The 69,879-nt window shown below is 41.4% G+C and overlaps 2 protein-coding genes across 2 annotated transcripts; one reads left to right on the top strand and one right to left on the bottom strand.

Moving 5' to 3' along the window:
• The first annotated feature begins 25,933 nt into the window (after positions 1 to 25,933).
• On the top strand, positions 25,934 to 36,842 carry ISL1 (ISL LIM homeobox 1). The gene is made up of 6 exons (XM_043489125.1): positions 25,934 to 26,944; positions 27,776 to 27,965; positions 30,672 to 30,931; positions 32,737 to 33,023; positions 34,248 to 34,415; positions 36,459 to 36,842. Exons 1-6 carry the CDS (start codon positions 26,917 to 26,919, stop codon positions 36,573 to 36,575), a joined length of 1,050 nt encoding a protein of 349 aa, XP_043345060.1. The 5' UTR covers positions 25,934 to 26,916; the 3' UTR covers positions 36,576 to 36,842.
• A 5,344-nt stretch (positions 36,843 to 42,186) lies between these two features.
• LOC122454282 (cuticle collagen dpy-2-like) lies at positions 42,187 to 42,734 on the bottom strand. Its single transcript, XM_043488663.1, has 2 exons — positions 42,634 to 42,734; positions 42,187 to 42,507 (listed from the first exon to the last, which is right to left on the bottom strand). The coding sequence occupies exons 1-2, from the start codon at positions 42,651 to 42,653 to the stop codon at positions 42,201 to 42,203; spliced, it is 327 nt and encodes a 108-aa protein (XP_043344598.1). The 5' UTR covers positions 42,654 to 42,734; the 3' UTR covers positions 42,187 to 42,200.
• Between the last annotated feature and the right edge of the window lie 27,145 nt (positions 42,735 to 69,879).

Here is a 69,879-nt window from a genome sequence, read left to right as displayed (position 1 = left end):
TTCACATCAGGTGGCCAAAGTATTGGAGTTTCAGCTTCAACATCAGTCCTTCCAATGAATACCCAGGACTGATCTCCTTCAGGATGGACTGGTTGGATCTCCTTGCAGTCCAAGGGACTCTCAAGAGTCTTCTCCAACACCACAGTTCAAAAGCATCAATTCTTCTGTGCTCAGCTTTCTTTATAGTCCAACTCTCACATCCATAATGACCACTGGAAAAACCATAGCCTTGACTAGATGGACCTTTGTTGGCAAAGTAATCTCTCTGCTTTTTAATATGCTGCCTAGGTTGGTCATAACTTTCCTTCCAAGGAGTAAGTGTCTTTTAATTTTATGGCTGCAATCACCATCTGCAGTGATTTTGGAGCCCATAAAAATAAAGTCAGCCACTGTTTCCCCATCTATTTGCCATGAAGTGATGGGACTGGATGCCGTGATCTTAGTTTTCTGAATGTTGAGTTTTAAGCCAACTTTTTCACTCTTCTCTTTCACTTTCATCAAGAGGCTTTTTAGTTCTTCTTCACTTTCTGCCATAAGGGTGGTGTCATCTGCATATCTGAGGTTATTGATATTTCTCCTGGCAATCTTGATTCCAGCTTGTGCTTCCTGCAGCCCAGCATTTCTCATGATGTACTCTGCATATAAATTAAATAAGCAGGGTGACAATATACAGCCTTGATGTACTCCTTTTCCTATTTGGAACCAGTCTGTTGTTCCAGGTCTGGTTCTAACTGTTGCTTCCTGACCTGCATACAGGTTTCTCAAGAGGCAGGTCAGGTGGTCTGGTATTCCCATTTCTTTCAAGCATCGCCAAAAATTATATCATATATATAAATTAATTTTCAATCAAAATATCCCAGGTTTTAGTTTCAGGAGGATCATTACTCAAGGAGAGTAAACTCTCTATTATTCATCATGATCAAGAAAAGGAATGTGTCGATTAATTACAGTCTTTTTAATAGAGATTCCACATGCATTATGTTTGAATTACTAATTTTCAAATAATTTGACACACGATATACATTTAAGATCCAATTGACCAAAAATAATCTAACTTTTTTTAACAATGTAAAAGTCATTTTAGGATTTTGTTACATCACAGGTTTATCAATATCGACATTGTCATTTAGACTTGCAAGAACAACTACTAATGGAGACTTCTGCTGTTGAATCCCAGAATAATTATTACACTGTTACAGTTTGAACTACATGTTGTAGTTGCAAAGACCACCAGAGACCATCATGCTATCCCTTAACTGTATCCCAGAGTTGAAAAGGAATAGATGAAGTGTACATTTAGCTTTCAAGTTATAAACTAGTTGGTCACGATCTGTGACTTAAGAATAAATGGGGAGAAAAAGTGAACAGCAGTAGTAAGCAAATGCAAAAATATGATAGACCAGTGTTAAGAAACATGTGTACCTCTCCTGTCGGCTCTATGGAAATCACTGGCAACGTGAAGCTCCTGCATTAGAATCTTTGCTCGAGAAAGAAGACAGGGTTGCTCTGATACATTTCCTCTGAACAACTACAATTCATTTTATGAATACATCTGACATGTACTCAGTATCATTTCAGGGCTTACTCTACCTTGTTGTCAAGGAAACAGACAGCAGGCTCACTTAGGAAGTAGTGAAAAGAAATCTGTAAAATAAGAGAAGTATATCGTGTGTTGCAGGAGTGAGAGCTCCCTTCTCTGAAGGGGACCTTGGTAGGTTTCCAATGTCAATGAATAGAACCCAAACTCACTGCAAAACATGAAATCTGAGCATGACAGAAAAGATGCTATGAAATGCTTGCAGAGGGCAGAAAATTAATAAAGGTGAACTGGCTTTATATTTACTGAGAGATTTTTTTACATAATACACTCATTACGTCCAACATAAGGTATGCTGCCTACATCTGAAAATTAATAAACTGGTTGAATTTAATAAGTTAGTCATTATTTTTAAATTAGTTACTATAAACAAGTATATAAACAGTTGACCAGATGTAACTAATTTATTTCAAGTTAAAAATTCACTTGCTTGGGGGAATATGTTTTTGTTAAAGCCAATACATTGAAATGATTAAGACCTCAGCTTCTAAGTCAAATATCCTTGTAATGAAATTGCAGCTAACTACCAAAGGAATAAAAAAAGATGGTACCTTCAGAGGGGTTTAAATAATAATTACTGAAAGGATTATTTGCAGAGGCGTGGGAAAGTTGAAAGGAACAACAAGGTATAAAGTTACCCTGAAGAACTCAGAGACATGCAAAAAATGGAAATCCATTGCTATCCTCAAGAACTCAAGAAAAGAATTACCAGAATTTGATGATCACCCAACAGGAGCTATAATTGTATGGGAAACAGACTGCTGTATCCAGGCAGGAAAGGAGCAGGGTGGCTATAGTGTAGGGAAAAATACCACCACTCTCCTCTTATTTCACCCTTAAAAACCCTGCTGAGATCTCCCTTAAGTTGAAGCCTACCAGAAGTCAAAAAGGAAAAAAAAAGAGAGAGAGAAAGAGAGCCTGATGCGATTTGAATAGTTCAACCTTACAGAGCAGGGTAGAGGAAAGCAGAAAATTGATTTAAGAAAGCAAAATATAAAATGATAGTGAACATATCAACATGTTAATTATATTACCTGAGACATATTACTTATGTTTCTGTTTCATCATCTTGGGAAGTTGAAAACTTGGAAGAGATTCAAAACATAAAGACCTAAATATACAACAGTGTTAACACTAAATGGAGCATTAGTTTAACCCCTTTTTTTTGCATTCTTCCAAAACTTACTTTTCAAATTATGAAAAGCAATTCTTAGTTATCCAATGTATAACATAGTCTCTAGGTTTAATCTCTTACTAGCAGAAATATCAGCTTCATTACATTCATAGCTAGTTGGGGGCCTGTGATCTGAACACAGAAAATGGCTCCCCAAAGATGTCGTTGTTGTTCAGTCGCTCAGTCGTGCCTGACTCTTTGCAACCCCATGGACTGCAGCACGTCAGGCATCCCTGTCCTTCTCTGTCTCCTGGAGTCTGCTCAAACTCCTGTCCACTGAGTCGGTGATACTATCTAACCAAAGATGCCCAAGTCTGAATTCTTAAAACCTGTGAATATGTTACCTTATACTGCAAAGGAACTTCACACCTGGGATTCAGTTAAGGATCTTAAAATGAAGAGACTGTGTTGGATTATCTAAATGCTCCCAAAGTAACCACAAAGTTCTTGAGGAGAGGGAAGCAATAGGGTCAGAGTGCCAGAAGGAAATAAAAAGATAGAAGTAGAGGCTTGAGTGTTTTGAGGAAGGGGTGATGAATCAAGGAATGTGTGTAGTCTCCTGAAGCTGGAAAGGGCAAGGAAACGGATTCTCCTCTGGAGCCTGCAGAAGGAATACAGTCCTGCAGACACTTTGCATTTAGAACTTTAGCTGAAGAAGTATAAGATAATACATCTGTGTGATTTTAAGGCACTGTTTATGGTCATTTGCTACAGCAGAAATAAGAAACTAATACAGAGTTTCTGTTGTTTCTTTCTGATGCCCCAGATCCATTTTCCACCCCTTCTTGTTTGGGTCTGTGCCACAGGAGGCTAACCTTTGGCTTCTACCTGAGATCAGTGAATGGGAGAAGGCATTGGCCTGGTGGGGTTGAGCTGGAAGGCTGGAAGAGAGAGGCTAGAGTCCTTACCCCTCCCCTGCCGACTCACTGCAGCTTTGGCCCTTGAAGAGTCTCCCTACAGCCCACAGCTTAAGGATCCTAGACGGAGGGCTGGTCACTCCTCACTGCTGCTAGACCCAAATGCTTCCCAACCCCTGTTGCTTCCCTTAGTCCTGCCCAGACTTTCCTAAATCACTAATAACTATCCAGTTAAGCTCTCTGAGTGTGCCATTTCTTTGCTGCCAATAAACTGTCTGGTTCAATACAGAATATCTTTTTCATACTATTCATTTAGACACAGTTAACAGAGTCTTACATTTTCCTTGAGGTGTTCGGAAAAAATACCAAGCATAAGGAAGTTTAAGACAGTATAATCATCTACCATAACTAAAATTTTAGTTTGCTCATCTTTGGAATTATCACATGTCTGTCCCCCCTTTAGAAAAACTGAATCCTCCTTCACTAAAAATCCCACAGTTATGATGAAAATTCATATTTATACACAAAAAATAACATTTACAAAAAAACATTACAAAACATATCTTCAGAGAGTGAATACTTTTAATATTGTTAACAATATTTTTATTGTTTATTTATTGTTTATAGAAACAATGTTTCTATTGTTAACAATAGAACAAAGGCACAAAGAAGAGTAGAGAGAGATGCTTTTCATGAAGTAATACAATTCACTGCAATATTGAAGGTCAGTCAGATATTACAGATCATTACAGGAATAAATAAATGGTAAATAGAATCTAAGAATTTAATTTTTAAAATGTATGTGCCCATCAGGAGCCCATTTATTTTGTTCATAGTCTATCAAAAGTATTATCATGGCTGCTTTTGGAAACTATATCAATGAAATGTCAAATATCTGGATTGATCAAAACTATTTTGTAAAACTTCTGAAGATTTGTTATAATGTGGAAAATATACAAAATTATTGATATCTAAAATGCCACTTTAGATATCACTTTATATCTAGATTATCATGTATACACACACATTTGGGCTCCCCAGGTGGCACAGTGGTAAAGAATCTGTCGTCAATGCAGGAGACACAGGCTTAATCCCTGGGAAGGTCCCCTGGAATAGGAAATGGCAACCCACTCCAGTATTCTTGCCTGGGAAACTCCATGAACAAGGAGACCGGCGGGCTACAGTCTGTGGGGCCACAAAGAGTCGGACACGGCTAAGCACAGCACAGCACATGTATATACTTCATTATATACACAAATTACATACATGATATACATACAAATATGCTAAATACACATAATTATGCCTAAGTGAGTGCTGGTCAAAGTTCCCAGAAGAAGAAAATTTTGTCTGTACATGCTTGAATCACAAACATTCACATTTTATTAAATTAGACAAATCAAAGTTTAAAGAACCTTCTCCCAGTCCCTTCAAATTGGTCAAATAACCATATTTCATAGAAATCATGAAATTCTCTTTCCATTTGGCAAATATCAAGCTCTAAAAGATTAATTTGTGTTGTACAGACAATGAAAGATTCTGGGAAATAAAGCCCAAAGTTCCCCACCAGGTAGGCTTGAACTTTCTCATATCAATAAAAGTTGTTCTCAGTTACCATTTTGCTACAAAGTCTACCTCAACTGAACACACTCTTTCCACCTTGTCCATGGATGAATGTTACAAAGAAGAAAGGATTGTGGATGATTCAAGACAGGTTACTACTCCTGGAAATGCCACAGAGTCTCACATATAGAGACAACAGTGTCAGTTCTAAAAGTCTCACTGAAACAAAGATACAAGAACAGGCTTCACTCTCTAGATAATGCATACTACAAAAAAGCCTCAAATCGAAGGGTTGTGAAAATACAAAGCTAATTAAATATGCACACTAAGATTATAATTTTAGCACTTGCATTTAACTACAAAATAGGCTTCTGTCTCTACAGGCATATGAAAAGCTGAAAAGATTCATCCTTACATCATCTGAACTAATTACTTGTTTGAACTATTCTAAGCTGCCTTCATTAGATTCATTGGTTTTTGTTAGTAAAATGTAATGTGCTTAAAGTATAAAAATATAGATGAATGCTTGCATTTCTAAGTTCAACTTAACATTTTTACATAATATTGTAATAATTTGTACTTTACAAGAGAACTAAAGATGGGGCTGTAACATATATGATAATTAGTCTGTCTTTGGTATGAGATATCAGTGCCTCTTTAACTTGATGTGTTCTCTATTATATGTTGAATCTACATTATAGTGGTATGATATATTACACGTTACATCAAGGATTTTAGATATAAAATCTATGTACAACATTAATAAATATGTGCTTATATTAGTATTCTTGTATGGTGTATAAACATATAATATTTTTCTGGCATCTCTAAGAAAATAACAGGGCTATTTATACATATAATAGCTAGAAAAAATATAATCATTAGCAATCTATTAACTAGCAATTATGTCCTTAGTGTATTTCCCATTCTTAAGTCTTTTGCCACTTGAACAAAACTCAACCTTCAAAAAACTGAGATCAAAAAAAAAAAAAAAAAACTAAGATCACGGTACTGGGTCCCATCACTGCATGGCAAATAGAAGGGCAACAGTGACAGGTTTTATTTTCCTGGGCTCCAAATGCTTGCACCTTGGAAGAAAAGCCATAACAAACCTAGACAGCATATTAAAAAGCAGAGACATCACTTTGCCAACAAAGTCCCTATAGTCAAAGTTATGGTATTTCCAGTAGTCACATATGGATATGAGAGTTGGGTCATAAAGAAGGTTGGGCACCTTCTTATATCAATGGATACAAGTTTGAGCAAACTCCAGGAGACAGTGAAGGGCAGGGAAGCCTGGTGTGCTGCAGTCCACGGGGTCACAAAGAGTTGGACATGACTTAGTGACTGAACAACAGCAATTATTATTAAGAACAGAAAAGATTCATATTTATAATATCATTCCTAATAGTATTACTATATACCACCAATAATAATTATAGTAACAATAATGATATTTATACTGCCTTAACTACAGCACCTATAGAGCCAAACTGCTTTCTATTAAATTAGAATTATTTTCAGATCCATTATCTCATTTTGTTCACATCAGTCTCTGATACTCAAATATAATTTTTAATGACAGAGGTATGCATTGCAGTGAGTAGGAAAGAAAAATTAGATTTATTTATGACATTATTTCTTGCAACTAAGGCTTACATTTTACCTTCCCTGTGAATACACTTTTATGCGTGCATGGCTTAATGAAATCCTAAGCAAATACCTTCAGAATGCTTTTACTGGGTTGGTGCTTGAAAACCAATAAAACATCATCTGGTATGGGGCTGCCTCAACTCATCAGGGTCATCAGTTGGGAGCATGCAGGTACATGACCAGCCAGACAGGAACAAATCTTGAATGGACAAGCTAGGGCTGAGATAACAGGATCTACTGCATGACAATCCAGATCACAATGCTGGGCACTGGAGCTCAATCAGGAACAGTGTGGGCATCCAAACGACCCCCACAGAGTTCAGAGCTTGCCAGGACGGCTCCTGAGGCATGTGGACCACAGTATCACAGGAAATGGAGGGTCAGGGAGCCTGATTCCTCCAGCTGTGTTTTTCTATCTCAAGATTGCTTTGGGTACTTGAGGTCTTTTGTGTTTCCATATTTACAATAGTCAAGACATGGAAGCAGCCTAAATGTCCATCAGCAGAGGAATGGACAAAAAAGATGCGATGCAATGGAATATTACTGAACCATAAAAAAGAATAAAATAATGCCATTTGCAGCAACATGTATGGACCTAGAGCTTATCATATTAAGTGAAATAAGTCAGAAAAAAAGACAAATGCCATATGATTTTGCTTATACGTGGAATCTAAAAAAATATGATACAAATGATATTTACAAAACAGAAACAGACTTACAGACTTCAAAAATAAACTTATTTGGTGGTAGTTTAGTTGCTAAGTCATGCCTGACTCTTGTGACCCCATGGACTGTAGCACACCAAGCTCCTCTGTCCATGGGATTTCACAAGCAAGAATACTAGAGTGGGTTGATATTTCCTTCTCCAGGGGCTCTTCCCAACCCAGGGATCAAACCCAGGTCTCCCGCATTGCAGATGGATTCTTTACCAACTGCACCACCAGGGAAACCCAAACTTATGGTTACCAAAGGGGAACAGGGGGGTAAATTAAGAATTGGTGCTTAATATATATGCAATAGTATATATAAAATACGTTGTCACCGAGGGCCTACTGAATAGCACAGGGAACTCTACGTAATATTCTATAATGACCTATATGGGAAGGGAATATGAAGAAGAATGGATATGCGTATATGTATGACTGAATCACCTTGCTGTATACTTGAAACTAACATAATATTGCAAAGCAACTATGTATTTCAGTATGGGCTTCCCTGGTGGTTCAGTGGCAAAGAATCTGCCTGCCAATGCAGGAGACATGGGTTCAATCCCTAGGTCAGGAAGATGCCCCAGAAAAGGCAGCCCACTCCAGTATCCTTGCCTGGGAAATCACACGCACTGAGGAGCTTGGCAAGCTACAGTCCATGGAGTGAGAGGAGAATCTGGCAGGCTACAGTCCATGGGGCTGCAAAAGAGTCAGACACGACTTAGCAATTAAACAATACTACTTCAATATAAAATTAACTTAAACTTAAAAAGTGGTAGTATGCTGTAATGTTCTTTATCTTTCTGGCTTACTTCACTCTATATAATGGGCTCCAGTTTCATCCATCTCATTAGAACTGATCACCAGCCCAGGTTGGATGCATGAGACAAGTGCTCGGACCGGGTGCACTGGGAAGACCCAGAGGGATCGGGTAGAGAGGGAGGTGGGAGGGGGTATCAGGATGGGGAATACATGTAACTCCATGGCTGATTCATGTCAATGTATGACAAACCCCACTAGAATATTGTAAAGTAATTAGCCTCCAACTAATAAAAATAAATGAAGAAAAAAAAAAAAAAGTGGGACGTGTGCTAAAACTCAACTTGCTTCATCATTCTGCCTTCTCAAGAGACCACAAAGCTTATTCTCTTTTCCTCTGATTCACCAGGTAACCTGGATCTGAAGCAGCATATGAAGCAGATAGAATACCTGGTGGGAACAAGGACCAGGAAAATGAATAATGAATTGGGTGTCTTTTGGCCGCCAAGCTGATCGATGATAATTGCCTACTCACCTCAAGCAGAAACTTGATGTAAACATATGTTCTATGGCACCTTTCCAGAAGTTTTGGAGAGGAAAGAATGTATAGCATTGTGCTTATATTACACCTTTTCCCACAACTTTAAATAGAAAGATTTGTGGAAGAGTTCATCCTTTGAATACTGAAATTCAATCTAAACACTTAAGAGATAACTTTCATTTTCTAATTATCACCCCATGAAATTACAAGTCATCTTAACTAGACAAGCAACCCACAGTCCTTTTCAGATAACTCTGTAATTACTTTGTAGACAAGACTTATAATACTTGAAAGACTAAAAATGTAAAAAAAAAAAAATGCACATAACTCCAGTTGGAAATTCAGAATGAACCTGCGAAAGGTTCTCTAACAGAAAAATGAGAAAACAGGCTGCTTGGCTCACTTACTCCAACTTTAGAGATAAAATCATTAGAGCTCACATCGATTTTGGACCAAGGATATTTCGATTAGTAGGGACGAATACTGCGAATGCTAGGGGAGAATTGAACTGTTCTTCATTTGGTTTCAGTTGGAAGTATTTATTTGCCCAACCAAAAAGTTTCCCAAAATATAGCTTATTGAGATTATTTAAAAAGATAAATATTTAGAAGGACACAACATACTCGGCATATTTTTAGAAAATGTTGTTGATATTAGCAGCAGCAGTTGGTTGTTTATTTTATACAACTTTGAAACAAAGACCAATCCTACAAGTTCTAACTAGTATACTGATTCAGGATGTGATCGTTAATGATACTTTCTTTAACAAAGTATATACAAGTTATATATTATAAATATGTCTATAGATATATTTAGAGTAATGTTTTCTCTTAAAAAGTATATGTATATACTTTTATATATATATATATATAAAAGACATATATAAAACACGTACTTCATATATGTTTGTATATATACAAACATTCAGGGGTTTGTATCACAGCAACATAGGATATTCTAAAACAATACTGAAATGTCCCAAAGTCTAGAATTATCAGCTACATTATGCATATGATGGATGGCTTATGAGTTCTATCTCCAAATCAATGCAGTCTGTTACCTCATTTTGTATCTTTCTTTTTCTCTCAGTAGATAGATTCTCTGGAAAGCAGCTCCTGACGTCTCGGAACTTAGTCTGACTCAGCTGGGCCTCAGTGTTGCTAGGAGCTGGCCTGACACTCACAGCTAAAGCTCGTTGTTTTCCCATCTGACCCAGCAACACAGTCTCACAGATATCAACATGAGGACAGGTTTCTCTATGACCGTAAAGACCAAGGCCATCTTCTAATCTGGTCTACTCACAAGACAAAAGCCAAGTCACTGTACAAAGCACAAAAATATCAAACAACGGCTGGTTCATTTAAGTGATCTCTGCTTCTCTAGCAATGACAGCTTTATTGTCATTCTAGTCTTCCCTCCTGCTAGAAAAGATTTGTTAAGCTACCTGATCACAAAATTTTCCCCACTTTCTGATAACATCCAATCCAGACTAAGCAAACTCCCATTTCTTAGAACCCTCCCCTCAAAACACCCAACAAAGCACAAATCCTCAATTCTTTCTAATACCATTTATCAAGATCCTCCCCAGTTCTCCATGATGTGTGGTCTCTGCTGCGGCAGTGAACAGTAAACCCAACTTTAGTGGACTTCGTTAGGAAGGCATTAATGTACGTAAAAATTCTACAATATTGTGTACCAAATGATTAATTTTTAGTGAATTAGATGTGCTACGTTATATTTTAGAAAGCTAAATGTTTTAACATATATAATACATGCATATGAGTATGTCTATAATCGCATAGGAAAATAACTGTCTCTGATCTAAGGGAATGAATAGGTATTGGGGTGTTTGAAGGAGGGCTTTTGCTTTTGACTCTTTTTTAAAAATTTATAAATATATGCTTCTTATTAATTTTGAAACTAGGGTTTTTTTTTAAACTCATTTATTTCTTTATATATTTTCCATTACATTTCCAGATATTGTAATAGTTAAGAATTGTATATGATTGCAGATATCAGAGATGTGTCTGTCTACAGCAAAAGAAGTACGGGGTTTATTGTCTGAAAGTAAAGGAAACCAACAAATGTCCGTCTAGTCAAACCTGTGGTTTTTCCAGTAGTCATGTATATGGATGTGAGAGTTGGACCATGAAGAAAGCTGAGCGCCAAAGAATTAATGCTTTTGAACTGCAGTGTTGGAGGAGACTCTTGAGTGTCTCTTGGACTACAAGGAGATCCAACCAGTCAATCCTAAAGGAAATCAGTCCTGAATATTCATTGGAAGGACTGATGCTGAAGCTGAAACTCCAATACTTTGGCCACCTGATGCAAAGAGCTGACTCATTTGAAAAGACCCTTATGCTGGGAAAGATTGAAGGCAGGAGGAGAAGGGGATGACGGAGGATGAGATGGTTGGATGGCATCACTGACTGTATGGACATGAGTTTGAGTAAACTCTGGGAGCTGGCAATGGACAGGGAGGCCTGGTGTGCTGCAGTCTGTGGGGTTGCAAAGAGTTGGATATGACTGAGTGACTGAACTGAACTGAACTGAAAGGAAGCCCATGCCAGAATTCCAAGACAGCCTCCAAGGTTCTCAGCCTCGGTTATATATGCCTTTTGATTGTGGACAGGACCTCTAAATATGATGGCGTGTCACTCTAGTGATTAGGAGACAGTAAGTAAGTAGCAAAAGTGAAAGGATTCTGAAGATGTAATTAAGGTCCCAAATCAGTTGATTTTTGAATAAATGGGAGATTATTCGGAATCATCTGACTTCATCAGCTGAAGCCGTTAAATGGACTGCATCTTTCCTGAAGAGAGAAGGTCCTCTGCTGGCCTTGAAGAAGCCAACAGACACGTTGTGAACTATGGAGAAGGCGACATGGCAAACTCCTGAACTAGATGTTGCGAGTAGTTCCTGGCTAAAAGCTGGTATGAAAATGGGAACCTCAGTCCTACAGTTGGTAGGAAATGAATTCTGCCAATAACGTGAGTGAGTTTGGAAGCAGATTCTTCCCCCTAGTCAAGCTTCCTGAAGAGAATGCAGCCTGGCTGACACCTTGACTGTAACCTTGTAAGACCTTGAGCAAAGGACCCACCTAGGCCACGCCAGACTCATGATACAGGGAAATTATGGGATAATAACAAGTGTTGTTTTAAGTTAATAGATCGGTGGTAATTTGTTATGCAGCAATAGATAACTAGCACCACAGTTCAGAGATAGTATGATGACTCTAGACAGAAAACCCTTCCTCATGGTCATTCCAAAGACACAAAATGGCTGCTGGAACTCCTGGCACAATGCCCAAGTTCCAGTCAAGGAGAGAGGGGAAGTAAGAGCAATAAAGATGCACACCAGTTGTCAGAAACCCTTTAAGTAGTTTTCTCAGGAGACCAACGTATATCCCCCCACTTAAATCTTACTGGCTAATCCTATCTATAAGAGAGGCTAGGAAACAGTGTATTTTAGCTGAGAATATAGCCAATAGGCAAACAAACACCAAATAGGATTCTATTAGCAAAGAAGAGGAGAGAGAGAGGAATGGATATTGGTAAGCAAATAGCAGTTTCTTCCACAGAGAGGGAAAAAAAGGAACAGTTTTCTGGCAACAGCCTTCCAGATGTTCCTTTCTTCTGCTTTAAAAGCAGTAAGCAAAATAGATGAAGGGGGTCACAAGCTGCAAACTTCCAGTCATAAATGTTTTGGGTATATAATGTACAGCATGATGACTATTGTCAATAATACTGTGTTGCATATTTTGTAACTTTGAATAGTGATGGGGTAAACAGGTGTGAAGAAAGGTTTCTAGTCAACCCTAGTGGTCTAAAACTCCTTATTGCAAATTCCAACTTAAACTGAAGAAAGTAAGGAAAACCACTAGATCATTCAGGTATGACTTAAATCAAATTCCCACAATAATACAGCAGAAGTGACAGATTCTAGGTATTAGATATCATAGACAGACTGCCTGAAGAACTATGGATGGCTGTTTGTGACATTGCAAAGGAGACAGTTATCAAGACCATTCCCAAGAAAAAGAAATGCAAAAAGGCCAAAGGGTTGTCTGAGGAAGACTTAGAAATACCCGAGAAGAGAAGCGAAGGAGAAAGGCAAAGGAGAAAAGGAAAGATATACCCATTTGAATGCAGAGTTCCAAAGAATAGCAGAGGGATAAGAAAGCCTTCCTCAGTGAGCAAAGCAAAGAAATAGAGGAAAACAATACAATGGGAAAGGCTAGAGATCTCTTCAAGAAAATAATATGCAAAGATGGGCACAATAAAGGACAGAAATGGTATGGATCTAACAGAAGCAGAAGATATAAAGAAGAGGTGGTAAGAATACACAGAAGAACTATACAAAAAAGATCTTCATGACCCAGATAACCACAATGGTGTGATCACTAACCTAGAGCCAGATAACTTGGAATGTGAAGTCAAGTGGGCCTTAGGAAGCATCACTACGAACAAAGCTAGTGGAGGTGATGGAATTCCAGTTAAGCTATTTCAAATCCTAAAAGATAATGTTGTGAAAGTGCTGCACTCAATATGCCAATAAATTTGGAAAACTTGGCAGTGGCCACAGGACTGGAAAAGGTCCAATCCCAAAGAAAGGCAATGCAAAAGAATGCTCAAACTACCACACAACTGCACTCATCTCACACGCTAGCAAAGTAATGCTCAAAATTCTCCAAGCCAGGCTTCAGCAATACATGAACTGAGAACTTCCAGATTTGCAAGCTGGATTTAGAAAAGGCAGAGGAACCAGAGATCAAGTTGCCAACATTTGTTGGGTCATCGAAAGAGCAAGAGAATTCCAGAAAAATATCTATTTCTGCTTTATTGACTATGCCAAGCCTTTGACTGTGTGGATCACAACAAACTGGAAAATACCTGAAGATATGGGAATGCTGCACCACCTGACCTGACTCCTGAGAAATCTGTATGCAGGTCAAGAAACATCAGTTAGAACTGGACATGGAACAACAGACCGGTTCCAAATTAAGAAAGGAGTATGTCAAGGCTGTATATTGTCACCCTGCTTATTTAACTTATATGCAGAGTTCAGCTCAGTTCAGTTGCTCAGTTGTGTCCAACTCTTTGCAATCCCATGAACCGCAGCACGCCAGGCCTCTCTGTTCACCACCAACACCCGGAGTTTCCCTAAACTCATGTCCATTGAGTCAGTGATGCCATCCAACCATCTCATCTTCTGTCGTCCCCTTCTCCTCCTGCCCTCAATCTTTCCCAGCATCAGGGTCTTTTCAGCTCTTCCCATCAGGTGTCCAAACTATTTGAGTTTCAGCTTCAACATCAGCACTTCCAATGAACACCCAGGACTGATTTCCTTTAAGATGAATTTGTTGGATCTCCTTGCAGTCCAAGGGACTCCCAAGAGTCTTCTCCAACACCACAGTTCAAAAGCGTCAATTCTTCTGCACTCAGCTTTCTTTATAGTCCAACTCTCACATCCACACATGACTATGGGAAAAACCATAGCCTTGACTAGATGGACCTTTGTTGACAAAGTAATGTCTCTGCTTTTTAATATGCTGCCTAGGTTGGTCATAACTTTCCTTACAAGGAGTAAGCGTCTTTTAATTTCAAGGCTGCAGTCACCATCTGCAGTGATTTTGGAGCCCCCTAAAAAATAAAGTCAGCCACTATTTCCAGTTTCCCCATCTATTTGCCATGAAGTGATGGAACTGGATGCCATGATCTTAGTTCTCTGAATGTTGAGCTTTAACCCAAATTTTTCACTTTCCTCTTTCACTTTCATCAAGAGGCTCTTTAGTTCTTCTTCACTTTCTGCCATAAAGGTGGTGTCATCTGCATATGAGGTTATTGATATTCCTCCCAGCACTATTGATTGCAGCTTGTGCTTCATCCAGCCTAGTGTTTCTCATGATGTACTCTGCATATAAGTTAAATAAGCAGGGTGACAATATACAGCCTTGACATACTCCTTTTCCTATTTGGAACCAGTCTGTTGTTCCATGTCCGGTTCTAACTGTTGCTTCCTGACCTGCATACAGGTTTCTCAAGAGGCAGGTCAGGTGGTCTGGTATTCCCATCTCTTGAAGAATCTTCCACAGTTTATTGTGATCCACACAGGGAAAGGCTTTGACATAGTCAATAAAGCAAAAATAGATGTTTTACTGGAGCTCTCTTGCTTTTTCAATGATCCAATGAATGTTGGCAATTTGACCTCTGGTTCCTCTGCCTTTTCTAAAACCAGCTTGAACATCTGGAATTTCACAGTTCAGGTATTGCTGAAGCCTGGCTTGGAGAATTTTGAGCATTACTTTACTAGCATGTGAGATAAGTGCAATTGTGCGGTAGTTTGAGCACTCTTTGGCATTGCCTTTCTTTGGGATTGAAATGAAAACTGACCTTTTCCAGTCCTGTGGCCATTGCCAAGTTTTCCAAATTTGCTGACATATTGAGTGCAGCACTTTTAACAGCATCATCTTTTAGGATCTGTAATAGCTCAACTGGAATTCCATCACCTCCACTAGCTTTACTAGTAGTGATGCTTCCAAAGGCTCACTAGACTTCACATTTCAGGATGTCTGGCTCTAGGTAAGTGATCACACCACTGTGATTATCTGGGTGGTAAAGATCTTTTTTGTATAGTTCTTCTGTGTATTCTTGCCACCTCTTCTTAATATCTTCTGCTTCTGTTGCAGAGTACATCATGGAAAATGCTGGGCTGGCTGTAGCACAAGCTGGAATCAAGATTGCCGGGAGAAATATCAATAACCTCAGATATGCAGATGACACCACCCTTATGGCAGAAAGTGAAGAAGAACTAAAGAGCCTCTTGATAAAAGTGAAAGAGGAGACTGAAAAAGTTGGCTTAAAGCTCAACATTCAGAAAACTAAGATCACGATATCTGGTTCCATCACTTCATGGCAAAGAGATGGGGAAACAGTGGAAACAGTGACAGACTTTCTTTTCTTGGGCTTCAAAATCACTGCAGATGGTGATTGCAGCCTGTAAATTAAAAGACAGTTACTCCTTGGAAGAAAAGTTATGACCAACCTAGACAGCATATTAAAAAGCAGAGACATTACTTTGTCAACAGAGGTCCATCTAGTCAAGGTTATGGTTTTTCCAGTAGTCATGTGTGGATGTGAGAGTTGGACTATAAAGAAAACTGAGTGCCAAAGAATTGATGCTTTTGAACTGTGGTGTTGGAGAAGACTCTTGAGAGTCACTTGGACTGCAAGGAGATCAAACCCAGTGAATCCTAAAGGAAATCAGTCCTGAATATTCATTGGAAGTACTGATGTTGACGCTAAAACTCCAATACTTTGGCCACCTGATATGAAGAGCTGACTCATTTGAAAAGACCCTGATGCTGGGAAAGATTGAAGGTGGGAGGAGACGGGGACGACAGAGGATGAGATGGCATCACTAACTCAGTGGGCATGAGCTTGAGTAAACTCCGGGAGTTGGCAATGGACAGGGAGGCCTGGTGTGCTGCAGTCCATGGAGTCACAAAGAGTCAGACATGATGAGCGACTGAAGTGAACTGAACAGAAACCTTTGGTATTTGAATTAAGAAACAAGAAACAAAACTAAAGAGAAGCCTCTAAAAACCTTTTTATGAATGTCAAAGAAATAAATCCTTACAAAATTTATATTATGTCCCTTCATAGATACTGGGGGAGGGGTGTGGGGCTATGTCATTCTTGGTAGCCTTGCGTAGAGTCACATATTCAGTCTTTCAAAGGCTGTTCTGTAAAGGTTTTACTTATACAAAGTATGTCTTGATGAGGAGATATTATAAAATGAGGCAAAATGCTAAATATAGTAACATAAGAGATATACATGAAAAGTCCTAAAGTTCCACCAGCCAATAACAACCAGTAACCTTTATAAATCAGTGTTACCCCAAAATGAATGGTATGGGTGCTGAGACAGAATGCAATTTTGAAAACCAACTGTTATCAGGAGTATTTCTACTGTTGAACCACAAATAACTTTCCTCTTTTTTTAACATTAAAAGTCTTTAAGTGTCTTCTGCCATGAGTATACTCTCAGTAGCTACTTCTTTTGGCCTAGCAAAGATCAACCTGACCTTGGCCAATCAGCTTGTACTCTGAAGAGTGTACTTGGTGAAACACATGAGTGGAGAAGTATTCATGCTTGGCAGAATTTGCTGTCTCTTCTGCTCAGTATGTTAGCATGATTAATCCCCATCCATCTCTTCACTGCTGCTGCAGTGGCCAAAGTCGATGCCGTCAGTCTCATATTTCTTCTCTGTAGCAGACGCTTTTCAAATGTTGTTGGGTTCTGCCTGGGTATGACCTTTTATGGGGCACTGCTGCCTCCTATCCGGCTTTTATGGGCTTGCTGGTTTGTGCACATGGGCAGACATTCTGACCTCATGACCTCCAAAATAGATTCTGTGAGGACAACTGCATCTAACCTTTCCAACATTTTGGACACCCCAACTCTTCCCAAGGGCATGGGTGCAAAGAATGCTTCCTTGTGGTTTTGGCTTACATTCTTCTCACATCAAAAGAATGAAGTCTGGGAGACTGTGAAACCAGGTCAGAAATGCTAACAGAGCAGTGATTTTCTGGCAGCCCTTCAAGTTCCCTGGCATGAATTTGAGCAGAGAGCAGTTTTTTCACATCTTTCAGTTTTTATTATGGTTTAAGTGAGCAGTTCCAAATATGTGAATTACACTTTCTGGTATAATCCAATCTGTAAAAAGGGCAACAACTGACCAAAACTCTGGAAAACCCTGAAGACATTTTTGAAAATTCCTTCTCAGATCTAGTTCTTTCTCTTTTTTGAGTCCTGAATCTTGTTGTTAATGAAACCAGTTACATGAAAAATTGTAGGAATCCATTCTATGGTATTTTAGTAACTTTAGTTTGTCTTTTCTATGCTGATTCAGTTTACCAACAATGGGTTTAATTTTGGTAAGCATTCTAGTATTGGTTTGGCAAAAAAAAATTCATTCAGGTTTTTCTGTAACAAAAACCCTAACAAACTTTTTGGCCAACCAATATAAGATACTTAAAGATGCAGTACAACTTTTAAAAATTATTGCGAAATAGTCTACAAAAACCTCCCACCCTTAAAAAAGAGTTTTAAAGTTTAAATGCCAGATTAAAGTAACTATAAAGTCTATTTTTTCCATCTACTTTCTCAACCTCCATCTACTGCTAGTAAAGATCTGGGTGCTAGATGAATTGGGTCACCAAGGCCTGTTCCTTTCTTTCGTCCCTCTTGACATTTACTCTACTTTTTTCTTTTCCTCACTAAGCTTTCTCTTACCCTTCTCAAAACTGAATACTTTACTCATCTTAGTCTAGTATCTATTTTCATTCTCTCTTTTGATGGCTGTTAAAGTTATGTACACTCAATTCTTTCTCCACCACCTTATTCAAAGGAGTGATTTTCCATCCACTTACCTTTTCTTCCACTTTGAGAGCTATACTCATGTTTCTTCCTCACTACTGGCATCATTCAAAAGACTATATTGCCCTGGCACAGCCTATCCAAAGTCACATCAGCAGATCTGCAATGACTTGGGTACAGGATCACAGAGAGGCACATCACGTGACATTTGAATCAGCTAAATTAACATCTCAGGATTGGAAGAAACACACCATCAAGACCTAAAAAGATAAGATTTCTATTCTTCCATATAGCAAAGGAGAGTCCAAAGCCAGTGAAACTATACCCAGTGCTTCTCATCACTATCATCAGTTGTTCATGCAGCTCATAAAAAGGAGAGTGAATAATAAATCTTAACACTGAGCAAAGAAGACAAAATAGCACATTGTACCACACTCTAAAGTGAGACATAACATACTTCAAGTCCTGGTATACAAGTCAGCAGGATGCTAGTTATAGGTAATATTATAATATCCCATTTTGCATTACATTTGATGCAGTCGTCTTCCTAGGCTATTACATATATCTGGAGAGTGAGGGGAGGATTCTTAAAACTGGCAAAACATTAACTACACTCAAGTGAGAGCACACATGTTGTAATAGTTCAATGTTTTTGTAACTAAACTGAACACTCTGGGAGCAGAGTGGATAGCTACATATACACAAGTGAATCTTCTTATTGTTACCATCCTTTGATAATAGACTCTAAGTAGCATTATAGAATGTAATATTCACTCTTTCACTTTATATGAATATCTTGTAAATCATGGGGTGATGAAACTATCCAGTAATATTAATATATTAATATTTACATTTAAATAAAGAAGAGCACAGTAGTGTCAAACCACAGAAGTTAATCATAGTCATCCTTAAGCATATCTAGGACTTATTTTATTTTTGCTGATATGTGATTGGAAATTTCAGAATAGCAAATGTAGAATACATACTTTAAATGCACAACTGGAATAAAATGCAATTGTGCAAAACAGAAGGTTATCTCCTCATAGAATTAACCTGTAACAACCTAGCTATGAACCATCATGTTTGATGGGATTTTGGTCTATGAAGTTTCAGGTTTTGTTCTTATTATTACAATGCACCCTGAATATAATTTTGAAGCCTGCTAATTATTTTCTCAGAAGGAGAGTATTACAGTGTACTATGAAGTGACATTTCAAACATTTCTTTCTGGAATTACAATATTAAATAATGTTATCATTAGCACATAATTATAAGATACACAATCATACACAAAATGTTATAACTTGTCATGTTTTTCATACATATGTGAGGTCTGTACAATCTACACGCAAAAGTCAGTTAAAAGAGATCTCTAGTGCCATCATTACCTTTCTGCCTTAATTTTTTTTTTCATTTTTGGATCGAATTTTGTACAATGGAGGCATTCCAGATATAAGTCAACAATAGAGAATCAAGAAAAGGCAACAAGGTAATTGTTGCGTCTTGCCTGATGAACTCTTAAATCAACAAAGAAGCCTGCCTCTATGGCTAATCAGCCTGTGAGGGTCTCCCGCCTGACAGGAGAACACAGAAGTGAATCTACGCTGTGGGGTTTCTCTCTTGTTTTCCAATTCAAACATTTGCCACACGAAGTGAGTAAAATAAACCTAGGGAGAAAATGCCAACTGATACTTGGGGCTACCTATATTTTAGACATGATATTAAGAATTAAACTAGTCACTCCGACGTTCTGTATCAGTAACTATGCCATCACTTCCGGACGCTGCCACCAAGTCAAAAGCAGAGGGAACGTCGTCCTCACAATTTTCGGAATGTAGGCGCCCAGAGCAAGTTGAGCCTCTGGCAGATGGCATAAAAAGGTGATCTGACAAAGAGTTTGAAGCAGTTAACGTGGTACCTTGATTCTTTCATTTCCAAGTATTCATTTGGGGAGAAACCCTGGGGATTGGGGTATGGACAGAGAAGGGGGAAAACCTCACACAAAGTTTTACCTTCGGAAAGGGTTTAGTCTTTGCCTCTGCCTGCAGCCAGGAGTTGCGCTTCTTCTCCACTCGTGGTCTAGAGGGTTAGAGGGTGTCCCAGCAGGCCACCCCACCCCAGGTGGCAGGCAGACACTCCTGCCCTTTTAGAGCTCTGGCACCGCGGGCTGGAGACCTGATTCATCTTTCCTTTCGAGTCCCCACCTGGGCCCACTAGTGCGCGACAGAGACAGGCCATCAGGGGAGCTCTGGTCCCAAAGGTGGGTGGCAAACAAATTCAAAGTAAGGAAGTGGCCTCTGGGGGCTAGGCTCGCCAATCGGACCGAAAGAGGTCTGCAGGATGTTATTTTTTGTTTGTTTGTTTTTCCTTAAGTCTAACAGGAATTAGGGCCGGGAGTGTAGCTCCAGTTTGATTTTTCCGCGCCTTTCAATGACAGGACACATTGAAGAATGCCCTTAAGCGCAGAACGTTGAGGGTGGCGGAGGTTGGGGGTTCCCAGCAGAGATTTGCAAATCGGAAATTCGTAAGGGAGGAAGCCAAGGGACAGAGGTTGCTGGTGGGGGAGGGGGGCGGTCTCTTTGTTTCTCGTTGCTCTTATCCTAGGACTTCGGGTAGTCTAAATCTTTACGACCTACGCGCTTGAACGCGAGCGAGTGGGGTTCTAGGAAATACCAGAAACTTGATCGCAAAACTCTGAGCCTTCAAAGGACAGTCAGGCAGGATTTCCTGGGCCTCGGCGAGAGGCTACCTGGCGTAGGAGTGGTCGACCCCGCTCCGCGCGCTGCGCGGGTGGGAAGGGAAGGCGTTCTTGACCCCTTCCGGGAGACCAGTTATTAACTCGGTTGAGTTGATCAAATGACGTTCTTCCTAAAAGGGGTCGTCTCCTGAGCCCCTTTCTCAGTTGGAATTTAGCAGGTAGAGGAGCGAAGCAAATTCTCCTTTCAACCTAAAGTCGGGAAGAATTAATGAGTTTCCTTAACAGCACGGATTGGGAGGCGTACAGAATTATAAAGGCAGAGGCGCCGCGAGCACAGCCTCCCATTCACCTCCACGGAGTCGAATCAGACCACCACCTTTAAGATTTTCCCTAAAATCATATCTTCCGAACTGACTAGTCATTCACTGGGGTTTGCAGAATTTTCTCCAGCCCCGAAACCACCTTCTCTCTCACGATCTACGGGTAGATGCCACCAATGATTGCCTCTCCACTTAAAAACAGCCCCCACCCATGCGCCTCTCAAGCTACATTAAACGGCCCTGACACGCTTTAGCCACCAGTTTCATTCACAGAAAGTAGCAATAACTCTTGACATCGCCTCCGCAGCCCACCCGAGGACTCCAGCCCAGGACACCTTATTTTGAGGCTGATTTTTTGAGCGCTGAATTCTGAGACGTGAGAGGAGGTTATTTGAGGCTTTCCTGGGTTGATTTCCTGGCCTCCAACTCCCTCCGGCGCTAAGCTGGTAATTTTCTGCTGCTCCTCCTCCTCCTCTTGACCTCCAACAAGGTACCTTCGCCTCCCCTCCCCCTCTCCTTCCCAGTAAACCTCCAGTACTGAGTTGGAAATCAATCCTTTGGCGCTAAATTCAGAGCTGCCGGTTCGACAGGACTGCAGTGGGGGAAATGGTGTCACTTCTTTCAGAAAGAATGTCATCTGATCAGCTAAACTTGCGTTAATTCACTCCGGGTTTCCCGAGAGCTTGGGTGGGTCCGTGGATGCTTTGCTGGATTCCGTGCATTTGTAGTAGCTTTCAGCTGAACCGCCCAGAACCTTGGGGGATAAAGGTTTTTCGCCCTCAGGACTCCAATTACCCCCCGTGAGAATCCAGTACGTTTAACAAAGGTTTTTGCCAGAGGCAGGGTTCAACGCATCCTGGGGTCAGAACCTCTTAGCACTTTGCACTCATTGGTTCCAACCTGGGCTCCACGCAGAACTCTGGTCCTGTTAAAAACTGCCTGTTCCTAGTCACATAGGGTTTCAAAAAGAACAAAACAAAAAACTTTTTAAAGGAAAGGGTTTCACCTGACATGGCCAGCGCTTTTGTGAAACTATAGAAAATACTTCCAAAAGCACAATTTTAAAGGAAGGGTGCAAATTTCTGTCCTCGCTTGGTCGAAGTCCTACCGGTAATGAGATGCGGAAGCTCGCATTCTCAAGACTGATCTGAGGTTTGTGGCTTCGCCGCTGCCGGGAGCGTGGAATTCTATCTTGGCTGGGAACCGAGCAGCAGACCGCCCAGGAACGCGGCCTCCCGGGCTGCCGTCTGCCAGTAAAGAAGAGCAGGACTGCTGGTGACAGACACAACTACATAGACTCAGGCTAAGAGGCTCTGCGTGCGGAAGAAAATTCGTGCTAATTCACCCAGATTGTTCTAACTGGTTAATAAAGCAACTGACACTCAACAAAACCACAATCACAGCAGGAGTCTTTGGCAATACAGTAAGAATCAAGACTAAAGTTTTGTTGTTGTTGTTAACAACTACCTTTATTATTATTGCTTAGCATTCTGGGGGACGGGGAGAGTAAAAGGAGAGGGGAAAAAAAGAGACAATCGTTTCCTACCCAGTGGTACAAACAGAACATCGCTTTCATTTTTCTCTGAAATTAGAGTGCAGATTCTCTTGATTCATCATTAAGCCACCACCAGAAACTGGAAGAGAGGCAAAGAGGCTCTAAATATCCACACCCGGTTCTGGTTGGAAAATAGTTAATCATGACTCCCTCTATACACATATAATTTACCTGACACTTGGATGTGATGTAAGATACTGATGGTTTGTATAGCTTTATTCTACATGATTACACTACACAGGAAAAGTAAAAACAAAAAGTGTGAGTATATATATGGAATATATGGATATTCCATATATATATATTCCATTCCACATTTTCTGAGGTGAATAAAATACGTCCATGTTTCATTTTGACCCCCCAAATTACATATTTGTGGATATCAGAAAATATAAGTCCTTCAGTTATATTTTTTTCTTTCAGAACACCTTATTTGTGGAAAATTGGCATTCCAATTGTTATCCACAAACTTGATCTTGGTGTGAGCTAAACACAGCATCACCTCCCTGGGAATAAGTTCCCAAACAAATCCATAATTCAGGGAAAACTGATCAAAGCTGCCTGTCCTTCCCAATCTTGGTTAGTTGGTGAGGAAAAGCCTTCTCCCTTACTGTACATAATTTCTCCCCCCCAAATAAAACTTTTAAATTTCACAACAAAATTAAAAATCCACTTATATCTGCCAGAAGTTGTTGGGAAATAAATCCTAAATATGTAATGCTACTTGTCAATTGCAGTTAAAATCTATTTAAATATTTGAAATGTATCTTGAGAACATGATATTTGTATAGGAATCTGTATTTGGCATTTTTGATACAGAATGCTTAAATTTTCATCAAAGCAGAGAAAGCAACCACACACAAAACGCAGGCATAGAGCCCACTAGGAATTTTAGGTGGAAAAGCACTATAAGCCCATGTGGGCAGATGCCACAGGCTTACATAGAACTTAATAAATCTCAGCATCCTTTTTATATTCAAGGACACTAACGTATATTTGAAGTGGCCTGGAGGTAATGGTAACTAAGTACTCATATTCTTCTTTTCTTTCTCATCAGTAGAGGGGCTTAGAGAGGGGATTCACAAAACTGCTGTTTTTAAGGGTAGATTTTTTTTTGACCTAACAGAATATACAAAGGTCAAAATTGAGTCCATTTTTGACAAGAGGGTCTAATCCCCGCTTTGAACACCAGAGGTCGCTCCTGTGATCAAATACCGGGGGAAAATATTGCTAATCACAGTTTGATGTATTCTATAAAAACACTACAATTTTTTTTACAGACATATTTGCTGCATTAAACGTGTATAGAAGTCACTTAAAGAAACAGGGGAATATCTGTGACCAAATTTGAATTTCAAGGTGAAAGGGAACAATAATGCCCGCTATCCTAGCTGCGATTTTAATGCATAATTTATTAGCAACACACAGACCTCCAGAGTACATCCATCGTGGAGCAATATAACTACTGAGTTTTCCTCAGATTTCTCCCTTTGACAGAGGGTATCTTCTGGATGATTTTTTTACCTCTAACAGCTTAGGAACTTCTTGAGAAAATGCTCCTTATTTACAGTAACAATATGCGCTGAAGAAAGAGAAACACCCGTTGTCTTCATTATGATGAAATTGCCAGTTACTAACCCTTTTCCTCCAAGCCACATATCAGGTTTTCTTTTTAGACTTGCTATCATCACTGGCACTAATTCTTTAGTTTGTGTGTGTGTGTGTGTGTTTGCACGCGTGCTGTCATCAGCACTAATTCTTTAGTTAGTCTGTGTGTCTGTGTGTGGTTGAAGAAGGATGGATAGTGAGGGTGCTTTCTGGGTCTCAAATATAAGTCATCAGGCTTCTGGCAGCTCCCGTTGCTTAATTCCATGTTATAAAGGTGGCATGATGGAATATGATTGGTTAAAATTCTCTATTTACTTTCTGGGGATATAGTACCTTTAAAAAAACAAAACAAAACTAGTGTCAACTTGGTTATCTGTACAGGAAACATGCCCATATACTGGGATGATTTGCTTCATGTTGTCATTATCAGCATCAGTTTTACCAAAGCAGCCTGACAAAAGACTCCACGCATATAATACCGGAGACACTAGAAAACTATGAGCAAAAACCAAAAACAGAAACATCCTGCCCCTCCCCCAACCTGGTAAATGTATCAACATCTAACTTTCGATTTCACACACCCACACTGATATAACTTATAATAAAAATAGAAGGGATGTGATCCAGTTAGAAATTTTCCTTGAGAGAAAACAAAAGCATGTTCTTGGTAAAGCCCCAGCCACATCACCAGTAAATTCAGCATCTTTGCTTCTCTCTGCGCTCTGGAGAAGCATACCGCTGTAAACCGAGCCACTCAGGCCGGTGGAGGGCTCACAGCTCTTATCGAGAGCTAGATCTGATGAATGATACAAAGAAAGGAGTTTCCTAACACACCGGGTTTTCTCAAGGCAATGAGACACCGAAATTAAACCTGCTACTGCGTGCATTTGCGGACCTTTTCAGATAAAACTGGCAGTCACACTAGGTAAGGAATCAATGTTTAGAAGCTTTTGGAGATGCGGACGGGGAGGGGGGGGGGGATTCTTCGTGGCCTCCCTATGACTTTGTTTTGGGGAGACAGTAAGATATGATGGGAACATGTAAGAAATTATTCAAGAGGGTTACCGGCGAGTTGAAGTCAACCTTCTTCTCTCTCCAGATTGTTTCTCGAGAGAAAATGATAAGGTAAACACAGCCGGTGAAATGAAATAGGTATTTCGCTGTTCTTCTGTGTTAGACCCCTCCCTACTCACGCCCTTAGATTGACGCATTTTTAAAATCTCTAGAGACGTGGAGACTTGTCCTTACAATGATCTACACACCACCAGCTAACTGCACAAGGTTGCTTAAAAACAAAAGGCAGGAGACCGGCAGAGAGAGGAATCGGATAGGCGTCATAGTTTTGCAAACTTTAAACTACTAGAAGACCACTTTGCACTTAGGCTTCGTGTTAGTTCTAAAGTTAAACTGCAAAGCAGACCCCACGGGTCCGAAAGAGAGAGAAGTCCGCGGAGTCAACTTGGTTATACCTGGGAACTTCCAACCTGATTCTGCGCTTAGGTAAGAAGCGCCCCTTTACCCCCACCCCGCGTTTCTGGAGATCTGAGGTAAGGGGTAACGGGGTACTGGGGTAGCAGCAGCGAACAATTCCTCTGGGTCCCTTCATCCCAGGACCGGAGTCTTCCCCTAGGCAGCTCCCAGCGCGCCACGCGCAGACAATTCGGGAACTCACCCGCCCTGGCAACCATGCCCGGCCGGGCCCGGAGCTGTCTGCCAAAGCGCGAGACCAAACCGAGCCAAACGGCCTGTTCCAAGTCGCCCTTTTCCTAAAGTCCGGAAGGGTCCTCGTCATCTAGAACACCTACCCACCAGCCACTCGCCACCGGAGGCGGAAAAGCGAGCCCCGCGCGCAACGCGGCCAGCCGGACTGCGGGGACCCCAGGAGCGCAGGGCGGAGGAGCAGCGCGACAGGAGGCGAGGGCGCTGGCGGCGCGGCCGGCTAGGAGCAAGGGGGAAGGCGGGGCAGAAGGAGGAGAAGGGAGGCCAGAAGCCAGGGCGGCCGGGCCGCCGGAGCACCGGGGGAGAGCGGTCTGAGCCCCGAGCGAGTCGCCTCGGGAGCCCTAACCGTCTCCCGCGGGCTTGCCGAACGGTCAGTGGCGCACCGCGGCAGCGAGGCTGAAATATGATAATCAGAACAGCTGCGCCGCGCGCCCCGCAGCCAATGGGCGCGGCGCTCGCCTGACGTCCCCGCGCGCTGCGTCAGACCAATGGCGATGGAGCTGAGTTGGAGCAGAGAAGTTTGAGTAAGAGATAAGGAAGAGAGGTGCCCGAGCCGCGCCGAGTCCGCGCCGCCGCAGCGCCTCCGCTCCGCCAACTCCGCCGGCTTAAATTGGACTCCCCGATCAGCGAGGGCGCGGCGCAGCCGGGCAGCGGGCTCTCTCAGCCTTGGCAACCCCAGGGGCCACTGTTTCCCACTTAGCCACAGCTCCAGCATCCTCTCTGTGGGCTGTTCACCAACTGTACAACCACCATTTCACTGTGGACATTACTCCCTGTTACAGATATGGGAGACATGGGAGATCCACCAAAAAGTAAGAAGCGATTTTACCTTGTGGGGCTCGGTGCTGTTCTTGTGCGGGGGTCTCTCTCTCAGGCACGGGTGCCAAGGGCTCTTCGGAGTTGGAGTCATTGCTTGGAGAGAGAGAGAGAGAAGGTGGCTGTTTCTTGTTGCCGCCACGCCTGCATGCTTGCTGTCGGTTCCGATCTTCGGGGAAACTGATCATACCTTGTGTTTGAATTCGCCTGCGCGTCCTCCAAAACCTTAGCCTTCCGGTGCTAAGCGGCGGTTTTCTCCTTGGGACTCCGGAGCTCTCCGAGAAGGTTATTCTGTTGCAAAGATATGCCTGCACGTACAATACCCGGAGATGTGAATTAGCATTAGACTTGCAAAAGAGAACGAGTGACAACTGTATTGATGTCTGCTCTTGCTAACAATATCCAGTCCTATGTGCTATTTAAGAGCGTGCTTCATGGAAAATATAGACATCCCTGCGTTCACTTAACGCTTCTAGTCAAAACCTTTTCTTTGACTTGACTTATCCATAATCTTTCCCAATGATTATGGCAAAGAGGGAGGAGGGAGGGAAAAGAAATACAAAATGAACGGGTTTGATTGCGTGCTAGGCTTGCAAATGCAGACTATTCAAATCTGCATTTTATATATATTCCACCTCCTTTTAAAAATGAGTCAAGGTTTTGATGGCACACTTCAATTACCATCCCAAAGTGCAATACTCTTAAAAAAAAAGGAAAAAAAAAAAAAAAACTCCCAGAGTACGCCCTATAAGAGAACGACACTAAAAGTGTGTTTATCTCTGTAGGAAGTAAACGGTTAGTCAATCATGTATTTATTTTCATTTCAGAAAAACGTCTGATTTCCCTGTGTGTTGGTTGCGGCAATCAAATTCACGATCAGTATATTCTGAGGGTTTCTCCGGATTTGGAATGGCATGCGGCATGTTTGAAATGTGCGGAGTGTAATCAGTATTTGGACGAGAGCTGTACGTGCTTTGTTAGAGATGGGAAAACCTACTGTAAAAGAGATTATATCAGGTACGCCATTTATACCGTTTACTTAATTTTGTGAGAGTCCCCTTCCTCTCCCCATTCGTTATTTATTATTTTGTGTGGCTTTGTCTTTTGCTAGAGTATGCCTTAATGGGTACTAGCGTGCAGAAATTACCCCTGTAAATGTAATACTTAAATTAAACTATGCTGTTCATTTTACTTTTCAGGGGAAAAAAAATGAGACTCAGTAGTGGCTTTCAAAAATAATGTGGTTTGAAGCTTTGTTTAATTGCTTTTGGAATTTGTGATGCTGAAATTATTTTCCTGTTACCCTCCCCCTTCCAAAACAAACTTAAAAAATACAGTATGGATAAGTTGGGGTTTCTAAACTTTTTTTAAAAGGTTGGATTTTATTCTATCATACAGTGGTTTTCCTTTTTATTTTAATTCAGTATTTTATTAGAAACTGCCAGATTCTTTGAAGATGTCAATGCAATAGGTAAAATAAAAGTTTGACCTAGGCATGTTTAAAAGTATACTTTGCAAGAGCAAATAGAGGTGTTGCCCTTTACTTTTTGGGTAAGGGATCCTGCTTGGAAAATTTAAAAAGCAACCCAAATATTCCCTGTAAAAACGACCCAGAGATTTAATCTTTTTAAATATTAACCCTTTGGTGACATATGACTGTCTTCTTTCTTATCTTATCTGAGCTGATGAACTAGACAGAGCAGATCAAATTGCCCATCATCTGTCTATGAACAATCGGTATATTTAGATAATTGAACGGCTTCCTTTCTCACATTAAAATCTGGTAACTGATAAAATGAGCGAATTGCCCTCACTGACAAGAATAAAACCACATAAGGAATGTCCTGAATTTTTTTCTATCAATTTATTCTGCATCTAAACTTCATGCGTTGCCAATCTCAAATTTTCTGACTTGTGTATACATACGTCAGAAAATTCATTTTCTGCCTAAGGAAGGAAGTAGAATTTCCAAAGAAAATATTATTGTTTTAAGAACAAAACAGAAGAGATAACACCTTCATTATTACGTTGAATAATACAAAATATTATCTTTAAAAATAAATTGTCCAGTGGCTATTAACAAGTAATTAGCTTTGGAAGTTACAGAGTTTATGGAGCTGAGAACTTAAAGTTTAGTTAGGATTTAAGTATGCAGTTAACGATTTTTTTTCTGCTCACTCGGTGTTCAGTATTTTTTCTTATTTTCAAACCATGAAGTAGAGAGCAGAATTTTATTAGATAAAGGTGAACAGTGCAGGGGGGAAAGTTTATTAGTACTTTGGTGGTGGGAGAGGAGAATGAGAGCAAAGAGGGGAAGTGGGGCGCTGGAGGAAGGGGGAGGGATTTTCCCAATTGTTTGGTCACAGGCAAGGTAAAGTCCTCATCCTATGAAATGGCAGATCTCACATGGAGTAGGCGGAGGGAAGGAAAACTTTTGAATCTACCTTCTAACCTCTGACAAATGAGCCGTTTTCAATTGTTTACTTGATTGGTGTATGAGCTCCGGATTCTGGAGAGGGGGCCACTGCAGAAGTATCTTTACTCCTGTGGGGGTCGTGTTTTGCTCAGCTGTATTCAGACCTGCATGTGCCTATTTCTGCAGACATGCTTGTGGAAGGAACCAATTGCTTTTACCTTTTCTTCTCCACTCTTTCAACTGTGTGTGTGCGCGCGCTCGCCCGCGTGCAACTGTGTGTGTCCCTTTGAAATCCTGTGGTTGTAAGAGGAGAACAGAGAGACTGTTGAGATTTCCCAAAACCTTTCTCCCCTTGGGGGAGCGAGGTTCACCCCACTGCCCCTCTTCGTGTGGGTCTTTGCCTGTCCTCCATTCTCTGTTTGTAGGAATGCCCCTGCTCTGGTTATTAGTGATATGGGGAGAGGGGGCCAGGGTAGGGCGTCTAGATGGAACCTACAAGGATTGTCTGTTGGCAAGGAAAGGTGAGCGGCAAGGAAGACCTTAGAAATGGGTCTTTTCATTTTTCTGGCAGGTCAGGATTCTCAGACAGACAGAAATAGAGGTAGATGTTTCAGCGACTGGATAAAGATGGAAGGAACCCAAGCAGATTAAAAAAATAATAATAATAAGAGGAAGAATGGAGAGGAAACTTTCTGTTAACATTTCTGCCTGAGGAAAAAATCTTTAGCTGGGGAAACAGCAATGGGCTCCTGATGCAGAAAGGACTCTGGAAACCCTCAGAGGTTTCATTTTGTTCTAATACCCATGCATTTGTGTCTGTTTTGTGGGGGTGACAATCTCATTTCCCAACCTCGTTTTCTTTTGAAAGGAGGATGCAGGTTGCAGTTTTAGAGACGTTTCTAGCAGCAGAAATTGGGGGATAGGAAGGTGAAAACGTGGGACCAGTGGCTCCCGGAATTCACCTCGGGATTCCTTCCTGCCAAGAGCAGCAAGAGGCACCCGGGTACTGGTCGCTGGAGCAGCCGCCCAGGCTTCCAATACATCAAACATTTCTCTCCAGTTTGGACTGGTACAGACCGAGACACAGAGGTTCATAGGCAGGGGAAACGGAACGGGAAAAGAGAGAAATCTATTCGTTTCCATCCTCCCATTTCCAGCTTGCCTGCTAATACTGATTTCAGTGTCTCAGGGCATTGTGGCCGAAGTCGCCAGCGACCCTAGACCCGGGGCAGCGCCCGCCTGAAGTGACTCCCTCTCTCTCTGCTTCCCTCCCTTCCCGGCCCGCCCCCCATCCCACCCCCGCGCAGGTTGTACGGGATCAAATGCGCCAAGTGCAGCATCGGCTTCAGCAAAAACGACTTCGTGATGCGCGCGCGCTCCAAGGTGTACCACATCGAGTGTTTCCGCTGCGTGGCCTGCAGCCGCCAGCTGATCCCCGGGGATGAGTTCGCGCTGCGGGAGGACGGGCTCTTCTGCCGCGCGGACCACGACGTGGTGGAGAGGGCCAGCCTGGGCGCCGGCGACCCGCTCAGCCCCTTGCACCCGGCGCGGCCGCTGCAAATGGCAGGTACTCCTGGGAGCGGAGGGAGGCCTTCCTCGGGGAGGCCGCCGCCAGGCGAGGCCAGCGCCGCGCCGCGATCTTGGGACCCACGCGGCTGCCGCTGCAGCTGCCAGTTACACGGAGGGTTCTGGGTGCGGTTTGCACAGTACTTCCCTCTTTGCGGCCAGGTTGAATGCCCTCAATGTCTCCCTTGACTCCCCTGGCACACCTACACTACACGTCTGTGTGTCGATTTGTGGGTGCCCGCGAATGTACACCGCTTGTGCACGCAAGTATACACACGCCCAAACAGTACTTCCAGTTCACCTTGGCCTCCAAACCGTGGCTTTCTGACAACCGGCTTCAGCTTCCCTCCAGGTATTCTCCGCCGCTGCCTAATTAAAGGGGTGGAGCTCTGGGCCCCTGGAGCTTCCTCCTTTAACCCAATGAAGGAAGCTTAAGTCAAGTTAGACCCTCAATTCCTTTTTTCCTTGCCAACTGCCCTACACTCCAAAATATTTTTAAAGTGTATCTTCATCCCTTTGTGAGACAGGGGACCTAAAAAGATACAGTTTTAATAATTGCAAGCCTTCGCACAGAGCCGTCATTTAAAACTGTCAACAAGCTAATCTGCAGTAATTGCCTTGTAAAGGGAGCCTGCCTCTTTAAACCGTTCATTCTACTTGATTTGGTGAGAATTTCATCTTCAGGCCTGTTGCTGTGACACCGAGTTGACCTCATAGGTGTTGACCTGACCCCGGGGGTCCTGGAAAAATGCAAGATTTGTAACATACAGATTTGAGGGCCCTTGCCCCAGGAAGGAGAGTAGAAATAGAACAGGGTTGGCCCTGAGTGGGGGCCACAGGTAAGAAGGCCGACAGTGTTTCCAAACCTGCCTTCCGGTCTTGAATGGAACTGCCCTGCTGTATTTTTAAAAGTATCAATCCTCCCGGAACCCTGATGGTGAAAAATCTACAGCTCTTCCCCCTCTGCTTTCTGGCAGCTCTTAAGAATTCAGTCGGGGGTGGGGGGTGGGAGGGGTTGTGACTTAGCTTGCAGCGAAGCAAAGCCAGTGGTGGCAACCTCTGTTAGCGCAACCTGGGCTCTGCCCTGGGACACAGCGTATTGGGAAGGGGTCAGGAGCATGCCCCAGCTGTCTTTTCTCTAGAGGCCGGGCAGCTCTAAAGAGTTTCAGTTTTCCTTTTCTGGGGAGCAGATCGCATCGGGAACCATCCAGGTAGATTTAGTAGATCCAGATAGAGTAGGAAGGATCAGAAGCTGGAGAGAAGGCCGAAGTACCGAATTTCTTTATTCTCTTGACATAACTGTCCTCTGGGGACTGCTGAACTGCACGCTCTCGGGCAGAATTCTTCTCTGCCTTAGTTGCAGACATCCCACGGGGGTAGTGTCCTCGCTGTCACTGGGTGTCCTGCCTTTCCTTCCCTTGTAGGGCCTGTGAGTAGGGGGAGGGGAACCTGGGCCCCCATCTGGGTACTAGGAAAGGGGAGAACGGGGGAGAAACTAGGAAGAACGATGCCACCCTTGCTGTGAACCGGGGGACAGAACCTGAGAGATGCGCCCCTTTGCTAACTGCCGTGTTGACTCGAGCAGGGGCGGAGGCCGCTTTCTCGGGTCCAGACTACTCAGCATTGACCTCTTAAGATGAGAGAGCGAGATTTCATTCTCCCTTTTGCGTCCCGCACCCCCACCTCTGCCGCCTCTGCTTTTGTCTGTCGAGGTCGCAAAGCGCTGGCCATTGTCCCGTTTTCCCCGGATCGGGCGCGGGCAGGCGGGCGGCCCGGCCCGCGCTCACCGCACCCCTTGCCCCGCAGCCGAGCCCATCTCCGCCCGGCAGCCGGCCCTGCGGCCCCACGTCCACAAGCAGCCGGAGAAGACCACCCGCGTGCGGACTGTGCTGAACGAGAAGCAGCTGCACACCTTGCGGACCTGCTACGCCGCCAACCCCCGGCCCGATGCGCTCATGAAGGAGCAGCTGGTGGAGATGACCGGCCTCAGTCCCCGTGTGATCCGGGTCTGGTTTCAGAACAAGCGGTGCAAGGACAAGAAGCGGAGCATCATGATGAAGCAGCTCCAGCAGCAGCAGCCCAATGATAAAACTGTGAGTGGCCCTGGGCCGGGCAGGGAGCTCCAGGGGGAAGCCGAGGAGTGCGTGCTGTCTGCCCAGGTGGGCCAACTCTCTCCCTCCGGCTCCTGAGCAGAAGCTGGCCCTGGCGGCCTCTCACCCCCACCCGCAACCCGGGGAGAGGCCACCGCCCCCGGCCCACCCGCCAGGGCCCCAGCAGCTCCAGGAGGCCCCTCCTGCGGGATGGAGGCCCACCGGCCCCCAGCCCGCGTGGGTGGGCTCTCCTGCCGTTCAATTTCTTGCCCCTGCCCCATCCCAGATCAGGAGGGGCAGTAGTCCCCACCGTGGGGGCAGAGAGGCCTTGTGCCAAACTTCTGGTTGTCAGTTCCTCAGACACCCGAGGGGAGGAAGGGAGGAATCCTTGGTTTCCTATTTAATCCAGGGTCACTCTGGGCGCCCCTTGGTGGGAGGCCTGCTGCAGAGCCCCTAGGCCAGGAAAGTCCCCGAAGGTGACCCGTGAAAATAGGACACTCTGTGCTCCAGGTTAAGCCCAGGTCTCCAGAGATGTCAGGCCCCTGGCATCCCTGGGCCAGGACAGCACCCACCAGGCAGGCCTCCTGGTTAAGTTTAAAGAGTTTTGTTTTGTTTTGTTTTTTTAGCTTTTCCTTTTTACTGCTTAGGCCCTATTTTTAAATGCCATAAAACCTGCTGTCATTAAATGTGGCAGACCAGCCAAGCCTGAGCCAGGGCACTTTCGAAGTTGGTTAGTGCGTAACAGCACAATAGCCGCCAGACTCAAATGCTTGGGAGTGGGGGTTGGCTCCCAGAGAATTGCCTGGAGAAAATCTAACCAAAAGTCTGATTCACTGAAACTGCCCAGAAAACCACCATGTCTAGAGGCTGAAGGGAGGCCAATCCTGCTCCAGCTTTCTGCTGAGATGCTGTGGCTTGGGAAGGCAGACAGGGGAAACTGAGATGACTGCTGAATATAAGGGGAAAGAAGAAAGTTGAGACAGAATTTCACTTCCTAAGGTTCAAGCATAGCTAATAGCTCAGCCCCCAGAAGCAGAAAAACAAAACGTAATAAAACAAAACTGAACCCTGGCTAATATCCATAGGTGCAGCAGATTAACTGAGTCAATAAAGGCAACTATATAGATAAGATAATACCAGGGTATATTTGTTTAGCCTGCACAGACAATGGAGGGAGGGAGTTTGCTCATTAACATGTTGGGTTTGGGGGGGGGGGGCTATTCACAGAATATCCAAGGGATGACAGGAACGCCCATGGTGGCTGCCAGTCCGGAGAGACACGACGGAGGCTTACAGGCAAACCCAGTGGAGGTGCAGAGTTACCAGCCGCCTTGGAAAGTGCTCAGTGACTTCGCCTTGCAGAGTGACATCGATCAGCCGGCTTTTCAGCAACTGGTAAGTGTCAGCTCCCAGAGTGGGGAGGCTGAATCTCCAAAGAAAGGAGATTCTGATCAAACTGTCACACAATTAAAGATTCTGAGGGTGGGGAGGGGGCCATTGTGGCCCCAGCACTGGGGAGAGCCAGGGGAGGCCTTGTGGAAGGAAGGAATGCAAGGACAAGAGGCCTCTTGTGAGTCTATTCTATGAGACTTCGTAATTTGACCATTTACGTTGAATTTTCTATTAATCAGGCCTGCTCTTAGGGATTAGCTTCAAGGTACCTAACTCACTAGACACATGTGGGAAGGGGTGTACTGGGTTGCAGCATCATACATCTCCAACTTGTAGAGTCAAAAGGGACATTAGAGATCATCTTGGCATTTTGATCAGCAGCTAGTAAATATACTCCTTCCTCAGCTCCTAGAGAATGATCTTGTTAAGGCCCTAAATCAAGGTGACTATAATAATAATCAATGTTGTAATACATAATCAATTTTATTATCAATGGTTAGCGGGCACCCATAGTTGCAATTTTCAAATATATCAATAAAGAGTTCAGTTATTCAGAGATGTGACTGATGCTTTTTGTAACTATATCCCTTTCTGGGACTGTTATCTTAATCTAAAATGTTGAACTGCTTAAACATTTTTTTAGGGTATAAGTTCAAATAGCATACACAGTCATATTCTGTGGGGCATGTATAGCAAAAGGAACCAGAATTCTATCAATCAGATAAGAATATAAAAGCCTCTCAGCATTAATATGTTTTACACATCCAGAGAAGAGAAAATCAACTCACTTACACATCCAGAGAAAAGAAAATCAACTTTCACCTACAAAAAGCTTAAGGGTAAAGATAACTAAGATTATTAAGTGTATGTCCTTGTGATATGACATATGTTCATAAGGTTTTTTTTTTCCTTAAATAATAATCAGCCCTATAGAATCTTGTTCTATAAAACATGATCCATCCTAAAAACTTGTTCCCTTCTTTGAAAATAAAGCTTGAATTGAGGTTAGTATTTTACCCTCACATTTACCTGGCGGGCATTTTCTTTCTTTGTGGCAACAGTTGGGTAATGGACCACAGGCAGTGCATTAAAAAGGGCCTGGCCCAGGTGTCTGTTTGCAAATGGGCCAGGCTAAAGGAGGCAAATTTGAAAAGTTCCTTGACAGTCACAGTGGGAAAGTTCAATAAGGTAGGAAGAAAGGTAGACCCTGGAATTAGGAAAAAGAGCTGATTTTTAATGTCACGCTAATCTTGCCAGTTATTTGGATCATAGAAGGCAGGTAAGGGGAGGTTTCGGGGCAGCCAAGCATTTGCACCTTCTGAATCTTTAGTGTCAGCTGAGAGCAGCCAAAGAGTGGGGGGGAGTGTTGAGAGCAGAGTGGAGAAGAAGGTTTACAGCAGCAACACAATACTTTGGACTTAAGAGAAGGAGCCAGATATTTATAATGTGGGTGACGTTATAATATATGGGTCTCCTCTCGGAAGGAAGAGCCTGACTGAAAGAGAAAAAGAGGCCAAAAGCCAGCAGGACCAACAAGAAGGAAGAAAGCCCCTGCTGTGAACTCTCTGAGGAGTTAATCATTGTTCTCTGGAGCCTCCTCTGAATCTCCCGTCACAGGATCTAAGCGTTGTGTTATGGATTTTTCAACTCGAGAAGAGAGGCTTTGATGCCTGGAGACTGAGAACTCGCCTGCTCCCAGGGCAACATGTAGCCAGCAGGATAATTTTATTTTCAGCGTGCATGGTAGAGTTGCAATGCCATTTTACAGCGGGAAACACATTTGTTCTTAAATAATTTAATGCAACATAATGTTGGGAATTCAGTTTCATTTAAAACAGAGATCTCTTGGAAGATGGGAAAGTGAGAGGATTTCTTCTTTTTTTTTTTCTTATAGGTTTTCTTTAAGCCTGTTAAAATTCAATTATATATGCGGATATCTCTATATCTATCTGTCTACACACACACACACACACACAAGACGAGTTTATAATCCTTTTGTGAATATGATCATAGCCTCCTTTATTCATGTCTCAACCTTCTGTGCAGGTTAATTTTTCAGAAGGAGGACCGGGCTCTAATTCCACTGGCAGTGAAGTGGCGTCGATGTCCTCTCAGCTCCCAGATACACCTAACAGCATGGTAGCCAGTCCAATTGAGGCATGAGGAACATTCATTCAGACGTATTTTTTTTTTCCCTGTTGGAGAAAGTGGGAAATTATAATGTTGAACTCCGAAACAAAAGTATTTAACGACCCAGTCAATGAAAACTGAATCGAGAAATGAATGCTCCATGAAATGCACGAAGTCTGTTTTAATGACAAGGTGATATGGTAGCAACACTGTGAAGACAATCATGGGATTTTACTAGAATTAAAACAGCAAACAAAACCCAAACCCAACATAACGCTATCCAATGACCTTAGGAGTACTGAAAGAAAAAAAAGACGTTTTTGAAACGTAGAGGATTTATATTCAAGGATCTCAAAAAAAGCATTTTCATTTCACTGCACATCTAGAGAAAAGCAGAAATAGAGATTTTCTAGTCCATCTTATTCTGAATGGTGCTGTTTCTATATTGGTCATTGCCTTGCCAAACAGGAGCTCCAGCAAATGAGCAGGAAGAGAAACTGGCCTCTCTGGCTGAAAGAGTCCTTTCAAGAAGGTGGAGCTGCTTGGTTTGCGATGTTTTTAGTTGACTTTAACAAGGGGTTAATTGAAATCTTGGGTCTCTAGCATGTCCTGTAGCTGATTTCTTTTTTCCTTTTGCCCCCCCCCCTTTTTTTTGAGATCCATCCTCTATCAAGAAGTCTGAAGCGACTTTAAAGGTTTTTGAATTCAGATTTAAAAACCAACTTATAAAGCATTGCAACAAGGTTACCTCTATTTTGCCACAAGCGTCTCGGGATTGTGTTTGACTTGTGTCCGTCCAAGAACTTTTCCCCCAAAGATGTGTATAGTTATTGGTTAAAATGACTGTTTTCTCTCTCTCTGGAAATAAAGAGGAAAAAAAGGAAACTTTTTTTTTTGTTTGCTCTTGCATTGCAAAAATTATAAAGTAATTTATTATTTATTGTCGGAAGACTTGCCACTTTTCATGTCATTTGACATTATTTTTTGTTTGCTGAAGTAAAAAAGAAAACGATAAAGGTTGTACCGTGGTCTTTGAATTATATGTCTAATTCTATTTGTTTTGTCTTTTTTTTTCTTAAATATTATGTGAAATGAAAGCGCCATATGTAGAATTATATCTTCAGGACTATTTCACCAATAAATGTTTGGCATAGATAAATAAATAAATGCAATGATCCAGGGTCCCTCTTTTATATGTTTCCAAGTTAAGTCATTAAAATGTCTGAAATTAAGGACTGCATGTGAATCGGGTAAACAGACATACAATAGGTGTGATATTTTATTGCAAATAGTTAAGGTGGAGCTTGCAAATTTGCATTTCAATAGTTGGGGAAAACTGGTGGTAAGCTTACAACTCACAGCTGCGGTAATGTTATTGGCTTTTTGAAAATATCCTCAGTCTTGTTCCCCACCTTTCTTTCCTCTTTTCTAGCCCTACCCTCCATCCTTGCCACCCCACCCAAAATAGGAAGAAGGGCCTGCTTAAAAAGGATTTTGATCGAGTCACTATTATCTTAGAGTGCTTTCTACCAAAGTCGCCTGCTTAGGATTATTGAAATGACCCATATTTCAAGTATAAGCTCTCGCTAAAAGAGAGGCTTTCTGCCTAGCCAGTGAAGTATGACCATTATTTACCAGTGGCGGCTGTCAGCCGATAGAGAAATGCTGCTTTATTTGCGCAGAAGACCAGGCCAAGAGAGGGGAGTTTTCTCACCAATTCCCAGACGAGCCAGCGTGGGTCTTTCCTTTGCCTCTCCCTCCCACCGCCGCCTCCAACTTGTTTCCTACCCGCCCCCTCGCTTTCTCTCTTTCTCCCCCAACTCCGATCCCCCAAACCTTAGGAGGATGATGGGCTAGGGTGGAGAAGAGCTGCGGGGGCTCGGTCGGGAGCCGCCTTCTAAGGCCAGGGGTCCGCGTCGCGTGCTCCGCCGCCCCGTCGGCGGTCTGAGTTTCGTGGACGTGCGCGCACACACCTTTCCCGCTGGCGTTGGGCCGAACCTCCTGTGCTAGAGGCAGAACCCAGGGAGGGAGAAACGGCCCTGCTGGAAATCAGCAGGCTTCTCGGTTCGTTTGCGGGTATAGAGCTAGGATTTGGGGCTCTACCCTATCCCCTCTGCGCCCCACCCCCTACCATGCTACCCTGGCTCTTTAGAAACGGGATGCATTTGTATGCGCGAGTGTAATGCCTTTTTAAACATCTGACAACTCGTAATAAACACGAAAGCTGACGTACCCTCGTCGTGTGTCTCGTGGCTTGCGCCCCTGCGGACCCTTGGCGAGTGGGGCAGAGGCCGGGCTGGAGCCGGAGGAGCCCCGCGGCTCCCCACCTCTCAAGTCGCTTTCACCCACTCCAAACCTGCCGCAAGTCGGGAAACGAGCTTCAATTAGGCTTTTGTTTGGCCTCGTTCTACATAACGGGTTAATTACAGGCTCTAACGTGGGGGCAGAGAGAAAACAAACTTTGCATTGAAAATGCTACAGTGCATTAGACATGCCCGTTGATTACTTTGATTGTTGTGTCTAATTCTTGACAGAGGGGTAATAATTTGGCCGGCAGTAATAATGGCTTGTAGTCATCTGTTGAGAAAAACAGGAGTTATGTCTTATCTCACAGGGATCGAGAAAGGCTTCCCCCTCTTCTTCTTCTTCTTTTTTTTTTTTTCCTTTTCTTTCCTGTCTCCTCTCCTCTCTTGCACCGAACTGGACTTTTTCAGCTTCCCATTCACTGTTTCTATTCACCTGTCTTTTCGATTTTCCTTTTTCCTCACCGTCATACCTGGGATATGTGCAAGGATGGCAGGTACAACATGAATACTGGCGTCAGGAGCCCAAAGTTATCCATTGCTGAGGTCCTGGTTTGAAAACTAAGTCCTCTTCCCCAGGCATAGCCTTTAGTAGACACTTGAAAACCTTAGGGCTTAGAGAAGGGGGGAATTAGGATTTGCAGTGGAGGTACTTAAGTGAGGCACACATCTTTGTGATAGATTTTCATGCTGACATTTATTTCTAAGATTAAGTGTGTGAGGTAGGGGGTAAGGGGAGATACTATTTTATCTCCTGTGTAGATATCTTGTCTATTCTGAAGTCCACAGCTCCAGTTTAAGTACTGTAATTTGGGAGGAAAGTGTTGAATGATTTTGTTTCACTTGCTAGATTCAAGATATTTGCTGCCTGTTGGCTAAGGATGGATTGACTGGTCGATAGCATTCCAGTTCTTGTATTATTCATATGAAAGGTGTGTTCCCTTCTAGACTCCTCAGCGTGTTCTCTAAAACATGTAGCTGAGATGTCTTCTTGTTTGCAAACCATCTTCAGCACATACTCTCCTTTTCCCTGCACACCTCTGGAGACCAAGTTTTGAGTGGTTCTCTTCTAATGAAATTCCTCCTGTTTGCCATTATCTTTGATCCTCCCTCCCCTTATTACTCTGAATTCTTCCTTCTGGACATTATGACTCATTTCCTCCAGCTTCTGCAGGCTAAAATTGAATGCAACCAAAAAAACACCCAGGACACTCTTCTTAAATCAGGGAATCCATATCAACATCTATACTCAAAACAACTGGATTTTTTTCTCCCTATTGTTTCAGAGCAATAACATCCTGTATTACAGTTTACTATATCTGTCTTTCCCTTTCATCAAATGGACCTGGGTTTTCTTTTAGAAAAAAAAAAGGTCCTCTCTAAGTTAGAATCCTTTTTGAAGAGATTTTTTTTCTAGGTTGAAATAACACTTTGGGTTATTTGAGATTCTGTGTGGGTGTGTGTACCTATTTCCCAATTCACAACTTTTTTGGAATTCAAGATTTTGTGATGGTCTGCTGCTTTTCACTCTGATCAACTTGTTAAACTCATCTATTGACTTCCTTTCTGGTCTGTCTTTTGACTAAAAGAGACAATGTGCTTTTTAAGGTACCTCAAAGTACTTGATATTTTTCTAGCACCTTGAATTTTTAACCCTTAAAATCAGTCTCATTGAAATATCTTAAAAGTCCCATGTGCATTTTCCCTTTTTCTTTTTCTTAAAAAAGGGGCGGGGGGGGGGGGAGTAAAAACTAGTTCCAAACCACCAGAAGAGCTAAGTTTGAATGAAACCCAGCCAGTTTGGGTCTAATCTCACCCCTAATACAAGTAAACTATCTGAGCAGAAAGTACTTATTTTCTTGTCTGTAAAGTTCAGTTTAGTCCACTTTTGTAAAGGAGATTTATAATCCAAATTATGCTTGGGTTCTATTCATTAAGGACTATTTACTTCCTCGCTGCTAATCAACAATTAAAGATTTTGTCACAACATGGCAAGTCAAATTTTCTTTGTGGGCACTGGGAGAAAGGGAGAGAGGATTTTTTTCTTTTTTCTTTTTTTGTCTTTAAAGTGTTACTTTCAAAAATGACTCCAAATCCTGAATTCTCATTAATTATTTAAAATAAAAGCAATTAACTTGTACAGTGTGAGTTGGTGTTTTTAAAGTAAAATGCAAGTAGTTAATTCAGAGCGCTGGCAGCCGATTCTGTTTACTGATCTTTTCTGATTGTTGTTTTCTTGATAACCGAGCAAGCCACTGAATGGCTGTTTGAGCCCAGGCGCCACAAACATAAACTTCACAGCTTACAATGTCCCAAGTCGTGATGGAGGATCTCTCCACACCTCCCGGAGACTTCTGAAGTGTAGACAGAGAAGTTGGTTCTCGGGGAGCGAAGGAGGGGGAGGGGCGGGAGGGCAGGCTGCTGAGTGTTTGCTGGGAGCATTGTTACTATCACATCCTTTAATTTTTATGGCGCTTAAGCTGTTGGCTCAGCGAAGCCAGTCTCTGTGCCTTGGAGAAGCCAGGCTCTCCCAGGAACCGCACTTAAAGGCTACTTGATTCTTTTAAATTTTTTCTGCATAATTATGCCTCTGCAAAAGCGTTCAGCAATGATAAGCAAAGCGTTCTAAAAAGAAAACCATTTTCCCCCCAAAAGAGGATGCCTATGATTTTGGGGGGTGGGGCATGGGGGTAGGGGGATTGTGGGGTAAAATTGCTTTTCACCAGGTGGGAAGAAAGGCACCTTGACCTGGGCTTTAGGACAGCCCCAGGCAGATTCTGTTCAGCCACCCTGCATGCCTAGGACACTTTCCCTTCCACTGAACAAAAATTAGTGCTCATTTTAAGGCGATGTGATTTGTGGACTTGATTGAATTGCAACTCATTTTTCCGGTCTTTCTAGTGGGTTCTCCCCACTGCTGTGTTTTTGACGTCCAGAGAGCAGGGCAGAGCCGGGCTGCACGCGGGTTTGGGTGTTAGGAACCCGAGGGTGGGGGGATGGGGACCCGACACCGGTCTAACCAGCCCTGTGACTCCCGCGGGCAAGCCAGCCCTTGATCCCTAAACGTAGGGACAATCGTGGCACCGGAGAGGAAAAAAGGGTGTTGCTGGCCCCTTCTCTTTCAGGGGTTGATCAGGTTGGCAGATCTGGAGGGCTAATCCAAACAAGGCGCTTGACTTGTGAGGTCGCGAGTCTAGACAGAGCTGGTGGCTCGGCGGCTCCTTATCTTTCCCTGGAATCAGCCGAAGAGGCGCTCCCCGGGCCACTGCGCCCGGCTCGCCCCGGCCGGAGCCACCGCGCGGCGCAGACGGCACAACAAACACAGCACCTGAGGCTTTACAGCTCGCTTTATTGTTTAATGGGGAGGGCCGCGAAGCAGTCGTTTGTCTTCTCGGCCCCCGAGCCTGGCAGTTCTGCGTGGCGGCGGGCCTCGGACGCCGGGTGGGGTGCTCGTCAGCCCCGCCGTCCGCTCGGCGTCCTCGGGCCCCCACGCGCGCGCGTGGCGGCGACCCGGTCCCGCATCGCCCGGGGGCCGAGGCCAGCCGGAGCCCCCAGAGCTGCCCGCATCTGGATCTGAACCCGGGGAGCGAGGCGGGTGGGGGGCTGTGGGAGAAAGCTCAGCGTGAGGTGTCCTGGACTGCTCCGGGATCTCCTCTTGCTGCCTGGAAATGACAGTTTTGCGCTCTCACCACTTATGGTCTTCGGGGTCAGTGGGCTCTGACTCAAGGGCGATCGATAAAAACATTTAGTTCAGTAATAAGCTTCTCCCCCCCCGCCCCCCCATGTACCGAGAAAGATGCGTCACCATCTTGGACAGGGTGTCCCTGAGTGGCGAGCGCCCTTTCTTTTCCCAGCAAGCACAGAAAGTGGCGTGACTTTCTTGTGTTTTCGTGACCACTTCACTGGGCACACCGTGGAATCCTGCCTTGATCGTCCAACTGGCTTCCATCACGGAGAGCCTAACACTGCTTGTCCACCTGGGAGCCGGGGGACCATGGGGACAAGCGCTCGCCCTTTTCGGAATGACGAATAACCCAGCTTGGGGATTTCTAATCCAGGATTTTGTGGCTTGCATTTCAAATTAATTGAGTACGATTAAGTTAATTACAATTTTGGTCTTTCCCTGTGGGGTTTTTCTCTTGTTTCAAAAAAGAAGGGAGAGTTTCTAGTTACATCTGGTTACTCACTATTCTAGTTTGCAAACATTGTACGTGTATATGTGTCCTTGGCATGGAAGATAATACTGTCTCTCTTTAAAAACGAACCATCAGTGGAGGTCAGGAAATTTGGTTATGTGCTTCATGTGATGGTAATACAGACAACCCCATCTCCCAGCTTTGAGGTAGGTGAGTTCACATCACCTTCTTCCCTGCCTGGTCCCTCTCACCAAAGTGTCAAATGAAAAAAGACAAAACTCAGGTTTTCCTGAAATGAAGGAATTTCCATAGGGAGCTTGAAAGAATTTTCTTTTCTTTCTCCAGAAAATAATCCTTAACTGTAACTCAGGCACTGACTTTCCTTTTTCTCATGGGTAAGAATTGCTGTTTATTTTGAACTGTCACAAATACAATGTGTTGTTTGAAACTTGTTAAACTTAGCAGGTAAATGGAGATAATACTAGACAGGCCACTGAATATGATAAGGTAAAATATGGTGGGAATGAACTCTTAGGGGCTATGAAGGAATTTACTTTTTCCCAATAGCTTTTCAATTAATCTCTTCAAAATGTTTCAACTACTTTTTCACAACATTTCTGTAATACCATACAGTAAACAGTTGTTCAAGGTGCATTAAAGACATGACTTAGCAAAATGCTACTTGTGCAGATAATGGTCTGCAGTTATTTTGATAATTTAGATTGCATATAGTCTCAGTTAGTTTTAGATAAGTTTTTTACCTTTAGTAAAAAAAAAAAAATGCCCACACTTAGTTAAAAACACATTTTGTCTTAGAAATTTCAATAATAACTTATTAGATCAAATACTGATTTGTTTTTATTATATACAGGAGGTTTGTTGTAAAAATAGGTTTAGCATAGTAAAAGGAATATCTGATTTTGGCAGAAAACTATCAAGAAATAGAAAAAAAAAGTTATATTTGGAAAGAGAGCATATATTACTTTGAAACAGTATATTTTAAGCAATAAAAGAGAAAGTGCCTGTTGTCCAAATAGTTAAAATCTCATGTTAAATTCAGAGACTATAATTGATTGTTATTTGAAATTGTGTAACAATTGTCCAAAAGTTTTTGTTGTGGGGATATAAGTTCTCAAGAAGAAATACTGGAAATAAAAATAAACTGGCAACCTAAATAACATTTAAGATTTAATTCATCAAACAAAATGAGTGACTTTGTTTGTAAAATACAATAATTTTCTTCCATTAACGATGAATGCAGATGTCTAAAATGATTAAATGTAAAGAATATTGTCAGTTTCTGGAGAATGAAACTGATTATCATTTTCTGGAGAGTAAAAATGCAGAGTAAATTCTGAAATCATTCATTTACTTTCTTCAGTAATGTATGGAAATACTTTAGAGACTTATTGCTTAGACTTTTATTTTTGTATCAAAGTACATTTCCTATTTTAAGACTATGCTGTATCTTTGAAGACTTTGCAACTTCAAAGATACTTGTCACTGTGGCATTTTATGCATGACCAAATATCTACCCATTTACCAAAAGTTGAACACTTGGATGAAGGATTATATATCACCAATAAAAATTCACCTTTTAGCTCTATTATCCCATCAATGGATTCATAGGTCTCATTAATGTTAATGGAAAATGTCCTTCTGTGTCATTTGCAAAACAGGGCTTGGAGATATTTCACCCAGCAATGTCTTTATAGCAAGTATGTCAAGGCCAAAACGACCTAAGAAGTAATTTCAATCACATCTGGGCCTACATAATATATTAATCTCACAGGTGAAAATGAGCATATGAAATGGTAAGATTAGAATTGACTTTAAAAACAAACACATTTTTTTTTAAAGAGGCCTGAAAGTATTTCCCCCATCTTTTAGAATTCTGGGAGTAACTCTTATTAACTACCTGATGGTTTAGAAATTTTCCTGCCAGGCAAATCATATAACCTCTACCACTGAGATCTAGGACCTAAGCTCGTTCTAGAAACTGCTTACTCACCATATAGGAACTTGTTTTTAATGAATTATTTACTGGAATTTGAGTGATGCTTTGTTTATTTGTTTTCATTTTGTAGTGGTGATGGACTCTGTGAAATCATTCCTGTGGATAAATGTGTGCATTTCTAATGTGTATTATGGCAGCCTTTGGCCGTGGCATAGAGTTTTCTCTAGGGCCAAGCCAAGTGGCTGTATTAGAATAGAATCTGTAACATTACAGAATTGAATGATGGTCAAAGAGTATAAATGATGAATGCTGTTCATTGTGAATGCTGTTTTGGTTATATTCAAGGTAAACTCTTCTAGAATCACTGTACTGACAAAGAATATTTTAAGTCTGTTTTATAGGGAGTATCAGGTAAGGAGGCTGTTTCTCCTAGAGCCAGAGATGCATAGTGGTTATTTCTGCCATGACATGACACTTTTCTATCTGTAAAGCACTTTGCAGTCGTTAGTTATGCATGAGAGCCGCTGAGCCTGTTTTCGTAATGACCTCTCTACCTGTTTCTTAGCACAATTCTCAATTCCCTTGTCTTTCCCTCATACGTGTAAGAGCAGAACATCAAAGAAGCAATACTTTGTCCTCGATAGCCTTAGTGAGGACTACATTAGATCAGAGAATGGAAACTGTTTTATAGACATTTTCAGTGAGGTCCACTCTCCTTACTTCCAGGAAGTGAGGGGAGATGCTGAATGGTGAAGTTGGTGAGTTCAATTGACTATTAGCAACACTGTACCTAATCTCCATTAATAAGGGACTCTTAAACTTTTTGATTTCAGGACCCCTCTAAACTCTTTAAAATTATTGAGAACCTCCAAAAGTTTTGGTTTATGTGAGTTATATTTGTCATTGTTTACTGTATAAATTTTAAGTGATAATTTTGAAATATGTATTACTTGAAATAACATGCCATAGGATCACATAAATTACTTTTTAATGAAAAATAAGTATAGATTGCAAAGCAAAAAATCTAGTGAGAAGAGTGGTATATAGTTTTCTGTTTTTGCAAACCTTTTAGATATCTGGCTTAAAGAAGACAGCTTAATTCTCATATCTGCTTCCTCATTCCAGCTGTAGTCATATCATACATCCTGTAGCCTCTGGAAAAGTTCATGTCCTCATAAGAGAATGAAAGTTACAAGGTAAAAAATGTCTTAGCATAATTATTATGAAAAGACTTTTGACCTCATAGACCTCCTGAAAAAATTTCAGAGATACCTCCTCAGAGGTCCCCAGATCACATAGTGAGAAACTTTGCCTTAAAAATGTGCCTTTACAAAAGGATTATAGAGAAACTACTGCTTGAGGGAATTTAGTTGCTTAGAGTAAGTTCTAGTGATTCAGGTTTGCTTTCAAGGCAAATCTTGGTTGCAGTTTTAGTTTGTGACTTTTCAATTCCATTATCAAACTCTGATCTGAAAGTTGCTTAGGTCCAGGGCCTTGAAGGAAAAAAAAAATATTGTGATGTTATATAACTGAAAATTTAAGACTTCTTTCTTAGAACCTTTAGGAGAAACAGACCCATGAGTGTGGACTAGGAAATGTCATATGTGCTGGACTCATTTGTCCTTTACTTTAGTGAAGTTGGAAGATGATGAGCACAGAAATCCATAGCAAATAATTCTGACTTGATGTATGTGAGAATTGCTAGCTGCAGCATTTTGAGACAACAAATTTAAAAAATGACGGTTCTAATTTGAAAAAGTCATTTGGATTTGGATTTAGGAAGCTTGTAAAATGAAAGACTAAAGTCTAGAAAAATAACAAGTCAAGGATCACAGTGGTTCAGGCAGGGGATGGACTTTTTTGATTCGGCAGGAATAGAGAACAGAAGGAATTGGTCTTAAAAATATTCTGATAAACTAACTGATATGAAGCAGACTGGCAGTTGTCTCATCAGAATGTGTTTTTCTCTTCTCATAAGCTCTTGAATAATAGGCTCATATCCCAGGTTCCCTTACAGGTGTGTGTTAGGGGAGGGGACACATGATTACATCCTTACCAGTGGGATCTAGGCAGAAATAATGTAGGTTATTTTAGGCTTGGGGATGTGCTTCATTCATGTTTTCTTTTTCCTCCTAACTAGCTGGAGCCCAAGAAAGTCCAGCTTTGAAAGGACAGATGATGAAAGTGCCCTATGGGTATGGTGGCTCAACATGATGGAAATAACTTATGTTCTAAATAATTTCAGGGACTGGCATGCCCAGCTTCCCAGTGGAGCCTGAAATAGCTCAAACTATAAGTGAGAAGTAATTTTTTATCTTCTTTAAGCCACTAAGTTATTTTTAAGTCTATTTATTACATCAGCCTAGCCTTACCCTAATACAATAGGATATAGACTAGAGCATTGAGGTAGTGAGAAATCGAAGGATGGTTCTAAAGTTCTGAATCTGAATGACAGATTCTGAATGAATCATGTATTTATTTACTGAGTCATTGACTCATTCATTAACCCATTTTAATTCTGATCTTGTAGTTACTTCATCCTATGTACTGTTTTATATGTTGGCTATATGGCAATAAACATGAAGCTTTCATGAAATTTATATTTTTGTGATGTATTCAAATGACATACAAATAAATGCACACTACAGTGAAAGCAATAATAAATGCTCTGAAGAAAAATCAAGCCTATTTTAGAAAGGGAGACAGAATTTGAGGTAGAGTGATCAAGCACAACTTCTCGGAAGAGGTGACATTTGAAGAGATAGTGAGCACTGGAAAAAATGAAAATGAAATAATAAATGTACTGTATCAATTCAATATACTGAAACTGTATATTTGAGTTTTAATGTGCCCTTGATGTACAGAAAGAAATGAATCAATGTTAGAGAGGTAGCTGTAAATTATTAGCTTACATAACTTAGTGAAAACAAAAGAATCTCTGTAAAATTAAAAAAAAAATCAGGAAGACACAAGGAAAACAGTAATTCATCAGAGATATGTTTGGAAGAAAAGTGACTGGAAAGGTATAAGGAAAAAAGAAAGACAAAGCAACGTGAGAAATAAGTGAAGAGATCAGGGTGGTGATGAAGAAAAATAAATGACAATAGAAGTGTCTCAGGAACTGAAGCCAGAAGCCTTCAAAGGGGCAGGTATGAAAAGCTGTGCCCCATACATCAGAAAGATCAAGGAAGATAAGGACAGAGAAAATGCCTTTGAACTTGGCTGAATTGAGATCATTGGATACCATAAAGAGGCAAAGATGGAAGCCAGATTTAGGAGGGGAATTAAGGGGAAAATATTTTAAATATAGTTCATCTAACTCTTCACCATTGTTATTGGACATTTATTGAGTGCAGTGATTCTATAGAGTGCTGCTCTGATAACCAAAGTATTCGCTGAGTCCAGTTACCAGTTCTGTGAAGAGTGACAGAAGTGCCGGAGCCTGGTACTTCTATTTTAGAAGGGCTCTGGAGGACAGAATTACCTAAAATGTTTTTAATCCCTTTGGCCGTCTGGCTTTGCTGAGTTCAGGAAGACTCAAGTATCCACAGTCTAAGCAGACAAACCAATTAGATGTTAAAATCCCAGAGGCTAGAACTAAGCTGTCAAAAGAGAGTGAGCGTGGAGAGGTCATTATGCAGTAATTATAAGAAACTAGGCAAAAACCTAAAAGAGAAAAAGACATACTGACATGTTGTAAAACTCTTTGAGAGGTTAGCAATTTGCTTAGTTTTGTTGACAGTAGGCTAGAATAGATGGTGTTTCATCAGAAAGTGGGATTCCTTGAACTGTATACTATCATGCTACTGAAAACTGAGCTGAAAGGACTTTAAAAAAAGCAACAGGTTTGAAAATCACCTGAAGTAAGGAAAAAAAATACTTGGGCCTTAGAAACTCAAGTGGCAAGAAGCAAAGCCTTCATATATTTTGTCTTATAACTCATCATCCAGCTGATGTTTTGCCAGTCTGAAAACACCACAGAATCAGATGGTATGTTGGTTTGCATCACAGAGGTGTCCGTGGGAAGAGAAACCCAGTGGTAATATCTGCCATAATTTGCCTCTCATGGAATGGTTGCCTCCCAAGAATGTATATTTCTGTTAGTTTTATTTTACTCTCTGAGAAATGGTAGGGTGTATATGTACCACTATGGATGTGCATAAAATGTAGACACTTTGGAGGGAAAGGTAAAGTCGAAATCTATTAACATAAAAACATTATTAATATACTTTACATTATTAATTCCACAAAAAAAAGAATAACTAAAACCTTTACAGTTAATAGTTAAATAATTTTAAAAGATTAAATACTTTTAATCCAGTACTTAGAGTATGCACAAGAAGGTAAAACATAAAACCTTTGTTAAAGGAAGGAATGGATGGAGGAAGAAGAGAAAGGCTTATGTGATTATAAGGGCCAATGTAGAGGAAATAGGAAACCTCATCTGATGCATAAATGCACAAGGTATAGTATGGAAAAGTGTGTAAAGACAGAGCAAAAGACTTTAGGATGGATAGTTGAATTAGTCAGTTTTGAACATGTTAAGTCTTGGAGAGTTCTTTAATACTGTTTTACCCGATAATGAGAGAGACCCCATCTCTCCCCAGCCCCGAGCTCTAATTTTGAGATTGTGTTAAAGTGCATCAAACAATAAAATGAAGACACCTCCATAACTGTAAAGGTTTTAGTTATTCTTTTCTTTGTGGAATGCAGATTTGGCATATAAAATACTTTCCTATATAATCTTCTGTTTTCTTCTGAATGAAATATCATTTGTGTTCACCTAATGAACTTTCTAACATGTGCATCATGTAAAAAGTATATTAATAATGTAAATGTAATTTACCTCTTATAACTAAACTAACTTGTTATCACCTGATATTAGTTGTCTTTTTTTCCAAAGACAAAGTCTTGGTTGTTTCTCTTTGTGGAAAAAAAAAAATGCCACAGCAATCCAAACTACATTCGCTTTCAGAAAAGTGGCTTTCTGAAACCAGTTGATTAGAGAGAGAATCATTTCTCTTCAAAATGAATGATGATAAATCTATTTTTATGCTTGAGAGTTAATGAGAATTGTTTTCTTCCCCACTACCCACTATCTCAGAATGGCAGCTCTGAATCACTCACTATTGCTTAGCAAGACTGTGAGCATCATAGTCTAGAAAGTTATAGAGTTAAATAAATGTCTTGGTCTTGACGTGATGCAATAAACTCTCAGAGGGAAACATGCCAATAAATTCACGACAGTTAGACTCTCTGCATGAGTCCCCAAACCTCTTGGCATTCAATTAGCTCTACAGCAAGCAGTGCATACGCCAAGTGGGTGGCTAGATGACCCAGGCAGTGAATGAGAACTTTTGTGACCCATCCTATGAAGTTTAGGCATGTTCTAACTGTGCCTAGAAGCCTTATCCTCAGTGAATCAAGGCTTCCATTCTGATCTGTAGCTATTGATCTATAGCACATATTCTTGTATGCAACATGAATGCATATGGAGTAAGAGAAAGACAGGAGGGCTTTTGAGTCATTAACAAGGTTGAAGTTTGCTGTTAGTAAAATAATCATATATTTAAATAGTCAGTTGGTATTCAGAACAAAGTGTGAGGCAGGTAAGCAAATGGTTCTTCCTTCTTTTTGTTTCCCCCTTTCCTCCTCCTTGTCACTAAAATGATCCTTTATGGGTATTTGGCTTTCTAAACTATTCTACTATATGTGTGTGCTCAGTCGCTTCAGGCGTGTCTGACTCTTTGCATCCCATGGACGGAGCTTACTAGGTTCCTCTGTCCCTGGGATTCTCCAGAGACAAGAATACTGGAGTGAGTTGCCATTTCCGCCTCCAGAGGATCTTCACAACCCAGAGATCAAACCAGAGTCTCCTGAAGCCCCTGCATTTGCAGGTGGATTCTCTGCCACTTGAGCCACCTGGGAAGTCCCACACTCTTCTACTATAGTTGTTATTTAGTGGTGTCTTCTAAGTACCAGGCACCAGATTAGGTGCTGGTCTTAGATTGTTCCCCTTTCTCATCCACACACAGTTAAGATAAGTTCATTTTCTGCAGAAAAGGAAGGTAATGACCAGTCAAGAAAACTTGCCCAAGGTCTCAGAATTTCCAAAATAGGCACAATGATATTTAAGTTAAGTTGCATATGTAATTTTCATAACAAAACTCAATTTAGATGTAGTTATTCACAAGAAGTTTGTATTGTTGACATGCAATGAGGAAAAATCTAAAAAGCTTTAAATGTTGCTTTTTGCCATGAATAATTTTTTTTTCCTTGAAAAACAAACCCTCCAGATCGTCAAAAAGAATACTGTTTAGGCACAACAAAGTTTTTGTGGATATTACTGATGCCAGATACAGCTATCTGGGTCAATTTCAGCTTCTAGAATATACCATATTTGTTTGGTTTTGTCTTTTATTGTCCCCCACTTTGGCCCTCTACAGGAATTATTTCCTATAATGCACCATGGTGGTGGTTTAGTCACTCAGTCATGTCTGACTCTTTGCAATCCCATGGACTGTAGCCCACCAGGCTCCTCTGTCCATGGGATTCTCCAGGCAAGAATACTGGAGTGGGTTGCCATTTCCTTCTCCAGGGGATCCTCCCAACCCAGGAACCAAACCCTGGTCTTCTGCCGGTGGAGGCAGATTCTTTACTGACTGAGCTATGAGGGTAGATTAGATAATGCACAATTCATCAGTCTAATCCCTATTTACGCCTCAGTTTCTGGGTTCAGATGTCATTTCCTCAAGAGAAGGATGTCATGTGCCCCAGCTTTGTGCTCCCATCACAGACTACACTTGCCTCCTTGCATGCTTGTATCTCCTGCTTGAGTGTAAGCCTCCAGAGTGTCTGTTTTCTTCAGCCTTGTATCCGTAGAACCAGCCCACTGCAGAGAAGGTACTCAAATATTTATTTACTGTATATATATACATTAAAGTACAAGTGACTATCAGACCTGCTAAAGTCAGGTGAGAATTGTAGTTTTATTAAGGGCTAGAGAGGAACAGAAGAAGAGGGCTATTTCAAAGTCATAACTGGACCTTAATGAAATGATGATGATGATGGTGAGGAGTGAGGGATGTGCAATGTAGAGCAAAGACAGAATCAGGCAGCAGTCTTGGATATGAACACTTGCTGTTTGACCTTGGACATGTTACTTAGCTTCTCAGAACTTGTTTCCATATGTCTAGGAATGGCTTGTTAGATTAGTTTGATGTGTGCCTGCTCTATAGGATGATTATTGTATTCTGAAGGGTGCAAGAAAAGTATTATTCTCTTGAATGAATGTACTTGGTTCTTTGCATCTTTTTCTTTTTTCCCTATTGAAATAGATACTGAGCCTTTGTGGTTTTTTCTTATTTTTATTTTTACACTTGTTTTCCTCTCTCTGGTTACAGTTTCCTTCATGAGAATCCTTGTATACATAAACTTCTGTGGCTTCCTTTAACTGAGGAGAATATGCAACATTAAAAGGATTTTAGCAAATGACTAAAAGACAGTTTTAAAAAATTACACCACCCTACCTAGCACAACCCATTTCCTTTTTACATATAACTTCCCACAAGCACAGATTCTCATATAGTTATGATTATAATGTATATGTATACCTATATTTATTGTATATATATTAAAGTATGAGTGAATAACAGATTATATCAATGTCATATATATATATTTATACACATTGTTTTCTACCCTTTCTGCTCAATATCCCATGGTGTTATGTGCATTTGCAGAAGCAAAAACACCTTGGGAAGATGGCTCTATTACATCAGTGGTTTTTTTAAGCCACTTTCAATGGTGACCATTACACAGTCTTAATGCAATAGTCCATTTAACATTTATTGTGTGTGCTTAATTATTTCATTACCTTTCTTGTGGCATAGACTCCTAGCCTTTTAATTATGGCAAAATATTCAAGAGGTTAATGAAACAAGCCCCAGAGGAGCTTCTGGTACAATGCAGTGGCACAGGCTTATTTCCTTGGCTGAGATCTGATTGTGTGAGAGAATAGTGTGCACCTCGGTGTAGGCTAGCAATTCCGCCATCAGATAAATGATTGCGTCTTTACTGGGCTGGCTCCCTTTATTCAAGCTAGTGGTTGTGGAGCTGAGAAACAGAAGCCTGCATGGAGATTGAAGGCCCAGACTTTTTTTTTTTTTTTTTTTAACTGAAATGTCAAGCTATGTGACTATGCCCGGCAGAAGACGACCCCCTGCGAGATGTGATAAGCCCCAGGCCTGCTCCACACACTCCACTGAAAATGCCGTGGGAGGGCTTCCCAGGCTGATGGAACTAATGACAGTAATAGCTCTGGGTAATTTGTCTTTTTCCTTACTGTGCACATTCTCTACATGGGGTGCACTTTACACCTACCACCAGGCTCACATCTGGAATGCCACCACCCCCTCAGGCCTGATTCAGCTAGGTTGAATTCTCCTGTAAAGCAAATCTGACCTCTAATTTTCTTAATAATTCAGGATTATGCTAATGTTACTCAGCAACCAGTGAAAAACAGTGCAGGAGCACCGAAGAAAGCTTAAGCCAGCGTATTGGACATATGCAAGTTTTTCTGCATACTGAGTTAAAATTATTTTCCTCTATATCCTTCTAAGAGAGAAAATGTACATTTTGGAAAAATGTGTAATTTACGTTATTTCTACATCATTTCCGGTTGTAGGACATCCTCTGCTTAAGAATTGTTCTGTTTCTTTTCCTTGGTAAACAGATTTTCTACAGAGGATTTATAAGAATCCTAACAATAGGTTTGGGTTTTTAATTCTAACTGTAAAAGATACTTAGATAGTTAAAGAGACTGACAAAATAATTTCAGAAGTAGATAAAGCAGACCTCACAGCAGCTTAATCTCATAAATGCAGAGTGCTTTCAGGAAAATTTTAACAATAAAAATCCTGTTTTAATGCTGGTTCCATAACAAGAAGAATCTACTTTTAATATTATATTTATGTCTCAGATTTTCTGTATGTATGTAAAAAATAGCCATATTATTAAAAGTGTGAACATCTGAGCATATCTTTTAGAAAAACATAAACGGGCTTAAGTTTTAAGAAATGTTGTATACATTGAAAGGGTCAGCTCTCCAAACCTAACTCTCTGTGAATAAAGGGAGAATAAAATATCTTCATACATTAGTATGTGAAAGATTCCCCCAGAGAGCAAGAGATTTTCAGTCATCCTGGAGTTTGGAGAACTACATTATTTGCGAGAAAAAATAGGTATGCTTGTATTGGTATCTGAATCATTCTGTCAACATACCTGCAAAGTTATTTCTAAGTTATAAATAAACACTCAGTTTTATTAGCTTTTTCTTCAATTCAGGTACAGGAAGGTGCTAGTGGAACATTTTGTTTCGAAGACAAAAGATTGTGAACAGAAACCCACAAATTACAAATTATTTATTTTTGTTAGTAATTTATGTTTCTCACAATGTAGAAATTGTAAATAATTTCCTATAAATAATGTCTGTGGCTATAATTGGTAAACAAAATGATAAATCATCAACAATTGTGGACCCTCTCTCAGTATCTCTGACTATTGACTCAATTACTCAAAGTCCACACTGATTTAAAGGCAGAAGAGTTTGCATCTCTAAGTATCGAATCACCTCGGAATTTAACCATGGAGTCAGACCACTCCGTTAAACCTCATACTGCTACTGCCGCTGCTGAGTCACTTCAGTCGTGTCCGACTCTGTGCGACCCCATAGACGGCAGCCCATCAGGCTCCCCCGTCCCTGGGATTCTCCAGGCAAGAACACTGGAGTGGGCTGCCATTTCCTTCTCCAGTGCATGAAAGTGAAAAGTGAAAGTGAAGTCACCTAGTCGTATCCGGCTCCCAGCGACCCCAAGGATGGAGCCCACCAGGCTCCTCCGTCCATGGGAGTTTCCAGGCAAGAGTACTGGAGTGGGGTGCCATTGCCTTCTCCTTAAACCTCAAAAGTACCTCCTAAACAGGTGGTGGGACTTCCCAGGTGGCGCACTGGTAAAGAATTCTCCTGTCAGTGCAGGCGACGCAGGTGATCTGGGTTCAATCCCTGGGTTGGGAAGATCCCCTGGCTTGGAAATGGCAACCCACCCCAGTATACCTGCAGGGAAAATTTCATGAACCGAGGAGCCTGTGTGTCAGACACAACTGACACGAACATACACACACACACACACACACACACACAGTTCAGGAGGATTTAGAAAATAACTTTTTTTCTTCGAATCCTAAGAGGTAGACACTCCTTAGTTTAGGGTAAAACCATTCAAATTAGGGTGGAAAAAACAGATGAGAGAGGAAGGGCAAGCGGAGTGTCCCTCCAGAACCACTCGCTTCTGCCAGGTCTGAGCTGCTAGGAAGGATTACTTGAGGGAAATAATGATCATCATTATCCCTGGGTGAAGCAAAGGAGGCTGCAGAAGGATTGCTGGAGAGGCTGACCGTGACAGGTGTACTGTGTGCGTACTGAACTGACCCTTCCGGGCCTTATCCCCTTGGGCAAGACTTAGGCACAGAGCAGAGCCTTCTGCCTAAATGACAGATCATGTGGAATGAGGCTGCTAAGAGCAGTTCAGCTCATGAGTTTGGGGTGACCCAAACGAGGGTCACCTTTTATATATATATATAAAGAGTGTGTAATATATTTATATACTGTAATAATATATTTATATATAATATAAATATAAATGTATATTACATTTATTTATATAACTTTAATATAATATATAATATTTTATATATATAATGCTTTAAGATATTTTTGACAAAAAAATAACAACAGCAAATTAGGTGATATAATGTCATAATATGATTTCACTAGAATCTGTGAAGGATGAAGTATCATGCAGTTCATTTCACTGAATCAGTTGATGGTCCAGTGAGGAGAGATCTACAAGGACACTCTATTCATGACAAGACCAAAGTTGTCCATACTGGCTGTTTTAACCAACACTTTCCATTGATTGAGTCAGGATCCTCACATGCACCATCTTAAACACTCCTCACAGCAGCTCCAGATGGTCCATATTGTTACTGAGAAGATCAGAGGAGTTCAGTACAGATATGAATGAAGATTTGTCTCACAGTAAAACCCTCAGTGGGCTTCCCAGGTGGCTCTGTGGTAAAGAATCCACCTGCCAATGCAGGAGATGCAAGTTCGATCCATGAGTCAGGAAGATGCCCTGGAGAAGGGAATGACAACCTGCTCCAGTATTCTTGCCTGGAAAATTCCATGAGCAGAGGAGCCTGGCATGCTGCAGTACCATGGGATCGCAAAGAGTTGGACACGATTGAGTAACTGAACACTAACACTAATGCTTCTGTTCATTCATCTCTTCTCTCATTCTCTAGTCCACCCTTCCTCCTCTTCCTCATCCCTTTCCCCAGCATTTGTCATTTTACTCTCAACAGTCAGCCCAGTTCTAAGAAAGCTGAGATCTGTAGGAGGAAAGAATCAGGTATATGGGGCCTTCAATTCCACTTCTGCTAGTTGGGTGACCACAGGCAGTTACTCAAACTCTCCAGATCTCACTGTTCTTCTTGATAAACTGTGGATAATCCTAACTCAGAGGAGACTTAGTGAGAAAAATCAGATAAACTGCTGAGCACGGCAGGCACTCAATGAGTGCCAGGCATTAATTTATAATGATAACTCTCCCAGTCAGAGTTTAAAAGACTTTTCTTTCCTTTGAGAATCTGAAGTAGAGGTCTTTACAAATCCATATCCCTTTTCTGTAGAAGTCTCCTAAAATTGAAGCACATTTATACAGAAAGGCATATTTACTTACATTTTTATAAAACAAGGCATCAGCATATTTGGACACAGTTGCCATATACGAAATAGTCTTTGAAATATTTTTCTTTAAACCAGTTTCTTTAGTTGGTAAAAATGATAAGCATGGAATTTTGATTTAGGAAGTAGTCAAACTTTTATGAGCTTCCTTGGTGGTCCAGTAGGTAAAGAATCCACCTGCAATGGAGGAGACTGCCTACAATGCAAGAGACCCAAGTTTGATCCTTGGGTCAGGAAGATCCCCTGAAGGAGAAAATGGCAACGTACTCTAGTATTCTTGCCTGGAAAATTCCATGGACAGAGACTGAGGGGTCTTAAGAGTTGAACATGACTTAGCAATTAAACCACCATCAAGCTTTTACAGCTGATTCTAGAGAGATGCTGATAGTCATTTATCTTGAACTGCCTTCCTCCTCGGAGAAGGCAATGGCAACCCACTCCAGTACTCTTGCTTGGAGAATCCCATAGATGGAGGAGCCTGGTGGGCCGCAGTCCATTGGGTCGTGAAGAGTCCAACACGACTGAATGACTTCACTTTCACTTTTCACTTTCATGCATTGGAGAAGGAAATGGCAACCCACTCCAGTGTTCTTGCCTGGAGAATCCCAGGGACAGAGGAGCCTGGTGGGCTGCTGTCTATGGGGTCACACAGAGTTGGACACGACTGAAGCGACTTAGCAGCAGCAGCAGCAGCCTTCTTCCTAGTACCACCTTTCCTCGAGAGGTGCTTCTTTGTATATTGAGGGTGGAATGGGGATGGTAACTAGTCCTTAAGAGAAGAGAGTGTATAGATAAATATTCTGACCACCATCAGCCATTATGCTTTCATTGCTTCATTGATTTCATATACATTTGTTGAACTCAAAAACAGTGTCTAAATTCAATGAGATTATAAGAGTATGTTTTTAAAAAGGCCCTTTGATGCAAAGCAGCTTATTATTGAGTAGGGGTATATAAACTGATACAAACCTGTGTAGAGGGGGAAAATTGACTTCAAAAGAGGAAGGAATCACTTCAGCTGAAGTGATTAGCCTTCATGGATGGGTGATTTTTGAACTGGGTTATAGGGTTAGGGTTAGGGTTGACCTGGGTTATGGAGTAGAGACTTCCCTGGTGGCTCAGAGGGTAAACTGTCTTCCTGCAATGCGGGAGACCTAGGTTCGATCCCCAGGTTGGGAAGATCCCCTGGAGAAAAAAATGGCAACCCACTCCAGTACTCTTGCCTGGAAAATGCCACGGACAGAGGAGTCTGGTAGGCTACAGTCAATGGGATGGCAAAGAGTCGCACATGACTGAGCAACCTCACTTCTCATAGAGTAGGAAGGATTTGGATGAAGATAAGAAGAAGGCAATAAAACAATAGAATGGGAAAGACTAGAGATCTCTTCAAGAAAATTAGAGATACCAAAGGAACATTTCATGCAAAGATGGGCTCAATAAAGGACAGAAATGGTATGGACCTAACAGAAGCAGAAGATATTAAGAAGAGTGGCAAGAATACACAAAAAACAGTACAAAAAAGATCTTCATGACCCAGATAATCATGGTGTGATCACTCACCTAGAGCCAGACATCCTGGAATGTGAAATCAAGTGGGTCTTAAGAAGCATCACTATGAACAAAGCTAGTGGAGGTGATGGAATTCCACTTGAGCTATTTCAAATCCTAAAAGATGATGCTGTGAAAATGCTGTACTCAATATGCCAGAAAATTTGGAAAAATTATCAGTGGTCACAGGACTGGAAAAGGTCAGTTTTCATTTGAATCCCAAAGAAAGGCAATGACAAAGAATGCTCAAACTACCACACAGTTGCACTCACCTCACATGCTAGTAAAGTAATGCTCAAAATTCTCCAAGCCAGGCTTCAACAATATGTGAACCATGAACTTCCAGATGTTCAAGCTGGTTTTAGAAAAGGCAGAGGAACAAGAGATCAATTGCCAACATCCGTTGGATTATCAAAAAAGCAAGAGAATTCCAGAAAAACATCTACTTCTGCTCTATTGACTATGCCAAATCCTTTACTGTGTGGATCACAATAAACTGTGGAAGATTCTTCAAGAGATGGGAATACCAGACCACCTGACCTGCCTCTTGAGAAATCTGTATGCAGGTCAGGAAGCAACAGTTGTAACTGGACATGGAACAACAGACTGGTTCCAAACAGGAAAAGGGGTACATCAAGGCTGTATATTGTCACCATGCTTATTTAACTTGTATGCAGGGTACATCATGAGAAATGCTGGGCTGGAGGTAGCACCAGCTGGAATCAAGATTGCTGGAAGAAATATTAATGACCTCAGATATGCAGATGACACCACCCTTATGGCAGAAAGTGAAGAAGAACTAAAGAGCCTCTTGGTGAAAGTGAAAGAGGAGAGTGAAAAAGTTGGCTTTAAACTCAACATTCAGAAAACAAAGATCATGGCATCTTGTCCCATCACTTCTTGGCAAATAGATGGGGAAACAGTGGAAACAGTGGCAGACTTTATTTATTTATTTATTTTTTGGCTCCAAAATCTGCAGATGGTGACTGAAGCCATGAAATAAAAAGGTGCTTACTCCTTGGAAGAAAAGTTATGACCAACCTAGACAGTGTATTAAGAAACAGAGACATTGCTTTGCCTACAAAGGTCCGTCTAGTCAAAGCGATGGTCTTTCCAATAGTCATGTACGGATGTGAGAGTTGGACTATAAAGAAAGCTGAGTGCCGAAGAATTAATGCTTTTGAACTGTGGTGTTGGAGAAGACTCTTGAGAGTCCCTTGGATTGCAAGAAGATCCAACCAGTACATCCTAAAGTAAATCTGTCCTGAACGTTCATTGGAAAGACTGATGTTGAAGCTGAAACTCCAATACTTTGGCCACCTGATGGGAAGAACTGACTCATTTGAAAAGACCCTGATGCTGGGAAAGATTGAGGGCGAGAGGAGAAGGGGACAACAGAGGATGAGATGGCTGGATGGCATCACCGACTCAATGGACATGAGTTTGGGATCACAAACTCCAGGAGTTGGTGATGGACAGGGAGGCCTGGCATGCTGCAGTCCATAGGGTCACAAAGAGTCAGACACGACTGAGTGATTGAACTGAACTGATTGAAGGAGAGGGCATTTCAGGTGGAGAAAGGGCTGAGCAGAACAAAGGCTCAGAACCAGTAGCCCGAGAGCCACGTGTGCAGGAACAGCAGAAGGCTTGCTCTGATGAGCACAGAGAAGGTGTTCACCCTAATTTGACAGCCAGTGACCTGTGAAGCTTATGAAATGTCCATGTTCCCAGGCCCCTCCCCAGCCTGAGATGAGGTCCAGGAATCAGCATGTTTAACACAGGTGTGCTAAGTCATTTCAGTCATGTCCAACTTTTTGTGACATTGTAGACTGGAACCTGCCAGGCTCCTCTATCTATGGGATTCTCCAGATACAGATTCTGGAGTGGGTTGCCATGCCTTCCTCAAGGGGCTTTTCCTGAGCCAGGGATAGAACCCTTGTCTCTTATCTCCTGCATTGGCATGCAGGTTCTTTACCACTAATTTCTGATGGAACCACTGAGAAACAGGCATGGCTGGGTGACTGGAAGTAAAGGGATGGTTGGAGGGTAGACGAGTAGCTGTTTGCCCAGGATTCTCCTGCAATAGGGTCACGGGGAGAGTTCCCTGTTCCCTCCTCCTTCCCTTTCTCCCTATCTTCGTTCCTTTCTTCTTTCTATAATTTTCTTTCTTCTTCCTCTTCTGTTCTTCCTCCTGCTGCTGCTTCTCCTCCCTCTTTATTTCTGCTTCCTCTTTTTCTTCTCTCTCTCCTTCTCCTACCTGAGCCTCAGGCCAATTACATTTGAATTTCTGAGATTGGGGCCTTTGTAGCAATGTATATATGCATGTTGCTTTTTGTTATGGGAAGATTTAAATATATATAAAAGTAGGCAGTGCAGGATAGTGAACACCTCTGCACCCACCCCATCATCCAACTTCTACAATTGTAAACTCTCCTCCACCCAGTCTCATTTGACTTGTACCCCTGCCACTCCCCATCTTCTATATTGTTTTGAGGCGGATCTTGGACATTATAAAATTTCATCCATCACATTTCAGTGAGTGTGTGCTCAGTCGCTTCAGTCATATCTGACTCTTTGTGACCCTATGTTCCTCTGTCCATGGGACCCTCCAGGCAAGAATGTTGGAGTGGGCTGCCATGCCCTCCTCCAGCGGATCTTCCCAAGTTCAAACCCACATCTCCTGTGTCTCCTGCATTAGCAGGCAGATTCTTTACTGCTGAGCTTCCAGGGAAGCTGTAACATTTTGGTTTGTATCACAAAATAAGGACATCCAATGATGCCATACTTTTATAATATCATGAAATAACCAGTTGTATTTTAATTAGTTACTGTTTCATCAGTGTGAGTGTTTGTATACAATTTTCTACAGATTGTTTGAATTATAATTTTGATGGTTAGATAGCATCATCGAATCAATTGACATGAATCTGAGCAAATGCTGGGAGGCAGTGAAGGACAGGGAAGCCTGGTGTGCTGCTCTGGGTCTCCAAGAGTCAGAAACAACTTAGTGACTGAACAACAGCAACACAATAATGTTGGCTGGTATATATCTCTTTTAATATATAATATTCCGTCTTCATTTCTCTCTCTCTCTGTTAAAAAAACGAGATTGTTCTACAAAATTTTCTTTACTTTGCATTTTGCTGGTTTCTTTCCTATGATATCATTTAGCATCAGTTCAATCACTTAGTCATATCTGACTCTGCAACCCCATGGACTGCAACATGCCAGGCTTCCCTGTCCACCAGCTCCCAGAGTTTGCTCAAACTCGTGTCCATCAAGTTGGTGATGGAGTCAGTGATGCCATCCAACCATCTCATCCTCTGTCGTCCCCATCTCCTCCTACCTTCAGTCTTTTCTTTCCCAGCATAAATGTCTTTTCTAATGAGTCAGTTCTTCACATCAAGTGGCCAAAGTATTGGAGCTTCAGCTTCAGCATTAGTCCTTCCATTGAATATTTAGGACAGATTTCCTTCAGGATTGACCGGTTTGATCCTCTTGCAGTCCAAGGGGTTCTGAAGAGTCTTCTCCAACACCACAATTCAAAAGCATCAATTCTTTGGCACTCAACTTTCTTTATGGTCCAACTCTCACATCCATACATGACTAGTGGAAAAACCAGAGCTTGGACTATAAGAACCTATGTTGAAAAAAAAAAAAAAAGAACCTATGTTGACAAAGTAATATCTCTGATTTTAATATGCTGTCTAGGTTTGTCATAGCTTTTCTTCCAAGGAGCAAGTGTCTTTTAATTTCATGGCTGCAGTCACCATCTGCAGTGATTTTGGAGCCCAAGAAAATAAAGTCTGCCACTGTTTCCATTGCTTCCCCATCTATTTGCCATGAAATCATGGGACTGGATGCCATGATCTTTGTTTTTAATGTTGAGTTTTAAGCTAGCTTTTTCACTCTTCTCTTTCACCTTCATCAAGAGGCTCTATAGTTCTTCTTCACTTTCTGCTATAAGGGTAGTATTATCTGCACATCTGAGATTATTGATATTTCTCCTAGCAGTCTTGATTCCAGCTTCTGCTTCATCCATTCTGGCATTTCGCATTCTGCAGGTAAGTTGAATAAGCAGGGTGACAATATATAGCCTTGACTTACTCCTTTCCCAATTTGGAACCAATCCATTGTTCCATGTCTGGTTCTAACTGTTGCTTATTGACCTGCATACAGATTTCTCAGGAGGCAGGTCAGGTGATCTGGTATTCACATCTCTTTAAGAATTTTCCATAGCTTTTTGTGATCCACACAGTCAAATGCTTTGGCGTAGTCAATGAAGCAGGAGTAGATGCTTTTCTGGAATTTTCTTACTTTCTCTATGATTCGGCAGGTGTTGGCAATTTGATCTCTGGTTCCTCCGCCTTTTCTAAATCCAGCTTGACCATCTGGGAGTTCTTGGTTCACGTTCTATTGCAGTCTGACTTGGAGAATTTTGAGCACTACTTTGCTAGTGTGTGAGATGAGTGCAATGGTGCAGTAATTTGAACATTGTTTGGGATTACCTTTCTTTGGGATTGGAATGAAAACTGACCATTTCCAGGGCTGTGGCCACTGCTGAGTTTTCCAAATTTGCTGGCATATTGAGTGCAGCACTTTCACAACGTCGTCTTTCAGGATTTGAAATAGCTGAGCTGGAATTCCATCATCTCCACTAGCTTTGTTCATAGTGATGCTTCCTATGGCCCACTTGACTTCACATTCCAGGATGGCTGGCTCTAGGTGAGTGATCACACCATTATGATTATCTGGGTCATGAAGATATTTTTTGTTTAGTTCTTCTGTGTACTCTTGAGACCTCTTCTTAATATCTTATGCTTCTGTTAGGTCCATACTGTTCCTGCAAACTAGTGTATGAAGCATATTTAGAATATTTTCTAGTTATTTACAGTTGGAATAAGAGGTTTTAAAAGATTTCTCTTCCAGTTGTTTTTTTTTTTTTCTTCCAAGACCGATATCTAGGTAACGATGTGTTCTTTCATTAGGAGCACTTAATATCTGTTTGCTTCTCTTATTAATATGTTAGCAACCACTGATGAGCAATGCCTTTATCCATTAATTTAACAGAAATTGCAAAATGATGATATTCTATCATCTCTCAATAACTTGCTGAAATACTTCTATAAAGAGACATTTTCTTTCATCTGCTAGTTGCTTAAAAAGTGGTACAGTCTAGACTGGAAAAGCAGGATACATGATTCTTTTCCTTATTTACCAGTTTTAAAAATAATGAATTTGTTCATTAGCATCGTACAGTAAATTCAATTATTTTGTTAGTTTATTTAGTATTACTCTGAATTTAAACGTTTGGCATATTCCAGTCCATTGCAATGTTGTTGTTACTGATTCTCAATTCTTTCTTTGCCTGGTGGGGACTTCTTCAGTTTGGCTTCAGAGTTCTTCTGACATGACCTTAATAATATTTAAAACATTATTTACTTTCTAGTATGACGGAATGTGTCAGGATCATCTAGGACACTTCCTGTCCCAAACCTGAGGTGGAGCTTTGATGTCTTTCATTGGGAAACCATATTTTAAGATTACATGCTGGATACTAGTGGTTTGCACTGCTATTAGCCCATGTTTCTAAGGCTTTTAAATGGAAAGTGCCAGGGAAGATTTTATTTTCTAAGATACTCTCACCTCAAAGATCTATAGATACATTCCATTCAAACTCAGCACCACAGGATTTGTTTTATGTCAGTAGGTTTTTTCCCCAAGTCTCTCCCAAATCCCACTTTTCAATGATATGAGGAATGTTAGAAGAATATTTTATAATAAGCCATTTGCTTTGACCTGTAGTGATCACACAAAAATTTCAGAATAACAACAAACACATCTTTTCTAATAACATTATTACTGGAACCTTTGTTATCTTTTTATTCTTGGTGTATATGCCACTAGGGGTTGCAGTCAGTTTGCATGCAGGCTCAGTGACTTCAGTCATGTCCAACTCTTTGCGACCCCATGGACTGTAGCCCGCCAGGCTCATCTGTCCATGGGATTCTCCAGACAAGAATACTGGAGTGGGTTGCCATTTCCTCCTCCAGGGGATCTTCCTGACCTAGGGATTGAACCCATGTCTCCTGTGTCTCTTGCATTGCAGGCAGATTCTTTACCGCTGAGCTACCAGGAAGCCCACAGTCAGTTTATCCATTTGATTGCACCAGCAACTGGTTATGTATTAAAGCTCATTTTATTTTCATTTAAAGAAGCTAATTTATAAGTTTAATTTTCTTTTATAATTGTGTAGGATATTTACATGTTTCCCATGTTAAATTTACAAACCGAGTTACTGTCAAAGTAATTTAGCCTGTCCCACCAGTCCACTCCAGTACTCTTGCCTGGGAAATCCCATGAACAGAGGAGCCTTGCAGGCTACAGCCCATGGGGTCACAAAAGATTCGGGCATGACTTAGCAACTAAACAACAACAACAAAGCTACAGCAGCCTATATGCCTCTTCCCCCTGTGGATAACCATTTAAACAATGTGTGGTTTGTTGTTCTGTTGTTTATGTTCAGTACGTCATTATTAATCTCCCCCAGTGATCTTATGTGAAGTAACTGGAGATCCTTTACTATAGAAACTGATGAGCTGAAATGTTAATCTTGTGGAACAGAGATTTTGTATAGTGTTTTAAAAACTGTATTTCCTACATCTAGATTAGTGGCCAGGACCTAGCAGGTGATCAATAAAAGTATTGAATGAATGAATGCTTATTAGAAACCTGGGATCAGAGGAATGAGAGGATCAAAGATGAGCTCTTTTGAAAAGTTAAACTGACAGCAATGATTAAGGTAGCTTGGACGGAAAAGCTGAAAGCTGGGTCATCAGTTCGGAGGTGATTAATTGGAAGATAGCAATTTTGAAGGAAGGCACACACACTCAAGAGTGTGTGTGTGTGTGAATTCCATGGATTGGCAAGGTGTACTGGGCTGGACGCACTGCTCTTTACTTACTCATGCGTCCCTGGTGAGCTGACAGGCTGCTTGGCCTCACTATATCCCTGGCAGTTGGCAGGCTTTTTCCTGGAGCTGTCTGATTGTCATCTATGTCACCTCACTTCTCCTTGGGGTCTTTTCATCTTTCATCCTACAGGAGGCCAGCTTGGGTTCTTTTTCATCCATGATGGTCTTGGGATACCAGTATAATAAAAGGCAAGCTCCAAGATGCAAGTGTTTCTCACTTATTTCTCTGCTGTGGCATGCTTGCTAAGGTTCTACTGGCCAAAGGAAGCCACAGTGACAACTCTGATCCAGGCGGTGAAGACATAGACTTTAGCTCTTGGAAGGGAAGATTTATGGCTATTTTGAATTTCCCCATGTGAGACTGTTTGAAAGAGATACATGAGAAAGTCATCTACTTCTTATAATGTTTAGTTCCAGTCCCTTACATGGTTATTAGTTTCAACTTTGTGTCCTTTCTTATGTCCTTTCCTGAAACATTATTTTTTTTTAATCCACATAGTTCATTTTGAGTTCCATATCCTCATCCAAACCATCCTTGTCTAGTATTTCACTTATAAGAATTTCTTTAGTATCTCTGCTTTTACCTTGGTGATTGCCTTTTAATTATACACTGTTTTGTGGTTTTGTTCTCTAAATTCTTTATGTATGCTTCTCCTGAATTCTCTTCTAACTTGTCTTATGTTTCTGGTGGAATATTTGATGAATTTCAAATATTACTGGAATCTAAGTTCTCTGTAAATAATTATTACTTGAATTTTGGATTGACTAAGAGAACCCTTCTGGAATTCAACATTACCAAACCCTCTTTGCTTCAGTTTCTAGTGGATCTGTCCAATCATGATTTTCCATGTCTAAATACAATGGTTAAAGCTTCCCTTGTGGCTCAGCTGGTAAAGCATCTGCCCACAATGCGGGAGACCTGGGTTTGATCCCTGCGTTAGGAAGATCCCCTGGAGAAGGGAAAAGCTACATACTCCAGTATTCTGGCCTGGAGAATTCCATGGACTATATAGTCCATGGGATCACAAAGAGTCGGACACGACTGAGAGACTTTAACTTTCAAAGCATTCTGGTTAAATTCAGTAGATGACTTGTTTTTAAGTATTTTGGCAATGGGATCAAATCAGTTAAAATAGTTTTATTGTGCTTTTTGAATGACTTTATACATGCAAGGATACCACTTTTAAGCCTTGTATGTATAAAACCCTTAATAAGCCATGCGCGTGTCTAAGGAAGGGTCTTGCTGTGGTCTGCATAGTAAAACAAAGCAAGCAACAGAGATTGTGATAATCCAGAGTGTGGATTATCACCCTGCCAAAGAGAAAGACCTTGTTGGGAGACTTCCATCATGCTGGAGAAATCTCAAGGAGACTTAGTGATGAGAGGCAGAAAAATAAAGATGAAGGCTAACAGGACAGATGGGAGAGAGCAGGGTAGGTAGTGCAATGCTAGGACAGCAGAATAAACTATAGCTTCTGCTTTGATTTAGTTTCCATGGGTTGCAGAAGAGAACTTAGAAATTCTCTGAGTAGGAAGAACTGAAGAAGCCCTTTCTTTATCCTTATTGAACATTGCAGAGAAAAGTGAAGGCAAATGGTGATGCTGCTAAGAGAGAAAAAGATTGGGTGGAGATCATTCTAGATCCCAGAAGAGAGAAAGAAGGGGAGGGGAAATGGGTGCAAAAGCCTCTTCTCTTAAGACAGTGGTGATCTTTGCACCATGGTTGAAGAGATCTCTACCCAATTATGGGTGAAGTTTTAAATTCAAATGAAAACTGCCCATAAGGCCAGACTCTAATAAAATTATTTGTGATATGATCCACCATTTTGGTGTAGGATGCACGGGGTATTAAAAATTGTGGTCTTTTTTTTTTTAATAAGAGATTTTGTTTTGTCTGAAGAATGTCAATCTAGACTAAAATAAACCTCAAAAGTCTACATCTATCTCCTATTTAAAAAAGAACTACAAAGGAGTTAATATGTATGTATGGAAAGAAATGAGACTTAGCAGTATGCATAGCAATTCATCAGTGAGACAGCTACTAGTGCACAGAAGTCTAATAGATGCTGTCATTGTCAATAATTGTTGGAGACTGCTTGTCAGCAGATAGGATTGTTTGTCATAGACATTGACAAACTAAAGTATCCAGATATTGAACTTGTTGCATACATTTTAAATATTTAGGTAAATATACTATATGTGCATGTGTGTATTTTTAATAGGATGAGTGTTTTCCTGTATTACAAAGTTTCAGGATTTGTCTAATGAGGCCTGAAATCTTTTTACTAAACGGTGGAACTTGTTATGATATTTCTATCCCCTAACATCCAATCATTCTGGTTTTAATGAAAATATTTTCCTTAAATATTTTGAAAGTAAAGCATCTTCACTGAATCAAAACTGACATTTTAATTTGAACTCCTCACTCTGGAAAGAGTTTGCAGTCAAAATTTGTCATTAAAAAAATTCGATTAAATGAAAAATAATGATATACTGACTTGCTCCTACAAGCCTCTGGAGCAGAAATGCTGAAGTTACTGTATTTCAATACTTGGTTGGCTTCTTTCACTGCCATGTGGTGATTAAGTGGGAGGCAGCTCTCAGTGCAGTTGGAAAGGGCCATGGCTTTTTTTAAAAATTTTTTTTCATTTATTTTTATTAGTTGGAGGCTAATTACTTTACAATATCGTAGTGGTTTTTGCCATACATTAACATGAATCAGCCATGGAGTTACATGTATTCCCCATCCCGATCCCCCCTCCCACCTCCCTCTCCACCCGATTCCTCTGAGTCTTCCCAATGCACCAGGCCCGAGCACTTGGCTCATGCATCCAACCTGGGCTGGTGATCTGTTTCACACTTGATAACATACATGTTTCGATGCTGTTCTCTCAGATCATCCCACCCTCGCCTTCTCCCACAGAGTCCAAAAATCTGTTCTGTACATCTGTGTCTCTTTTTCTGTTTTGCATATAGGGTTATTGTTTCCATCTTTTTAAATTCCATATATATGCATTAGTATACTGTATTGGTGCTTATCTTTCTGGCTTACTTCACTCTGTATAATGGGCTCCAGTTTCATCCATCTCATTAGAACTGATTCAAATGAATTCTTTTTAATGGCTGAGTAATATTCCATGGTGTATATGTACCACAGCTTCCTTATCCATTCGTCTGCTGATGGGCATCTAGGTTGCTTCCATGTCCTGGCTATTATAAACAGTGTTGCGATGAACATTGGGGTGCACGTGTCTCTTTCAGATCTGGTTTCCTCGGTGTGTATGCCCAGGAGTGGGATTGCTGGGTCATGTGGCTGAAGAAACTGAAGAAACTAACACACTTGTCATTTATCAGTGGGATGACTTTGTTGAAGTAGCTTAGTTTCTTCATCCTTAAATTGGGATGAATAATAGATATATCACAAAGGCTTCAGACAATACTGTATGGAAAAGTATAACATGTAAAATTTTATAGAAATGTAAGATTATTAAATATATATTTTATATGTTTTCTAAGAAATGGCCTTGTTTATATTCAGGTTCTTTAAAAATACTTTTGTTTCTGTATTCTTACTACAAAAGCAATACATGGTGAAGGGGAAAACAAAGAAAATTAAAAAAGGAGTAACTGAGAATCATCTACCATCATTCCAAACAATTATTATCACAGGTTTATATCATTTTAATCTGGATTTTTACCTATGCATATAGCTTTTAAAAGTATACACCGTTGCTGCCGTTGTTCAGTTGCTAAGCTGTGTCTGACTTTATGCGTCCCCATGGACTGAAGCATTACAGGCTTCCCTGTCCTTCACTATCTCCCAGAGTTTGCTCAAATTCATATCCATTGAGTTGGATATGCCATCCAACCATCTCATTCTCTGCCCTCCTCTTCTTCTTTTGCCTCCAGTCTTTCCCAGCATCAGAGTCTTTTCCAGTGAGTCGACTCTTTGCATCAGGTGGCCAGAGTACTGAAGCTTCAACTTCAGCGTCAGTCTTTCCAATGAATATTCAGGGTTGATTTCCTTTGGATTGACTGGTTTGATCTCCTTGAAGTCCAAGGGACCCAAGAGTTTGAAAGCATCAATTCTTTGGCGCTCAGCCTTCTTTGTGGTCCAACTCTTACACATGTACATGACTACTGGAAGCACATAGCTTCACCTAAATGGACCTTTGTTGGCAAAGTAATGTCGCTGTTTTTTAATACACAGTCTGGGTTTGTCACAGCTTTTCTTCCAAGGAGCACATGTCTTTTCATGGCTGCAGTCACCATCTGCAGTGATTCTGGAGCCCAAGAAAATAAAATCTGTCACTGCTTCCACTTTTTCTCCTTCTATTTGCCATGAAGTTATGGGGCCAGATGCTATGATCTTAGCTTTGTGAATGTTGAGTTTTAAGCCAACTTTTTCACTCTCCTCTTTCACACTTATCAAGAGGCTTTTTAGTTCCCCTTCACTTTATGCCATTAGGGTGGTATCATCTGAGTATCTGAGGCTGTTGATTGATACTTCTCCCAGCAATCTTGATTCCAGCTTGTATTTCATCCAGCCCATCATTTTGCATGATGTACTCTGCATAGAGTTTTGCCAAGAGAATGCACTGGTCGTAGCAAACACCC

The sequence above is a fragment of the Cervus canadensis genome, chromosome 16 (genome assembly GCF_019320065.1).
Source record: "Cervus canadensis isolate Bull #8, Minnesota chromosome 16, ASM1932006v1, whole genome shotgun sequence".
NCBI classification, from domain to species: domain Eukaryota; kingdom Metazoa; phylum Chordata; class Mammalia; order Artiodactyla; family Cervidae; genus Cervus; species Cervus canadensis.
This window is presented reverse-complemented; position numbering and strand designations above follow the sequence as displayed.

Bases quoted from the DNA above. Each gene is read 5' to 3' on its own strand.
- ISL1 (XM_043489125.1), top strand. From the start codon at position 26,917: ATGGGAGACATGGGAGATCCACCAAAAA. The intron at 26,945-27,775 runs GTAAGAAGCGAT...TTTTCATTTCAG, and splicing joins CATGGGAGATCCACCAAAAA to AAAAACGTCTGATTTCCCTG. The intron at 27,966-30,671 runs GTACGCCATTTA...ACCCCCGCGCAG, and splicing joins TGTAAAAGAGATTATATCAG to GTTGTACGGGATCAAATGCG.
- LOC122454282 (XM_043488663.1), bottom strand. From the start codon at position 42,653: ATGGTGACGCATCTTTCTCG. The intron at 42,508-42,633 runs GTACATGGGGGG...TGTCATTTCCAG, and splicing joins ATGGTGACGCATCTTTCTCG to GCAGCAAGAGGAGATCCCGG.